The sequence below is a fragment of the Pongo abelii genome, chromosome 13 (assembly GCF_028885655.2).
Source record: "Pongo abelii isolate AG06213 chromosome 13, NHGRI_mPonAbe1-v2.0_pri, whole genome shotgun sequence".
Lineage (NCBI taxonomy): Eukaryota > Metazoa > Chordata > Mammalia > Primates > Hominidae > Pongo > Pongo abelii.
The window spans coordinates 55,869,246-55,941,334 of record NC_071998.2 but is presented as its reverse complement, the minus strand read 5'-3'; the positions used below and the strand labels follow the sequence as shown (position 1 = coordinate 55,941,334).

At 38.5% G+C, this 72,089-nt stretch overlaps 1 protein-coding gene across 2 annotated transcripts; it reads right to left on the bottom strand.

The window, feature by feature from the left end:
* Positions 1 to 16,891: 16,891 nt before the first annotated feature.
* PUM3 (pumilio RNA binding family member 3) lies at positions 16,892 to 67,486 on the bottom strand. Of its 2 annotated transcripts, none has more exons than XM_002819822.5 (18): positions 65,835 to 67,486; positions 60,496 to 60,587; positions 59,208 to 59,426; positions 56,053 to 56,188; positions 55,379 to 55,454; positions 53,263 to 53,356; positions 52,935 to 53,001; positions 51,746 to 51,920; positions 50,648 to 50,751; positions 48,743 to 48,821; positions 46,389 to 46,487; positions 45,451 to 45,504; positions 41,804 to 41,884; positions 33,929 to 34,071; positions 33,064 to 33,286; positions 32,045 to 32,132; positions 29,525 to 29,615; positions 16,892 to 26,174 (listed from the first exon to the last, which is right to left on the bottom strand). In XM_002819822.5, the coding sequence occupies exons 1-18, from the start codon at positions 65,942 to 65,944 to the stop codon at positions 26,042 to 26,044; spliced, it is 2,064 nt and encodes a 687-aa protein (XP_002819868.4). In that variant the 5' UTR covers positions 65,945 to 67,486; the 3' UTR covers positions 16,892 to 26,041. The 2 variants fall into 2 exon arrangements, with proteins under 2 accessions (XP_002819868.4, XP_024107813.3); XM_024252045.3 differs by lacking the exon at positions 65,835 to 67,486 and adding an exon at positions 61,282 to 61,412.
* Positions 67,487 to 72,089: the final 4,603 nt, after the last annotated feature.

Sequence of the window (72,089 nt, the reverse complement as noted above, 5' to 3'; positions counted from 1 at the left end):
TACCAGCCTCAACACAATGTAAGCCTTGATCTCAAGCCAAACTCTGAGCCATTTTCAAGGATTTTCCAGACCCTAAAAAAGTCCAGACTAAATTTACAGAAGAATTTAAAATTATTCTTTGTGCTTATGATTCAGGACTCATTGATTTATATCAATTTGTCAATATGATAGTCCTGGATGTGCTCAAAAATGGCCTCAAAAATAGATTAGAAGTATCCCACTAAAGATTCTGAAGATCCTACCAAGCATCCCTCTAAGGATGGAATAAAGAGAGCTAGTAAAATAGGACAAATACTTCTTGAGACCAGATCTGAGGTTTTTCCTATAAGAAGAGACTGGGCAGGCCGAGCACGGTGGCTCATGCCTGTATCCCAGCACTTTGGGAGGCCGAGGCGGGCAGATCACGAGGTCAGGAGATTGAGACCATCTGGCCAACACAGTGAAACCCCGTCTCTACTAAAAATATTAAAAAATTAGCCAGGCGTGGTGGCGGGTGCCTGTAGTCCCAGCTACTCGGGAGGCTGAGGCAGGAGAATGGTGTGAACCCGGGAGGCGGAGCTTGCAGTGAACCAAGATCGTGCCATGGCACTCCAGCCAGAGTGAGACTTTGTCTCAAAAAAAAAAAAAAAAAAAAAAAAAGAATAGACTGGGCAGTAATCCAGTCTTGCAAACAGGAAAAAAGGTGAATCTGCTATGAACTATCACATCTACTTAGAAAAAATATTTAAGCTGCACTCTGGCTTTAATGGCTGAGATGATGAATTAAGTCTTGTAATCCCATTTTGTTAATAGATTGCATACAGAGATAAGTGATTTATTGAAGAATCATACACTAGAATAGGAAGTTACTCCTTTGGTGGAGTTACAACATTTAGCCGAACATCTTCAGGGAACATTGGAACAGGAAAGAAACCACGGGGTTATGCAAATTGATGACCTTGCAATTACAATTGCAGGAGTCCTGCCCTAACTTTAAAAGACTTTTATAACTCTTTTGATAAAGACACTTATGGTTATCACAAACAGAAAGTAATTTGGAAAAAGCATTTAAACAGCAGTATGGACCATCTGACATAGCACAAAAGAGAGACCCTCAACCTCCCACCTCTGGTGATAATTGTCCATGTTGATAGAGCTCCAAGGAATCTCCATGTAAGCAACTTTCAATAATTCCTTTAAATCAACAAGAAGAAACTAACTTAAAATAAATAGAGAAACGTGTACTGTGTTGGCAGTTACTAGAGTAATTCTTTATTCTTAATCCCACTATGATACATCAAGAACATCCTTGGAATAATAAAAATATCTTAGTAATGGGAGTTTCCTATCAAATACAAAGAGTTTCTCTGTTGGAACCCATAACTGTTACCCTTGGCCTTATCTCTGAAAGTCATGCTTTTCTATGTTACTGTCCCTGTGAATCTCCTAGATAGAGACCTGCTTTCTGTACTAAAAGGTCAAATAAAATTTCCTCTGAAGAAATAACCATAGAAATTCCAGATTCATCAGACACTGAAGCATTATATTCTCCAAGCCCAAATTGATTGTCCTGAGGAGACTATTAAATTCCATAGAAATATAGATATTACAGATTTTGCTGAAATACTTGACGCTCTATGGGCCTCTTCTTCAAAAGATGTGAAAAAAGTTAAAAAAATCCTGAACCTTTTACAATTCAAATTGATGCTTCAAAATTATCTCCTAAATTGTCCCAGTACTGTTTAAAACCTGAAGTCATACAAGGGCTCACTCTTAGAAGATTCAATGAATCAAAGGCTTATTTCTTGTTTTTCTTGAAATACTCCTATCAATGGAGGCTAAAGCAACTCCATCTTGAATGGGAGACTAAGCAACTGCATCTTCCATGCTAATCCACCACGTTGACTTCTCATTAACCCCAGTTCCAGGAAGGGCTCCAAGATTTCCAGTTTATCTATTGTTTCTTGTATAAAAGTGGATACTTACTGTAACTCCTGCCCTTAGGTCAAATAACTTTGATGTTACTGTACTTCAATTGTCTTACAACATTCCTTCGGAATCACCTCTCCACTACAGTATATAATTCCTGAGTCTAGCGGGTAATGGCATGGGGATCCACCATCTTGTCTTGCTGCCACCTGAGACACAGACATTAATTTGTTTATAAGTCCCTATTAAATGTTTCTTTCTGAAAAACTAGATATGTCAGTCTCTTTCTTTGGTCTCTCACCTTCCTTGAATTTTAGGGGTAGGTTTGCATAAACCTACCCACTGTGAAACACTATCCTACCATAAGGACCCATGAAGAAGAACAGAGATCTATACAAGATCTTAGAGCTATAAATAAAATTATTCCAAGATTTCCTTTAGTGCCTAGCCTAACCACCCTATTGAGAAATGTATCAACTGAATCCAAATGGTTCATAGTAGTGAATTTATGCCCTGCTTTCTTTAGCATTCCTGTAGACAAAGGGAGCCAATAATTATTTGCCTTTACTTAGAAAATTTAGCAATATACTTCGACAGGAATGCCTCAGAGATTTACTAAGGCTCCCTCCTACTCTTCTCAGGTTTTACATCAGGATTTTAAAACCTTACTATTTCCCAGAAATTCTACCGTGATTCAATATGTAGACGATTTGCTTTTTTGCTTTGTATCCAAAGAGGACTCAGAAATTGATTTGATATATTACTGTAACGATTGGCTTGCAAGACCATAATGCTTCCTGAATAAATTTTATTTCTCACAAGATTTAATGCACTATTTCTTGTGGGAATTGATATTTATCCACAAAAGGATTTTTTATGTCTCTAGAAATAATAAATACTATCCCAAATTATCCTAAACCAGTGACTAAGAGACAATTCAGAGGATTCTTCAGATTTGCAGGAAATTGCAGGTCCTGGGTGACTAACCGTTTTATGAGATTATGCTTCTCTCTCCCTCAGACCAACATATTCTTCACTGTAACTCGCTGAACCCTGTTAATGCTCTTACTTTGCCTAATGAAGGAGAGGCTCACAATTGAGTCAAAGTGGTTTCCCAAAATTTGATTCTTAGCCTAGATTTACAAGAAACACCACTGACTAATCAGAATTGGTACTCAATGTTGACGGCTCCTGTACCAAAAATTCTAAAAGAAAATACCAAGCTGAGTATGGCATCACAACTCAGCATGAATTCTTAGAAAGAAAAGTGCTTCCTCAGCTTAATTCAGCTGAACCTGCAAAATTATTTGCCCTCACTTGAGCCTGTGAATTAGCCAAAGATAAGACTGTAAATATCTATGCTGATAGCAATACGCTTTTAGCATCATCCATAATTTTGGTAAGTTATGAAAACCCGAGGTTTATGATACCAAATAGCATGCCTATAAAAAGTGAACCTCAAGTTGCCAATCTTTCTGCATTACTGCTACCTTCACAAGTTGCTATAATAAGAGCTGAATCTCATATCCACAAATCTGACTCTGAATATCAAGGAAATACTGTGGCCAATGTTCATGCTAAAGCTGCAACTCCAGAGACACCTAACGTACTAAGGCTCTGTAACTTGAATGAGCTCCCTAAGGTTGATCCAAATCAAATAATTTATAATGATTTGTTAATAAATAACGGTATGCTCCTGAAATGAAACAAGACTGGCATGATAACAGATGCAAATTTAATTAAAAAAACAAAAACAAAAACAAAAAAACAGAAAAAAAAAGGGACTCATGGAGGGCCTATGTGGATGCTTGGTACTTCCAGAGTCTTTAAAACTTCCTTTGCTGAAAGCCTTGCATTCAGCAAATCATAATGATATTAATAAGATGACACAAATTATGGAGGAATATTGATGGAGAGATTGCTCCAAGGTGGCTAGATGGGGATATAATCAATGTCTGACTTGTCAAACTCATAATCCTGGAAAGACCATTCAAGTGGCCCCAGGAACAACTCCCCAGCCATCAGAACCATTTGAACATTTGCAGACGTTTCATTCAATTACCCATTTTTATGGGTTATCAATATGTGTGTATAACAATCTGTATGGTTTTTGGATGTATGGAAGATTTTCCCTGTTAAAAGGCTGATGCAATTACTATTGTCAAAAAATTATTAGAAAATGTTTTTCCACTTTGGGGAATTGCAAATAAAATTTCTAGTAATAGAGAGACTCACTTTACTGTATAAACTGTAAAACAACTAAACAAGATTATTCAGACATTATGGTATTATCATTGTCCCCAGTATCTCAAATCTTCAGCAAAGGTTGAATGAACCAATGGCATTCTAAAATTAGAACCAGCAAAACTAACTGAAACCACAGGATTACACTGGCCTAAGGTGTTGCCTTTAGCTCTTATGATCCACACCTTTTAGAAAACATAAATTGACTCCTTACGAAATTGTTGCTTGATTATCCATGCTTTTAATGATAGAACCCCATGTTCATCCAGTACTTATAAACTCTGACACAATCAATATTATAAAGCATTAATTCAATATTCCAAAGTATATTTACAACAGGTAAAATAAGTCTTCAGAGACTCACTGCCTAATGATGACTTCATGCCCAACACATTGGAACTTGATGACTGGATGTTCTGAAAAAGACATCAATGAAAAACTGCACTTGAGCCTCACTGAAAAAAAAAAAAATCCTATCACGTTCTTGTACCTCTCATACAGTAGTTAAATTAGAGGGCATCAAAACTTGGGTCCATATCTCTCAATCGAAAAGAGCTTCCTCAGACTATTGGACATGTCAAGCCACAGTTGACTTAAAATTAAGTATATTGAAGGAAAAGCTTTCCCCAGAAACAGATGACAAAATGAGGTGGACAGCTTCTGCCCGAGAACACAGAACAGTGCTCCCTTGTATTCCCTTTATCTTTCCAGAATTTGCTCCTAACTTCCAAAATAATCATAGTAAGATGACTGTGACCCTACTACTTTGCAAACTAATACACAATGTTTAAACTCACACTTTTATTTCTGTTACGAACATACATCACACAAGCTGAACATGTACTAAGGTCTACTCTCCAACACATAGCCTCCCTCACTAACCCAAATAATTGATGGTTTTGTAGCCATCTAAATGCTTGGGAAGGCTGGATGCAGTGGTTCATGCCTGTAATCCCAACACTTTAGGAAGCCAAGGCAGGAGGATCATTTGAGCCCAGGAGTTCAGGACTAGCCTGGACAATACAGCAAGACTCTGTCTCCACAATTTTTTTTTTTTTTAAATAGCCAGAAATGGTTGCAGGCACCTGTAGTCCAGGAGGCTGAGGCAAGAGGATCACTTGAGCCTAGAAGGTGGAGGTTGTAGTGAGCTATGATCCCACCACTGCACTCCAGTTTGGGGAACAGAGCTAGACCCTGTCTGTTAAAACAAACAAACAAACAAACAAACAAACAAAAACTTGGGAAGAATTGCAATTAATACTAGAACCAGCTCCTATATATGATTTGTTGACCCATTCAGGAAAATGACTTTACAAAAACGTTTAACATAAGTCATTTGACTAATACTCATAGCCAGCTGGTTTGGCATTGGGAAGAAGCACTGGAAGCCACAGGATAGCTTCTAGTTACTGTAAGTTTTATTACTGGTGACTTATCTGTATGCATAGAAAGCCTTATTGGTACTAGATCTAACTTAGGTAAGGCCCCAGATTCACTCTGTAATTAAATCCTTTGGTTTGATTCAGATGATGGAGACTGGACTTCTATACATAATAACATAAAATCATTAAAAATTGACAATGTTACATCATTAAGGAACCTACTGAAACCCATACATTGGCTCAATGGAAACTGTAGGTAAATGGAATGCCTCAAACGTACCACTATGTAAGGTAGATAACAGTTTTGGATGCTGGATAGATCAATACAGGACATATCAAGAAAGGGAGTTAATCTATTTAATTTACGACTGAATGCATAGATTATTTATCCAATTCAAAGAAGTGTTTCTTGCTCCTATCCTGGTTTAAACCACAATCATTCAAACTGACAATGTGCACACACCAACACGCCAAAAAATAATCATGACATTCATCGCACTCCTGATTTGTGGGTAGTGGGATCTGTCTTAATACTTTATCTCGGTAACACTGGGTTTTTCATTCTGTGTGGTAATAAGACCTATAAATGTTTTCCACTCGAATGATCTGGACACTGTGATTTGGGTTCTCACCCCAATTAACTAAATATGACTTCTAAATGATAGTCAAATTCTTAACAGGATCATTTGTACACAGAACCCTCCCGCCCCCATAAGTTTCTCATTAGTCTCAAAACCTCATTATATGAAGAAGTTCTGGATCTTGTTCTCTTACTAGAGAATTCTGCCCTCAAATGGGAGTGTCTGAATTACAAAAATCACTTATCAATGTTTCTGCAACTCCTGCAAAATAATTTAATGGTACCTTAAATTCTCTTCAACTGATAAAATCTAAAATGAGCAGTTTAGCCTCAGTAGTACAGATGCTCCCCAACCTATAATGAGGCTACATCTGGATAAGGCCGTTATAAGTAAAAAAAAAAAAAAAATTTTAAGTTGACAGCACATTCTAGACTTGTAGTTTTAATTTACCACGGGCTTATTGGGACATAATCCTATCATAAGTCAAGGAGCCTAGTGAAACATATCTCTTTTGCACCATCATTAAGTGGAAAAATCATGAGTCCAACCATCATAAGTTGAGGACCTTCTGTACTTCAAAACAGAAAAGTTCTTGATACCCTAACTACTCAACAAGGAAGAGCTTGTGTGCTTATTGGAGAAAGATGCTGTTTTTATGTCCATAAACAAGGAATTGTAAGCCCAGAATCTGGAGCCCTAAAAGATAAAATCCAAGTATTCCACCTAATTGGGAAAGCCCAATCAGTTTATCCGTTAGTGGTTAAAACTTGACTCTGGGGGACCTTGGCTTTGGGGTATTTCTCAAACTCCTGGTATTACCCTCCTATTAGTCACATTGACAATATCCCCTGTACACTATATTCTTTCAAGAGGCTTACATGCTTGTCAGCAGCCACTAAATCACTGGATGACCTCCATGGGAATTGAAGGGCAGAAACTATATGAACTCAAATCATAAGAAAATATAACCTATGATAATTCCAGTATGCAATCTTTAGATGATCATGGGAGAAGAAAACAGTATGTGGTGACTGAGAGTAACACTTAATAGTTGGCCACACTCCCAGTTAACTGAGTGTGTGACCAAAGAGGGGAAAATGTTAAAGATGTACTTTTTAGAGGCCACAGTTTGATTATCCCCCTAAAACAGACATCGATAGCCACGAGTGAAAATTAAAACTGTCCCGATTCCCCTGTAATACTAGCTGTAACCATAAACACAATTCAAGCTTTCCCAGGTCAGCATGACCTTACAATTTCCAGCTAATTAGCTATCAATAGATAAGCTTATAGAGCACAGCGGCTTGAACAGATAAGTTTCAAGTAGCCCATCATGATAGGGAATAATGTTCTTTCTCATTCTCACTTAATAAACTGTGCTGTAACTGCTGTGGGCTGAGCTTCTTAATGCTTTCAGTTTGAAGTTCCCCAGATCATGGCCTGTACTTTAAAAACTTCTAAATTGTTCCAACTTGATCTGGTTTTATTTTTGTCAAATGAAAAGTACAGGTTAAAGCCAGGTTTAGGCACTAGGAAGCTGGACTCAAATGATGTCACAAAAACGTCATTTTTCTCCCCATGTTGCTCAGTTCTGCTTTCCTCCATGTTGGCTTCCTTCAGTAGTAATTCAAGGCTTTTATCATATCACACTTGCAACCCCAAGAACTTAAGCAAAAGATCCGGTCACTTTGGTGACAGGGATTGGAACACTGATTGTTTAGTCCTGGGTTATTATTTCTATCTCCGGGTACAGAGACTGAGGGTAGAAAAGTGCTGGCCAAGGAAAAATCATGATGCAGTTACCAGGAGAAAGAGAAATTAATGGTGGGCATCCAAAGACAATACATGCCCACTAACACACAACACTTGATCTGTGAAAAAGAGTAAGAAATTCTAATTCACCTCAAAAAGGTGTAATCTTAGGATCACTGAATTAATGAACATCGAATATCAAGTTATGAAATGTAGAGCTATAACTGCTTAACTACTCTTGTAGTATTGTATACAGTACTTGACATTTTACTTTATAGGGGACATTAAATATTTAAGAGAGGGCAGATAACATTGTCCTAAAAACATATGTAGAGAGATTTACAAAAAATAGTTGAAGAAACCAGGAAATGTTTGTTTTGGAGAAAAAAAGACTTAGGGGATACAGGATCCCTGTCTCCAAATATTTAAAGCCCTTACTTCTGACAGAGGATGTCCTCTGTGTGGCTCTAGAGGGTACAATCACAGGATCAGGCGGAAGATTTAGGTTGCAGATAAGAAACTATCCTCTAACAATGAAGGCTGCCCAACAATAATATGGGTTGACTCTTAAAGTCTGGGAGGACTCCTTGTCATTAGAAATGTTCAAACAGGGTTTGGCTAATCAAACTTCTGGAAGGCTATTGAAGTCTGCTGGGGATATTGCATAATAGAATAGCATTTTACTTCAAAGTTAGGCTCTAAAGTCAGTAAGGCAAAAATCACATATGCCAAAATTGCCTTGAAAATTACCTGTGAAATATGGTATATGAATCATGGTTTTAGGACATGTGATATATATGTACAAATGTATTATATATTTAATAATGCACAATATAATAAAGAATGCAATTTTTTAAGCACTGGCATCACAGTGCTTAAAAACCTGTGAGAGGTTTTGTAGATGTGTAGGAACTACATAAAGCAATCATTGCAATCACTGATTCAAGTATCCTATTTCACGTTCACTTTGGGGCACACACTGATGGGGTATAATAGTAGGTGCATTGCTGTAAATACCTCACTCTTTGCTCTCACTAACAAGCATATTTAGTTGAATCATCTTATTGTATAACAAAGAATTTGACTAGCTTTTGTCCCTGGTTCCTGGAAGGGAGACTAAATCCTTAGAGTTTCCCAATTAATAGCAGTGTCTTTGTTATTCATGAACCTCTTGGATCACATCTGAGTTTATGGTAAGAGATGAGATGACTCAGGATGGTGGTTGGTCACCAGAAAAACCTACTATATGAGGAGAGCTTTGGGACTTTGAGCCAGCCTGACCTCCAGGAAGGGTAGAGGGGCTAGAGATTGAGTCTGTCCATGGTCAAGGATTCAATCAATCATGTCTACACAGTGAGACCCCAACAAAAACTCTGGACATTGAGCTGAGTGGGGAAACTTCCTGGTTTTTGAGCCCATCAATGTGCCAGAGGGTGGTGCATGCTGGTTCTACAGGAATAGGACATGGAAGCTTTGCATTCAGGACCCTCCCAGACCTTGCCCTGTCATCTCTTTATTTGGCTGGTTCTGATTTATATCTTTTATAAAACTGTAATTGTATATACAGTGCTTTCCTGAGTTTTCTAAGTTGTTTTAGTGAATTATCAAACTTAAGGGTGTTGTGGGAATCTCTGAATTTGTAGCTAGTGGTCATAAGTGTGGGTGGGCTAGGGACCCCTGAAGTATGGCTGGCACTTGAAATAAAAGCAGTCTTGTTGGTGACTATGCCCTTAAACCTGTGAAGCTGACATAAACTCTGGGTGATTAGCATAGAAATTGCTTGGCAGTACATCAGCTGGTGTCAGAGCATGTCTTAAAGAAATAAGAAGGTGGCTGCACAGTACCTCCAAAGAGCCTTGTGATTCTAAGATTCTTTTTTTTTAAGGCAAAGAACCAAACAAAATTAATACTTTTATTCTGGCCCATAGAGAAGTGATTAGGCAATTGTCTCTTTCACTATCTCGCTTTATGAGATGTTGAGTTCAAAAAAATGCAAGAAAAATGGAATGTAGGAGTCTTTTAACTCATGAAATCTCAGCTTAAAGAAGCTAAGGTCTAATGATGGAACAACAGCTTGTCCACAGTGAGGCTAGGCCAGTTAGGAAGAGAAGGCAGAGCCCCTGTTTCTAAATCAGAATATGGCCTGGAAGACACCAATATTCTAATAACAAGATAAGCATGCCTACAGCCTAATGGCTTAAGGGTTGCCAAGATTTTTCTTTTCTTCTCTTTCAGAGAAATGTGAGTCAAAAATACCTACTGCTAATATTAATGTAGAGGGAGGGGAAATCTATTTGCAAGGTCTTTTGGGGCCAGAAGGACAATGCATTATTTTCCCAGTCCCTTCAGTCAGAGCCTAACAGCAGCAGTATTCATCCCAAACATATCTATTCAAATCCCTTACGATGACCCCAGAGACGCTGCCCTGTTCCCTTGGCACAGAAGGGCAGAGAATGAATTCCCAGAGAGCAGAGCTGGGAACGAGGGTGGAAGTTACAGGGGGCCTTCTCAGCTGACTGTAAAGAAGAACTTTCCAGTGGAGAGGCATCCTCAGGAGACATAGAACAAATACCGTGTTACCAGCAGGGTCTAAGCTGAGGGCCACAGCCATATCCTGGGGACGAGTGGATGAGGATGCACACAGAGAGGAAGCAAAGACACAAGATGATATCTAGATCCCTGTAGTTCTGACAGTCTAGTTCTAACCTGACTGTAGATTCAAAGAAAAACCAGGGAAAATATTCTCACATAAGGAGCTTTCTCAGCTGTGTTCTCACCACAAATATTCTTCAACAATAAATCCCACTAGAATACCTAGTGGCATGACGTTATTTAGCAGTTAAGAGAGATTTTAGAATTACTGCAATGCCATTTAAATTCATTATCTAATGCTAATTAAAATGATCTGTTTCACTGTCACCAAAGAAAATCTTGTTAGGGAAACTGATGAGGTACAGCGAGCTCTCTGGTACTGAGCTGAGAGCAGATGTGTGCTTACAATATCATACATCCTGTGCCACTGACAATTAAGACTGAGAGAGAATTAACCTGGCAGTACACCTGGCCTCGGGCAGGTTTGGGGGCCAGCCAGGCATCTAAAGAGCACTCGACTGCACAGCAGACCTGCCTGTGACCCTCTCTGCCAGTTACCTTGGGGCAGTCACCTCACCTCTTTGGGTTGGGTTAGATCAGTGGTTTTAAATCTTTATGCACATTAGAATCACCGAGGGAATTTTTAATCCAGATTCCCCACCTAAACGAATTAAATATGAGTCCCTGGAGGTGGGGCCCAGGCATAAGGATTTTAAAGCTCCTCAGGTGATTCCAGTGTGAAGGTGGGGTTGATTACTACTGCATTTGATGGTCCCTAAGGTCCATGCCCATTTCCAGACTAACTGAGAGATGAAAAATCATTGGCTTACTTCATCACTCCCTCGCAGACATTGGTTATTAGGAGTCTGACTCAACTGAGTATTCCACGTGGGTATCAGCCAGGCAGTAACTGCTGTTAAACCACGGTCCACGTCTTGGTTATTTTCGTAAATGCCTAGCACATCCTAGGCGCTCAGTACTCATTTGATAAATGAATGGTTCAGAGGGCAACGATTCAATTTGCAGTTCACCCTTTCTGCTTCATTTTGGGTGGCAAAATGAGTAACAAAAGAGTTACAAATTTTAAATAATGTATTAAATTCATCTTTAATAACAGAATAGCACAAAATAGCAGTAGCTTAAACAAAAAAGAAGTTTATTTCTCTAACACATAAAACATTGGCTTTCAAAATATGCTCCTTGAACCAGGATGATCCATATCACCTGGGAAATTGTTAGAAATGTGAACTCTTGGGCTCCAAACCAGACCTACTAAAATAGAAACTGTGGGGTGTGGCACAGAAATCTGTTTAATAAGCCCTCCAGGTGATTTAAGAACCACTGCCATAGAAGAATTTGAGAGGCAGGTAGTGCAAGATTAGTACAGCAATTCCATGAAGTTGGGACCTGGACTCTCTGCTCACCATTCCTTCATCCCTAAGGCACAAACCTTGTCCACATGATATGATATGGCTGCTGGAGTTCCAGCCATCACATCCAAGCTCAAAGGAGAAGGATGGAGAAAAATCTAGAGAAGAGCACTCACTCTTCTTTCACATGACTTCCTGAAAGGACTTCTTGTCCTCTTAGATCTCATTGGCACAAAAACTTTTCTGAGAAGAAAACTAGAAAATGTTATCTTTTAGCTGGGCACATGACCACACCGCTAAAAATTAAGGTTCTATTCCTGAGGTGCTAAGACAGTAATCTAGTTGTTTCTGCCTTAAATTATTACTCAACAGTGGCAATAAAGAAAACTAAAACTTAGTGCTAATATGTCCAGGTATTGTGTTAAATTCCTTATGACATTAACCTTCTTAACTATATGGGGAATTGTTTTTCTCATCTTGTAGGGTAAAAAAACCAACAGAAAACAAACAAAAATGGGTTTTTGGAGATTGGTTAATGTGCTTGATGTCACTAACTAGGAAGTGATAAAGCAGAATTTCAACCTAGGTGGTTTATCTGCAAAGCATGCGTTCTTAGCCTCTAAGATATGCTACTCTGATAAAAAGTTTTGGTGGAGATGAAAAATGAGTAGTAACTGACACTTTATATCTGTTCCTCATTAGCAGGAATAATATAACATTGGTTTTGCCATCATTTGATTAGGTTGAGCTTGCAAAGCAACTCCCATCCCACTCCAAATGGCTGATATGTTCTAAGACTGTGTTTTCAGGTCACTTAGTAGTGTCTGCACATTAAGAAGCATTGGGGCTAATGCTAGGGAGAATCCAGGGCTCATGGGACCTGAGGCTTCTACAACTTAGGATCCCCTATTAAGAAAAAAAAACAACCATTAAATTGTGAATACACAATTAGGTAGTGGGCTTTGGAATGCCCAGCAAGTGAGGGGCAGTGATACTTCAGCCTCATTGGCTTAATGGGAAATCTACCTCCAGCCTAATGCTTCCTTTCCCAGCACTGCTTGCCTGTAGCATGGAGGACACAATGCAGGTCACTGCAATCAAGCAATCACCACCTGTAGAAGAAATACTGGAGATGACATTGATCAGTGGTCTTCTAACTTTGATTTGTTTGTTCTTAATGGCAGAACACTGTTACAAAAAGAAATCTCACTCTGAATCTGAACACATTGAACAGATACTAATGTGGCTGCTCTGGCTGGAGACCAGGTGGTAGTAGGTCAAAAGTCCCATCTGCTCTTGCCCATAATGTAATCTCCAAATGAGTTATTCTTCCCTGCTGCACAGATAAGCCCAATTCACTGAGACAGCATTATTGCAGTAAAGAAGTAGTTTAATTAATGCAAGGCTGGCCAAGAGGAAGGACTGCAGTTATTACTCAAATCAGTCTCCCTGAGAATTTGGAGGCTAGGGTTTTAATAGATAATTTGATGGGCAACGGGCTAGGGAATTGGTGCTGCTGATCGGTTGGGGGATGAAATAATGTGGGAAATGGTCCTTGTGTGCTGAGTCCATCTCGGGGTGGGGGCCACAGGACTGCTGGTTGAGTCATGAGTCATGGGTCCAGGTGGGGTCAGTTAATTGCCAGGATGCAAAAATCTGAAAAACATCTCAAATGACCACTCTTAAGTTCTACAATAGTGATGTTATCTACTGGAGCACTCAGGGAAGTCACAAACCTTGTGACCTCTGGCCACATAACTGCTGAGCACTAAGGGGTTATAGAAAGTACACCTACATTTTAGCAGAATTCAGGCCCCTTCTATAATCCTAATCTTATGGCCTTTCATTAATTTTACACAGACAACTTCAGTCCCTGAATAAGGAGGAGGGGGCCAGTTTTAGGGAGGGACTATTATCATCCTTGCTTTAGAGCTAAACTATAAACTAAATTCCTCTCATGGTTAGTGTGATGGTTAATAATGAGTATCAACTTGATTAGATTGAAGGATACAAAGTATTGATCCTGGGTGTGTCTGTGAGGGTGCTGCCAAAGGAGATTAACATTTGAGTCAGTGGTCTGGGAAAGGCAGACCCACCCTTAATCTGGGTGGGCACAATCTAATCAGCTGCCAGCACAGCTAGAATATAAGCAGGCAGAAAAATGTTAAAGGAGACTCTGGCCTAGCCTCCCAGACTGTATCTTTCTCCTGTGCTGGATGCTTCCTGCCCTTGAACACTGGACTCCAAGTTCTTCAGTTTTAGGACTCAGACTGGCTCTCCTTGCTCCTAAGCCTGCAGATGGCCTGTTGTGGGACCTTGTGATCTTGTGAGTTAATACTTAATAAACTCCCCTTTATATACATATATATATACACACACACACACAAACACACACACACGTATATACACACATGTATATATATATAACCTTCATAACTATATATATATATATACACACACGTATATACACACACTAAATTCCTCCCATGGTTAGTGTGATGGTTAATAATGAGTATCAACTTGATTGGATTGAAGGATACAAAGTATATATACATATATATACACACACACACACACACACGTATGTATATATATACACACGTATATATACATATCACATACGTGTGTGTATATATGTACTCACACATATGTGTGTATATGTATATATGCGTGTGTGTGTGTGTGTATATATATATATATACACACACACACATATCATTAGTTCTGTCCCTCTAGAGAACCCTAATACAGTTAGCTTGGGCTACGCTTCAGGAAGCAGTGAGGACAGCCAGCCTGTGAGACTATAAGCAAGATGGAGTCAGCCATGCTAGACTTCTCTCGCTGTCATCTTTGCAAAGGTGGTTTCAGTTGCAGCTCCAGAGGCATCTTGGGGCCTCAAGGAACCTATCTGAAAATCACCTGATGTATTCTAAGCCCCTCTTCTTATAGGGGAGAGAATAAAGACCCAGGAAGACTAAATAACTCAGCCTAGGTCATCACCTCGTTACTGGGAGGGTGGGGACTACAACTGTGATCTATCCACAGATCTTTTCACTATACCATAATAATCCTTTGATTTCTAGGCCAGCCTTCAAAAGCCTTTTATTGAGCTATCGCTTGCCCTATCCCAAATATAGCATTTGTAGTATATGATGGAATCAAACCACAAGGTATTACCCATTTCTATAGGAAAAGTCAGAAAATGTCTCCCCAACTGCAGCCTTAGTAGAGAAGGGGTGGGTACTCTCTCAGCTTAAGTCACTAGAGGTTATTCCCCTGAACTGCTGTTCTTCTTTCTCCCCTTGTTTCACCCTGCATCACTAGCCAAGTCCCTGGCACACCCCAGGGAAGGCAAGAGGCAGAGAATGGAACCAGTGGGTAGCATTTGTACCACTGAGAGGGAAAAAGCAAGAATCCTTTGGGTTATGGGAACATAAAATTTATAAGCTGTGTATAGAGAGAAGCTACCTTCTTGTATGAAAAAAGGAAACAGACATGCAATGAAATATTACACATAGGCACATAGCTATTTTCTTTTCCATCTTTGATTTTTATTGCTGACTGACTTAAATATGGGCTGCAAATTTAATCCTCCTCACTTGCTGGAATTTCATGTTTTTTTCTGACTACGCTTCTGGTCCTGGCAAAACTTGGCCTTAAGGAATTTCTCCAGAGGTATTTTAACTCGATGCTCATTTTCATGAAAGTATCACTGGTTTTTGCCCACCTAGGTCTTACAATAAACTTTCTCATAGGGTTGTCTGCTTTTTCTTTCACAGCTTTCCTTGATTCAAACAATTCTCAAGTAAGTTGTTAGTGGGCAAAATTACTTCATTTAGGTCTTCTAATTAGAAAGGAAAAATTCTTCCATCAGTCCCATGCCTTCCTCTATTATAAAATTTCACTTAAAAATCTCAAACCGGTAAGAAGACTTAATGCTATTCAGTAACTAAAATTATAAATCTCTAAAGTTTTCTTTAAAACAAAAGAAACCTAAAATGCAATCTGAATGTAATAGAATCGTTTTCCACACAATAGTCACATCATGACCACAGTTGACAGCAAATGGTAACTGGAAACAGTCTGTTCTTCTACTTGGGAAATGGGCATCAACTGGCCAACTTTTAAAAGGAGTGACTATATCTCTTAGGTTTTTTGTATTCGTCAGTTTTCACACTGCGTAAAGACACTACCTGAGACTAGGTGAATTCTAAAGGAAAGAGGTTTAATTGACTCACAGCTCTGCATGGCTGGGGAGGCCTCAGGAAACTTACAATCATGGCAGAAGGGGAAGTAGGCATGTCTTACATGGCGGCAGGAGAGAGAGGAGAAAGCAAAAGGGGAAGAGCCCCTTATAAAACCATCAGATCTCATGAGAATTCACTCACTATCACAAGAACAGCATGGGGGAAACCACCCCCATGATCCAATCCCTCCTTCAACACGTGGGGATTACAGGTCCCCCACTCCACAAGTGAGGATTACAATTCGAGCTGAGATTTGGGTGGGGACACAAAGCCAAACCATATCAGTTGTACAAAAAGGCAGCAAAATAACAATTACCTCTAAAGTGCAATAAAGAAACAAAAGGCTACTTCGTGATGTTAGAATATTAAAAACACAATTCTCACAAAAATATATGTCAAAGATTTGTGTAACTCATTCATGAGAAAACAAGCAGGTAAAACTAGTTCAAAGGAGGATACAGTGGACTGAGTTATACATGTACATTTTCCTGTATGTCCATTTCAAGAAAAGGAAGTCTACTGGAATAAGATTGCAGTTAGATTAACACCTGGTAATAAATAGGGCAATAAAACTGTAATTTTTGGAGCTGTCTCTAATATAGGGCAGAAATCATTTGCAACTTACTGATATTCTACTCAGCATTATCCTCCTTCCCAGAGTCTGGGCCCTAATAGAATAGCATGTCAAACAAAATGACACCCCTCTAGAAAGTCAAATAGCCTTGTGGTTTTGCAGACCATGCCCTAGTATGTCTTTAAATGGGACAAACCTTTTTGCTTTATTTCTACACTTTGGATAATTTTACTTAATGGTAGTAGAGGTTTTTTGTTTTTGTCTGTTTTTTTTTTTCTTTATAATCTGTAAACTACAACCCTGTGACTTAGGAACTAAAAGAGGTAAGGAATATTTAGAACCATCTGGGGAGTCATAAACACAAAGTTTTACAAGGCATCTTCATATATGGTCTTATTTGATTCTGACCCCAGCCTCCTGAGATGTTCAGGTATGATCCCTATTTTCATAAATAAGAAAAGAGAGGTACCTAAAGATTGTGACTTGCCCACATTCCTGGTCAGAACCAGGGCCAATCTGCAAAGCCAGATCTGCTGAAAACACACACCAAGGGCTTTCACTGTGGTTCTGCTCTCAACAACCCCTCACATCGTAGAGAAGCTTATGGTTTAAAAAGCCCTTGGCAGGCTGGGTGCAGTGGCTCACGCCCGTAATCCCAGAACTTTGGGAGGCTGAGGCAGGTGGATCATAAGGTCATGAGATCAAGACCATCCTGGCTAACACAGTGAAACCCCGTCTCTACTAAAAATACAAAAAATTAGCCAAGCGTGGTGGCGGGCACCTATAGTCCCAGCTACTTGGGAGGTTGAGGCAGGAGAATGGTGTGAACCCAGGAGGCGGAGGATGCAATAAGCTGAGATCATGCCACTGCACTCCAGCCTAGGTGACAGAGCAAGACTCTGTCTCAAAAAAAAAACAAAAAAAAAACACCAAAAAAACCTTTGGCAAATTGAGGGCGCATGAAGCAGGGGGTTTTGTTTTATAGACGGGGAAAATGAGGACCATGATCACCTGCCTAGCAAGTGACAGAAGCCAAATCATGTCCAAGTTCCCCAACAAGTCAAAGGCTAGTTCCTCCACAAAACAATCACCTGGAGTTAATCCACTTTGTCCCTTGGCACTGACCCAAATTTCATCTCTAGACACCAAGACCACCAAACAACTTGAATCCCCCACTTCTCTGCTGGACCTCCACCTATCAGGCCAGGTATGTGAGTTCAATTCATGCCCCAAGAAACAAACTCCCTTGTTAACCTGTCTAGCTCTCTGCCCTCTACCTCACAAGTTGATAGACTTGTGAAGGTGTTATTGACAGGCAACAGCTAGTGGTGCTATTCCACCAGGGTTATTTGTATTTTAAAAGAAGCCCATTTTGGTATAAGTACTTTCACCTTTTGCTTCCTAATCTATGTTGGCAGAAATGATTACAAGGGGCCGGCAAACCCAACCTTAGCCAAAGCACCAGCTGCCAAGGGAATAAAGGCTCATGTTTTGACTATTTTTCAAATGTATATTGCTGATGTTTAAAATTGTAAATATATTTTAAAGTAGTAATGAATCTATGGGTGTTCTTATGTGACTTCTTAGCCAATATATGTTTAAAAATGTAACTGTGACTATGTGTAGGGGCAGAAGCTGCTGAAATGTTTTATGGGAAAAATCTCAAGGAGGGGAACCTAACCCTCACAAAGACACAGTGAAGTATGATTATCTTCATTTTAAAAATGATGAAAATGAAGCAGAAAGGGTATGTAACTTACAAAGATCATCCAGCTACAGAGCCAAGCTTCAAATGTGGTTCCAGGCCTGTGCTCCCAACCACTATTTTATATTGCCTTTAATTCTACCTGATTTTCATTTTCCAAAAGGGTGTGACTTATATACAAGTACATAGCAGAAAACACCTCATCCTAACCCTGATCATCTGTAGGACGGTTTAGCAATAAAGAAAACTTTTGAGGGTTGAAAAGCTACTATAGAAAAGCAAACCAGGCTTATGGAGACTGAGAAACATTTGAGAGAGGAAAAGATGGAACTGTTATTTTACTAACTGTAACACTTTGACTCTAAGACGTACCATTATTTTATCTATCACTCAGAAAAAAAGCTGCCTATCAACAGTCATGCTAATATGCCACTGTCTGTAAGTGATACCCTGAAAGATTTGTTAAATGCAAAATAAAAATGTATATTTTTAGAATTGATGAAATATAGTAACACGCAGGCAGGCAGCCCAGGCCATGGTCTAAGTTTGAGATCCCAGAAGAAGGGAGAGCATCTTTCACGATTTTTCTTCCAGAAACTGACTTGATGTTGTTACATTCAACAGTAGGCAGCAGATGTTTTAGCCAGAGAACTGTAAGTGCTCTGGTTTCAGTCTCATGCCAGATCCTGATATGGTGCTACTCTTAGTATTAAGAGTACAGAGGCCGGGCGCGGTGGCTCACGCCTGTAATCCCAGCACTTTGGGAGGCCGAGGCGGGTGGATCACGAGGTCAGGAGATCGAGACCAACCTGGCTGACACAGTGAAACCCCGTCTCTACTAAAAATACAAAAAATTAGCCAAGCGAGGTGGCAGGCGCCTGTAGTCCCAGCTACTCGGGAGGCTGAGGCAGGAGAATGGCGTGAACCCCAGGGGCAGAGCCTGCAGTGAGCCGAGATGGCGCCACTACACTCCAGCCTGGGCGACAGCGAGACTCCGTCTCAAAATAAAAAAAAGAGTACAGACTGTCCCTGACTTATAATAGATCAACTTATGATTTCTTTTTCTTCTGAGGCAGAGTCTTGTTCTGTCACCCAGGATGGAGTGCAGGGGTGCGATCTCAGCTCACTGCAACCTCAGCCTCCCAGATTCAAGCAATTTTCTTGCCTCAGCCTCCCAAGTAGCTGAGATTACAGGTGCCTGCTACCACTCCCAGCTAATTTTTGTATTTTTGGTAGAGATGAGGTTTCACTGTGTTGGCCAGATTGGTTTTGAACTCCTGCCCTCAAGTGATCCACCCACCTCGGCCTCCCAAAGTGCTGGGATTACAGGTGTGAGCCAGCCTACTTAACGATTTTTCAACAGTGCAAAAGTCAAAATGATGAAGCAAAGTGATACGAACTCAGAATTCTCTTCAACTTACCATGGGACATGTATACTTCATTAACTAATCACGGTGGCCAAGGGAGTGTTGTGGTTCAGAGGCCAGAGTCACATGCCACTGGACAACGCAAATCATAATTCGACTCCACCCAAAAAGGCGACTGAAATGTAGGAGGAGGGGAACCTCCAGAAAGGTGCCAGGCAGGGTATTATTACGAAAAGAGCGGATTCCAACAGATATTTAGAACTAGACTTAGATATCGAGTTATACAATGGGGCCAAATAGTTGATCTGGTAAGAACAACTGAACCCATGTCTTGTCTGTTTCTTCAAAAGGATATTCCTGCTGTTACAGGTCTTTAAGATTCACAGTTTCTCTATCACTGCCTACTGCTGAATGTGATAACACGAAGTCAGTACGTGCTTACTGGTAGATACATCAATAAGAACCTAAATTTTAAATGCAAGAGGATTTTCATCTAAAAGGAAAGTCTGTTGTCAAGCATCTGGAAGTCATTTTAAGATATCTAAATTAGTCATTATGTTTAATTATAGTCATCAAAAGCTCAAAGTCAGATGATTCCCATGACCTTACCAGACTCCTCTCACCTTTCCCTCAAGTAGTTATCACATATCAAGCACAACTAAGAGCTAATCATTTCCTCTCAAGGTACAATTAACTCCCTAAGAAAAAGAGCACACAGACCAAAATTTCTCATTCCCACATTTTTGCAGCTCTGTCCACTTACATTCAGCCATGGGCATGAGCCCATGTTTAAAAACTGGACAAAACATTTTGATGAAAAATATTCCAAACACTGTTCTTTCATAGGGTATTATCTGTGGTATCATCCAGGGCATCATCATGGGTACAAACATACATAGCAATCAGTGTCTGTCTGCATACTATGGAGTGCAGAGCAGCCATTTAGTTACTATTCATAAAAGACACACAATCCAAAGAGCATACTGTATCTCCTGGTTAAGGCCATTCATTAAAAAGTTTACTAATGCGGCCAGGCGTGGTGGCTCACACCTGTAATCCCAGCACTTTGGGAGGCTGAGGCGGGCGGATCACAACGTCAGATGAAGACCATCCTGGCTAACACAGTGAAACCCCATCTCTACTAAAAATAAAAAAAAAAAATTAGCCGGGCGTGGTGGTGGGCGCCTATAGTCCCAGCTACTCAGGAGGCTGAGGCGGGAGAATGGCATGAACCCGGGAGGCGGAGCTTGCAGTGAGCCGAGATCGCGCCACTGCACTCCAGCCTGGGTGACATAGCAAGACTCCGTCTCGAAAAAAAATTTACTAATGCATCTGGGGAAGAAGTTAGGGGACTTGGGGCACTTTGGTGGTGGTGTTTTTAGGTTCAGAAAAGATGAAGATGATCATAAACTTAGTTTCTTTAGGTTAAGCACTATCAAAAGGTAAGACAAGAGCTCAAGTCTCAAATTTTTATGTTTGTTTAGGTCATTAATTTTGGCCTAGAAATAGTTTGATTATGGGCTCCATACTAACTGCTTCTGTTTTGTGATCTTGTGTTTTCTTAACCATTATTCTAAACACATATATCCATAAATTTGCCAGACTTAAAAGTGATTAATCTGCTAAAATTAAGATGTAACTTTTTCAAATTTTCACTGATATAGAAACAGAAGTGCCATCTCATGTTTTCAAGAGCAAATCCTTTGAGTTTGGTCAGGTAGGAAGCCATTTCCTCTAAGAGGCCTTTATTCTGTTATGCAAGTGCTTATTACACCAGACTTAAAGGGAAAATGGAGTTCTCCTTCCTTCTAACATCAGGTGATTCCTAGGAAAAGCAGGGTTTGATGCAAATTGAAAATACAATAAGCTGAATTTTCAAATAAAAGACATTCTCAGATCTGCTAAGTTCATCCATGGAAAAGAAGACCACCATGAAGTCCGGTAGATTGTTTTCAGTCTGTTTAAAGCCATTTGTGGATTTCTGCTTAAAAATGGTGCATTGTTGAGCTTATCTCTGTTCCTTTCAGAAAGAGTAAGATAAGACTAAAAAAATAAAATTGTATAAATTCACAGGAACAAAGTAAACAGAGGAGAAGCCACAGTGGGTGAGAGATAGCACCAAGTATCTGGAAGAACAGGAAGCAGTAGAGAAGGCGGCAGAACTGTGAAAGCGGAATACCTAGTGCATGGAGAGAAGCAAGTCAATTCTCACCATGATAGACCAGAAAATTCCAGCAGCTAGAGGTGCCAGGTACTAGAGAATGCTGGGGTGAGCCTTGGAATGGAAAACAGAGGGATTGGCCCAAACTGCTTGACTACCACTCCCAACCCTGGCAGCAGGCTGAGGATGTGCTTTGTGAACTTATGTTGATTCATTTTCTCAAGACTAGGGGGCCCCAGATATGAGAGGGCATGAGGGAGAGGCACTGTGCTGAAAGCAGGTAGGTTAATTAAAATCTGCACACTGACTATTGAGCAACTGAATGCTGGCTGCAGGTGGATTTCTCTCTGGAGGCACTGAATGGCCCAGAGGAAAGGCCTACAGATACTGACATCTGGAGGACCCCAGTGAAACAGCAGGATCCACAACTAATCACTGGTACAGTAAAGTCAACACTAGAGAAGAAAAGAATGCCCTCTTTCTCATCGGTTTTAAGATTTTAAATGTCTTACATATATAAGAGAGCTAAAGACCTCTCCAGGAAAGTCTCAAACAGAGCCCAAAGCAAACAGAAAGAGCAGATGACAGAAAAGAAAGTAAAACAAAACAACCAACCATAAAATTGAATATCACCAGGAAACATGAGATAATGCATACAAGAAATAAGAAAAGGACACTTTAATGAAAAGGCTGGGAGTGGCTAGGCATGGTAGCTCAGGCGTTCAGGACTAGCCTAGGCAACATGTCAAAACCCCGTCTCACAAAAAATGCAAAAATTAGCCAGGCATGGTGGTGCACCCCTGTATTTCCTGATGCTTGACAGGCTGAGGTGGGAGGATCGCTTGAGCCAAGGAGGCAGAGGTTGCAGTGAGCTCAAGTTGCACAGCTGCCACTCCAGCCTAGGTGACAAGACCCTGTCTCAAAAAACAAACAAACAAACAAAAAACCCAAAACATGAAAGGCTGGCAGAGAAGGTAGAGAAAATACCTCTCAGAAAGCAAAGCAAAAAAACAAAAATATTAAAAATAGGGAAAAGAAAGAAGATTAGAGGCTCGAATCATTTCAACTCTCAGTAATAGCTCCAAAGAGAAAGAACAGAGAAAACAGGGGGTAGGGGGTACATTAAAAAAATCAGAAAAAAAAAAACATGCAAAAACATCTCCCAGGATGAAAGGATTTGGCTCTTCTGACTAAAATGGTTCACCAAGTGCCTAGCATAAAGAATGAAAAGAAAATATACATAACATATTCCAATGCACAGGATCCTGAAACACGAGAAAGCTGGAGACTTAAAGGCCACATATAAAGATTGAGAATAAGGATGGCACTGGACATTAAACTTCTACAACTTTGCAATCTAAAGACAATATTGACGAGCATCTTCAAATTCTGAGGCAAAATTAATTTTAAACTAGAATTCTATGTCCAGCTAAACTAGACATCTGGGTTTGAGAGTACAATAAAGACATTCGGACTTGCAAGGTCTTTAGAATGTATTATTTCTCAGGAAGCTACTAGAGGATGTGCCGTATTGAGAAAAGGGTGTTAAGCAAGAAAGAGACGCATGGGATCTGAGAAATGGACTTTTCATAGGAGAGAAACTAAGGGAAGGCAGACGATGATGATGGTGGAGGAGCAGCAGTTCTTCAGGACATCCCGAAAACCAGGAGGGGTGTCTCCAGGAGAAGGTGGAAATGCTTGCCAACTTGACATGCTGGATAGTGTGGAAATTGATATTTAGAGACAGTCAGGTTAGCATACTTTCGGCTGCAAGTTGCAAAAGATCCAACTCAAAACTGACCTAAAATGAAAAATTGGGGTTTATTCTCTCACATAACCAGAAGTCCACGGCTAGCGCAGCTCCAGGAGTTAACTTATTCAACAGCTCGACATCATCAAAGTTCCAGACTCTTTTCACAAACCTTTGCTCAGCCATCCTCGGCATATTTGCTATTTCCTGTCAGGCTTCTAGCTTGCAGGCTGGGCCTAGTCCTGCACATACCAAAACTGACGGGCAGGAAGGGGACTCTCTACAACCCAAGAGACCTAACAAACCCCTCCCAGGAATACCATCTCTCTTCCAAGTTTCACTGGTCAGGCTCCTTCCTAAATCCATCACTGATTTAAGAAATGGGCCCTCAGGACTCGGTCATACCAGTGCTCTTCTGCATAGGACACACAAGCGAATCAGGTGTACAGCTGGGTGGGGTAATGGATGAGGTTGTCAAAATCCCAACACATTCACAACCAACTAGAGAAACACTGAATTATACCAGTTAGGATATTTAAGCCACGTGGAAAGGAGCAGACACCAGAATAACACAGAAGCCTTGGTGGGTAAAAAAAAAAAAGAGGAAAATGGCTGTTGGGTAATTGCTAAGGGTGCCTTCAAGAGAAGAATTTAAGCAATTCTGACATAAAGTTTAGGAAAAATCAACAGAGATGTAGAAACTAAGCAAATGAAAATAAGTGAGTAATTCCAGAAAAATTAAAATAGTAGAGGAAATGTAATGGCTGCTCACTACTTGAATCAATATTTAACAACATTTATCTAGGTTTAATAAGGTAAACCCTGAACACTGATTTCATCATACATGATGCAATTCTATTGGGAAGGGAGGGAATCCGAGTGGGGAACAGTGATGGTAAAAGTTCTTAATCTGCATTTCCTGCAATAGGAAATCAAAAGAAAATACCTGCAACTGATAGATTAAAAAAATTATATACACTGTATTTAGACATTTAGCAGAGTGAAGAACAATCAGTAGTTCTGGAGAGGGTGAGGCAGGGGTGCAGAGGAATGGGGCAGATTGCTGCTTCTGCTATAAGCTTTATAAAAGTACTCCTCAAATTATGTACACATTATTTTAGTTTCAAAGATGAAACAAAGAGCAGGGGTTCTTTCCCCCTTTCTCTGAATGGCTTCTTTATACAGAGAACACAAATCACAATGTATTAGCCAAACAAATGTAAGCTCTACTGTTGCCTTTTCCCCATTCACCTCCTTATCCCATCCCAGTTCCTCCAGCTCTCCACCCACACCCTTATATTGGGTGATGGGAGAATCCATGTCAAAAGTTACAGCCATCAGCACTTTTGCAGTCTGAGAAGGATTCAATACACCGTGGCAGGAGGAGTCCTGGTAGTCGGTAGGCTGGGGTAGTCCTGGGACCCCATGGTCTGGACAGGAAAGGCACAGCCAATTCCTCAGCAGGTGTAACTGCAGTGACAGACCTGAGTGAGTACCCCGTTAGACCACTTTGAGAAAGCAGCCAGATACTCATAGGCATGACTACATTAGCCTGATTGAGCTACCAATCCTTCTAAGCTTTTTTTGCTCAAACAACTGCAGTTTTAAAATTCAAACATCCTAGCTGTAGTTAAACTTCTGCACTGTAACAAATTTCCACCTTCTTCCTTCTTATTCAAACTCCATAGGCTTTGACATTTTAGGGACAGTCTCAAGGGAGAAAGTCTAATCACAAGGAGCTATTTACTTGGAAGGCCCAAAATCAGAGACAAGGAGAATTTCCCAGTGACTCTGACTTTAACACTGCAATCCACAGTGATCCCCTAATTCATTAGCACATTTCCTCCTATGAGCTTAACTTACCTGAGTGGCTTTCAAACAAAATCTAGCATGGAACCTAATCCATAAAATAGCTAAGAAGGCAGCTGTGAACCGCCAACTGCCCCGGTACTCATTAAATTCCACTCTACTGAGCCCATGACTCCCCCTGGCTCTTCTTTTCCACACCCTGCCTTCCTTTGACAGGATGAAAGTCCTCTCAAGTCCCACCTTCTCCAGGAAGCCTTCTCAGACTATGCTCACTGAAGATGTCTTCTCCCCTGAACCAACTCATTCAACTACACTTTATACATCTGGTTGGTGCCACCATATATGATTGGTAAACCTTCCACATTAATTGCCTCACATTGATATGCTTACTACTCAGTGTAACAGAGGAGACAGCTGAGATTTTTTAAAAAGACCATTTAAAAAAACAATTTATATAAATAGATTCGTATACAAAGAAGAAACACATATACAGAGTACCCCAATTACCAGTATGGTGGACCCTACCCCTTCTTTTCTGCATTGGGAAACAGAACAGAGAACAGAAAAAATGATTCCATCTTGCTCTTAACTCTTTCCACCTATGTGCTCAGTTTTTCAAGTAGAGTTTCTATTCCTTTGCTGGTGCTTTTGGCTTTTTCCAATGCAGGAATCAAGCTTTTCAGTGCGGCTTTGACTTTGTTTGCAACTTCCAGGTCACAACTCTGGAGGAGGCTGAAGAGAGGAAAAAAATTAAATTTCATAAGCATTCCTAGATCATCTCCAATACTACCTGTACCAACAGTATAAAAGACTTTGTTAACTGTGAGACAAGCCTTGTAACTATATACACATTATTTCTCATTCAAAGGATGAATGATGAGACCAGTAGCCTGGTATAACACCACAGAAAAAAACGTTTTAGAATCTTGCTGGTGGAGCCACCTAAGCAAAGAAATTTGTAGGACCAACACCATTCCATACAGAGCTGGTTCTACCTTCACATTATCTTAGGACTTACTTACATCCTGTCTTAAAATGATTCTACATGTATCCTATCTTCCCTTCTCCATCTCAGGACTATAAGCTCAAGAGCAGGGACCGTATTTTATTTATTTCATGATGCTACATTTACAGAGCAGACAGCCAAAAATGCCCACCACGTGGCTGAATGAAAATGTGTGAACACAGGCACAGAGAGGTCAGAGTTAGCAGGCCTTCTCACTGAACTCCACAGCACTAACACTGAGTGAAAGGGCAAAGAGCTTCACTGTGGAGCTTCACTGCTTGGGTGGGAAACCTGCCTCTACCACTCAGTAACTGTACAACCAAGAGCATGCTATTTAAACTCTCTTAAGACTCAGTTTCCCGAATTGTAGAATGGGATTCACAACAGAGTCCACCTTCCACCTCACAGAGTTGTTTTCTGAGGCTCAAACAGCCTTGTATCTAAAGCACCCAGCCAGAGCCTGACACTTAGTAAGCACATAATAAATGTTAGCCATTCAACAAAATAAGCCCGGCCTCTGCTTTCTGAAACCCTGCCCGAGTACTCTATCAGAAGTGAAAGGAGCCATAGAGGCCGGTAACAGTAGGCCCATTTCTCTGTGAATAGGACCTACAGCTCTGACTGCAGAGTACCAGGCCTGAATTTCCTGTTCTCTTCTTTTTCGGGATCCTTTGTAAATATGGACCTCTGAAACACATTCTAGAAATGAGGTACTTGGTATTTTCCAAAGTCCCTGGTCCCAATAACTTCCAATATGTCAATAAAGAGGAGGATAAATTATCAGCACCAAGCAATATTCTACTGCTTGTGGGAGACAAGAAACAATTCAGCTTGCCACCTACGATGCTAAAAAGTAAAGTTCCCTTGTAATGAATTTGTGACCCACTAGGTGTTTTTATTTCATACATCTTGGCTAAACACATAGTTATACAACACATAATAGTAAGTTATTGCTTACTGAGCATATGCCACATATTAGACATAATGCTAGGCATTTTATATGCATCATCCAATCTAGTTTTCATAACGACCATAGGGTTATGATTAATCTCATTTTTTTTACTACCAAGAAAATTAAGGCCCAGAAAAGCTGAATAATTTTCCCAAGGCTATGCACTAAGCTGGAACCCAGGCAGTCTGTCAAGTGCCAATGCTCCCAAATGTTAGAGAATTCTGCTTCTCTGAGTTACTTTTCAGCCAACATACAAGGCTGATTTTCTTTTCACCCAAAATTTACAAAAACAATTTTTTTGTATTATTGTTACATATAGCTCAACTTCCATTTAGAACTTCAAATATTTCCTGTGCTCCTGTTCCAATTCTGAGTAGTGCTCCATAATAAACCTATAGTATCCTTCCTATGTTTGAAATTCACCTAATGGGAGTTCTGATTGATGAACAACCTTTATAAATTAATTTCATGGCATTGCTGAAATTTCCAGTTAATTGAGTGTAATGAAAGAATGTGTCAGTAGGTGTTAACACTCCAAATGCCTGGTAAAAAAATTTGTAATGAAAATGTTCATGTATCAGCTAATGAATTCTGACTGTTTAACATCAACTGGAAAATTAACTAATTTTAAGCAGAAATGAAGAAAATGATCTGTAACACTTATATATTTGGAGACACTGACATACCTGAAGCTATGAATGCTCCTGTGTGAGTATATGTGTACCAGATCACGTATATGTTGAAGAAACACTTAAAATAACATTTACAAACAATATAGATTAAGTTGCATAGCATGTTGCAAGTGAAGTATCTTGAGAAATTCAAATTAGGGTTGGTATCTGTTTTCCCAAACCTTAATAACACAGCAGGGGAAAAATCAACAGTAATTGCTTCAAAGCAACATACAAATCTTTTTTTAAATGAATGCTCTTACCAGAAGGTTTTCATCTGCACACAGAATGTATGGAAAATTTCAATGATTTGTGGATTGATTATAAACTCAACTAAGTTCAGAGAATAATACAAAAGAGGCCATAGTTCATCACTGTTTTTTTCTGATTTTAAGTCAGATATCAACAAATAGCACACACACTTCAGTAGCAAATGCTCTTCCAATCCTTTTACAATCTTTTAAAACAATAAAGGAAATTACATGTAGAATTAGGCATGATTTAAAAGTCAACATTGTCACAGTTTTCACAGGGACGTTAAGTTATTCATTAAAAAAAATACAGGCTGGGCGCAGTGGCTCATGCCTGTAATCCCAGCACTTTGGGAGCCCGAGGTGGGCAGATCACGAGGTCAGGAGATCAAGACCATCCTGGCTAACACGGTGAAACCAGGTCTCTACTAAAAATACAAAAAATTAGCTGGGTGTGGTGGCAGGCACCTGCCATCCCAGCTACTCAGGAGGATGAGGCAGGAGAATGGCATGAACCCAGGAGGCAGAGCTTGCAGTGAGCCGAGATCGCACCACTGCACTCCAGCCTGGGCGACAGTGTGAGACTCCATCTCAAAAAAAAAAAAAAAAAAAAAACCAATTATGTTTTGGTCAAAACCATAAATGTGGTGAAGCCACCTGATACCTTGTGACTGTTATAATTTGTCAAAAAGATGGTAGTTTAAAAATCCTAAGGGCCAGGCACAATGGCTATGCCTGTAATCCCAGCACTTTGGGAGGTCAAGATGGGAGGACTGCTTGAGCCTAAGAGTCTGCGATCAGCCTGGGAAACACAGGGAGACCCCCATCTCTACAAAAAATAAAAAAATAAAAATTAGTTGGGTGTGGTGGCATGCGTCTAGTCTCAGCTACACAGGAGGCTGAGGTGGGAGGAAAACTTGAGCCCAGGAGGTTGAGGCTACAGTTAGCTGAGATCGTGACACTGCACTCCAGCCTGGGTGACAGAGTGAGACTCCGTCTCAAAAAAAAAAAAAAAATCCTAAGGACTGACTGAAAGAGTTACATTTGCTTTCTAATATTTGGTATGCCTGTCTAGACCATGAGTGACTGGGAGTAATATTAGACTATTGAGAACAAATATTAGAACTGAGAAATCAATGGGAAGGAAGTGTGTCTTCTGCATGACCAGGCCCTGCTCAGAGAAGGACACACATTATACATACCTAGAAAGAATAATGGCACCTCGATTTACACTAGCCCAGGACTTCAGGTTCTTCATACCAACATGCTCTACAAGTGTTTTTGCAAAACAACCTGTAAAATATACTGAAGCTTAGTGAACATCATATAATAAGATTTATACTCCCTACCCCCTTCTCTACTGCCCTTAAATCTGCAAATATTTTTAAATAAAAAATCTAACAAAAGTAGCTTTCACCCAATCTCCCTTTTAACACAAAAAATTCCAGTGCAGGTTTATCTAATGCATTTCTAAAAGAGCCATTTCTTTTAACTCTGATCCAAAACCTAAGCTATGCTTAGCAGTAATTACTCAAGATAAACTATGAATTCTAATAAAACACTCACTTGGTTATGTCTGCATTTCTTTGTATTATTTAATGATTTAACTTTGACCTGAAAGCTATTCAGGAAATAAATGTTTCACAATAGCACCTCATGCTTGGTTGAAATCAAGTTCTTCCTCATGGAGAAATGCTCACTCAGAAGGTGCCATGAACATAACACAGTGTTCACGTGTTCAACAGTGGTTGATAAATGACTGTTCTAGCTTACACTTGGCATTTCTCTTTACAACGCTTGCATACTCACAAATCAAAAATACCGTTTGTCTCCTGTTATTCTAGTATTTCGGATTCCCAAGGCCTTGGTATTATCTTTTTCACTTTGCAATTAATGCTTGGACAAAGGAGAAATTCTGATAGCTAAGATTTAGTGCAGATGGAGGTAGGGACAACCTATCTTGAAGGCAAACATCATAGTCAGGTAGCATGTACTATATAATTCATTCAAAGATACCTGAATATAAGGACTCTTTAAAAGCCAAGAGGCCTATGGCTATTCAGCCTTTCATTACCTGCTAAAGAGGGACAGAGTTCAGCTAGTGAGGCAAATTGTTTTCCAAAGCTGACCACAATAATATCTCCTGTCCTGTGTGCTCTTCTAGAATGCAGCCACTCCCCCATCTATAGGGGGAATCCATGCCTTCTTTTGAATCACAGTGGGCCTCTGTGATTGACTTGACCAAGACAGTATGATGAAAGTGGCATTAAATGACTGCTAAGGATAAATCATGGAAGTGCCAGGCATTTACTTTGTTCTCTTGGGATGCTCACTCTTAAAAAAACAACCATCATCTCGTGAAGGAGCCCAAGCAGCCTAGAAAGGGAAACTGAGGCTGTTGGTCCCCAACCAACAGTCAGTACTCACTTGCCAGCCATGTGAGTGAGTTATTGGACACTCCAACCACAAACCGAGCAGCCCTAGATGACTCTGACTCTGAGCATAGAGGAGGCAAGCTCCACCAGACCCTGATCAAGTCATTGTTTTGAAAACTACTAAGTTTTAAGGTGGCTACTATCCAGTAAAAGAGAATCAAAACAGCTAGACACGCAGGAGGACAAACTCATTTGGTGCTATATGAATACGACAAGACAAACACATCAGACCCAAACGGGCAGATTTTAGGGTTCTCAGCACATTTTAATTAAGAGGGAGAAAAACCACCGGACATTAAGCCAGACTACTTTTCTGGCATAAACTCAACTATACATCAACTTTTTAATAATGGAAAAGATGATTCCATATGTTATTTTTTTCTTTAATATTTATCACAAGGCTTCTCTTTTACAAAAAAATTTAGTGAAAAATAGCCCCAGGTCCCCATTCTTAAAGGTAAAGTGAGAAGTGACAGCTCTACTGCTATACTGATTGTCTCACTAGCCATTAGAGCTGCCACTTGCCGCAAGACATGAATTCATGATCTGTCACTTTTTTCCAGACATTGTAATGAAAAGCCCAAACTGTTTTAACTCAGTAGGGGAAAAAAATCTCTCCAGTGGTTTAAATACCAGATGGAATTTGGATTTTGTAAGTGAAGGTCTGGTTGGAGATAGGACTGAGAGGGGAATGGCATGCAAATGCTAATGCTGTCCTTCTCTAGAGAGCTGAGTTTCTACAGAGCAGCTGTAAGGCTTACAAAAAACCAGAAAGCGCCAAAGACTGGCTTACTCTTTGGTCACATGTATTTCAATGCCAAATAAACAGGCACTAGTCCAAAATTCTCTTACGAGGATAATCTTCTTCTGCTTTTTCTTTCTTCAAACATAGAGATAAATGTCATGCCTTTCTACTGAGGTAATGATACTCAATAACTGGGGCCCCCTACCCCCTCTCACCATCCTCATTAGAATGGCATTTTAAGGCACTGACCAAGCCAGGTTAGAAGCCTGCAGCAGCAGAGGAAGGAAAACAGAGAGAGTGAGGGGGCGGGGCGGGGGGGGGATGGAAAAAAGAAAGAAAATTAAAAGAGTTCTCAGGCACAAATATTTCTAGGGGAAAAAGCATTACCAGCAACCACTGAATCATTTCTTATTCACAGACACCATTTCTAAACACTTGACAAACTTCATTTGAGCTTAAATGGCCGGTATAAAGTTCAGGGATGCCAGGAATTACTGGAATTCCACATGAGATACAAGAAAAGGTCAAATTTAATAGCCTACCTTCTCTCCCATTTTCTTTCATCTTTTTATCTTGCTCTATTAACCACTTCAGAACTAGATGTCCTGCAGGATGTTCTGCAATGTGAAGCTATGAAGGGTCAAGAACAGTTAATTTTAAAAGCTGTTTTCATTCATGCAAATACATTTGAATGAATACATACAATTTATGCCACCACATACAGATAAGGACTCAGCCACTTTTAAAGTTCCACAGGCTTAAGAGGTCTTTATCTAGGACAACCATCATACTTGGGGGGACCACAGATCTATTCTAATCCCCAGACTGAAAGACAGTTATGCCAGATAACACAGCCACTGCACTGCACTTCAGTCTCAGCTTCATGAAATCTGCTCTGAACAGCAGCAGCACAAGGCTCATCTTAATGCTAATCATGTCTTGGATTGAAATATGCCATTCTCAGACACAAATAAACCTACAGGACAGAACACTATAGCACAAACATCAAAACCCAATGCTGCATGCTGTTTAAGTACACATGACCACCTAAGGGGATTATCTGATGAGCGAATCAAGAAAGCAAATCTTTTCAGCTCAACCTTACTCCTTTTCAAGAGCAATATCAAGCGTTCCCAGTTATTTGGGCTACTCCTTAGCAAGTATGGGAGGCAACCGGCTCAGTCTCCTTATAGAGAAACTTTCAAGGTACATTCATCTTTCCCATTTGTTAATATGGTCAGGAGCCAGGGCTTCTCTAAGATCCATGGCCCACTTCTCTTCCCCAATCTCAGGTGTCAGAAGCAACCTGGGCACTCAATACTTGGCAATGATTTCATTCATAAGCAAATACACGTCTGTAAAACATTCCCAAGTGCCAGGCTTTGAACCAGATGGTTAGAGAAAATTAAAGATGAATGTAATTGCTGCTGTGAGAGGTTCTTGGTTGTTTATTCAACAGGCATCTCCCTCCCCAGCTTTCTTACTGATACCCCACATCCTCCAAAAATGAAGTTTTTGTGGCCTTTGCAGCTTTCCTGCCTGTCCTTTAATGGCACATTACCTCTCCATCCTTGCCACCAGGATGCAGTTCTGTTGCTGCCAAGCTGGCGATGGCATTCATGGCAGGCTGAACGTCTCTAGTGGCAGATCCCAGAATGTCAGACACCAACACACACGCAGACTTATCTAGCACCACTTCTTGGGCATGTTCTTGCAGGTAGCTTAACAAAGCTGGAGAAATGGATTCTAGGAGCTCCCGTCTGCGGACCTCTGTATCTTTCTTACTGTTGAATATATTGAATGGGGTATTAAGGTAAGATAAATCGCAAAGGAAATGTGGTGATATTATCACAAAAACCTCTAAGAGCTTATCACAGACTGTATCACACTCTATTATTATTGTCTATCTTTCTGTTAAGCATGTAGACAATGAGTGATTTGAGTATGTGTTCTACCTGTTTTTAAAAATGTTTGTGTCCCACGATCTGAATAGTGCCTGGCACAGAACAAGGGCTCAATAAAGGGAGTCTGGCTTGTGTAATACCAAAAAAAAAAAAAAAAAACCCAAAAACCAAATAACATACCCAGAAAACAACACATTTACACTGCTGTATGGACACCATACTCTAGAGTACTCAAATATGTGGTATCGGTAGCTTTGAAAATAAAGAAAAATAAAAGCCAAACCACACACTTGAATGCCTACTATGTGCCAGGTGCTCAGGTGTTCTTTTGGCATGACACTTTTATTTCCTTTTCAAGATAAAAACTTTAAGAATCTATCAAAAATATAGGCTTGAAAATGGAATTCACCTTTTCAGCAGTTTTAGAGAAAGGGTATGGATGCATAAGTGGATTTCTGGAAGCATGCACTACTCAACATTAACAGAGGAATAAAGAAGTCAAGCCATTCTACTTGGTTTTACCTGTGTGCATTTCCATCTCCTTTTTGCAGAACTTCAATGATTTCTCGTACTGTATGTGCAGGATCTCTGGGGCTTAGTAAGTACAATAGGACCTTCCTTCCATATTTGTCATTTACTATGCTAGGCAATGAACTGATAATTTCCTATAAAATTATAAACAAAAAAAGAATCAATATCTGCATTCTCAAAGTACCACAGGACCCTCCTTCCATATTTGCCATTTACTATGCTAAGCAAGGAACTGATAATTTCCTACAAAATTATAGTATATGTGCTGCCAAAGTGAGCACAATGTCCTATAAAATTATAAACAACAACAAAAAATGAATTGATATCTACATTCTTAAAGTATGCCTAGAATTTCAATGGTGAAGAATACATACTTAACTACTATTTTTCCCAGCGTACTTCATGGAAAATGTGGAAATTGTGTCATTAAAGCACACAGAGATTTACATTTAGAACACAGAATCAATTCTCTTTTGCGACTAGCATTACTGAACAACTCATTTGTATTAACTGACCAAACCCAAGGACTTAAAAAATATTTAAAGGTGTTATCTTCATTCATTATGGCCAGTATTTCTTGGGCCACTATTACTAGGGACATCACTTGCTGAGGTCACTGAGTAGAGACAGTTAATTTGCAGCTGCATTTAAATGTAGCATCGGCATGAATGAAGAACATTTCTATTAGAATTTCCCTGCTGAGATGTATGTGAAAGGAGATAAAGAAACTCTGTTAAATCAAACAAGTGGATAAAGGCTTTTAAAGTTAGGTTGCTTATTCATGGCAAATGAAGGCTGTTTAGCTACCGCAATGAAAAACAGAGGAGGGGAAATCAAATCCAGAAAGCCTTGACTAAGCAGTTACAAATTACACTATATGACATTTCCAATCAACATACCCAAGAACAGTAACCTCCTTTTCTAGTTGTTCAAATTTAAGGGACAAAAGCAATGTCATCCCCACCCTAACTAAACTCCTGTGTAAATCTGACGTTTTCAAAGATAGAAAAGTCACTTGAAAATTTTTAAAAATTCCTTTATTCTTAATAGAGAAGATGCAACAGAAGAGTCATCAATTTGTTTCCTCACCTCTAACACTCCTATTTCTTGTAACAAACTTTATAAATATTCAATGCATGTTTGAGCACCCCATATTCTTTAGAACTGGCTGGGCCTCGGAAAGAGTTCTGTCCAACTGACCAGGTTTACAGAAGAGGCATCCAGAAAGAGGAAAGGATTTGCCAGGGGACTCACAGTGGCAGTGTCCTGGTCCTCCAACTCCAAATCTAGTCTCTTTCAAAGAAAACATAAAACCTCCTCTTAAGGAAAGGAATTCTTTCTGAGATGATATATTCAGATCTGCTCTTCTTAAAAGGGCCTATTTATTATGATGAGATTAGTAATTTTAGTGTGAGGAACCAAGCTCAAAATCAAGACAGCCATCAACGATGGGACCATGAATCTCACTGCATCACGATCCTACGGCTGATGATGCTGCTCCAGGTTCCAAACACCATGTTTCTCTTTTTAAAATCTCAATCTTCCCTCATTTTTTGCACAAAAGTATAGCATGCTTCTGATAACAGTAGCTAACACTCGTTAAGTGCTTACTAGGAGTCAAGCACTACTAAGAGCTGCACACTGATCATCTAACATAATCTTCTGACCACTATGTCCTGTTTCTACCAGTCCAATCCCCATTATGCTCTCCTAACTACTTCTGAAGTTTAAGATCACAGTATAAAGATTCCCATGTAACACATAAAAGTTTTCAGAGAGCTGAAAATTCAATAGGTCTAACCACCTCAAAATGAATAACTAATTTCAACCACCCAGGGAAAATGAACTTAAAATTTCAGTAATAAACGGGAAAACACACAAAAAACATACAGAACTTGTTACAAGGTAGGGAACTCTCTCAAGGCAAATAAGCTCCAAAATGAACTCAAACTATTTTTTTTTTTTTTTTTTTTTGAGACGGAATCTCACTCAGTTGCCCAGGCTGGAGTGCAGTGGTGTGATCTTGGCTCGCTGCCATCTCTGCCTTCTGGGTTCAAGCAATTCTCCTGCCTCAGCCTCCGGAGTAGCTGGGACTACAGGCTGCACTATGTCACCCAGCTTATTTTTGTATTTTTAGTAGAGACGGGGTTTCGCCATGTTGGCCAGGCTGGTCTCGAACTCCTAACCTTAGGTGATCCACCCACCTCAGCCTTCCAAACTGCTGGGATTATAGGCATAAGCCACCACACCAGGCCAATCTATGTGTTGTTGATAATGAAGTGTTTAGTGCCCCAAATATGGCGTACCTTGAATGTGCCTTTAGTGTACCTTTAGGTACCTATATTAAGCTTTAACCAACTCATAGAAGAGGACAAATGCTTTAATTTGTTATATATTTTGTTAATTTGTTGAAAGAAAGAGGTGAGAATAATACATAGGCTGGGCCAATTTCTACAGTTTAAAAAAAAACAAAAACAAAAACAAAACTTCGCTGCCCTTAACAAAATGACTCTGAAATATAACACCTTTAAAAATTTGTTTTTTTTGAGAACAAAAACAAAACAAAACAAAACAAAACAAAAAAACTGGGCAGTATGCAGTGAACAACTATAATGGCTACTCTACACTTTTAGTTAACATTTTTTTCCCTTGGTATTGGGAGAAGGCATGAAGCCGGCAATGTATTCCTCAATACAACGAGCTTTCTCCACAGCTTCCATGCTTAGGGACTAATCCAACACATATGGCTCGGGCAGAAATGGTTTTATAAAATGAGAAACTGGGACTTCATGATATGCATAAAACCTGTGCTTAAATACTACTCAGACCATTCCCCAAATTCGTTGAACTTTACTCCCTTTTGGTTTGTAATTAAGGAATTTAGAATCTAAATTCATATTTAATTAAGGCTTTTAAAAGAATGCATGTTTATAAATAACAATTTTACCAAAAACTAAAAAACATTACTTCAAAATGTAGTATCATTTTTTCAACCCACCTTATTGATCAGCAAAAAAAATGTAGTATCATCTAATCCTTCCCCAGCTCACCCTCGTTACAGCTTTCCCCTACCATCAAAAACATATATCTTCGAAAGAGTACTACTACATTTCTCTTTAACTTGGGTTACAGAGAAAATGGGGAGGAAGTTCTAGATTATCACATGGTGTGTACTAACAATTCCAGTAACATGTATAAATAGGTAAGAGACAGCTAAGGCATAGTTGATTTTGTGCAGAATTTAGTCTCTGGGGTCTTAAGTTCAAGCTGTGTAGCCTTTGGCAAATCCATTAAACTCTTTGCGTATTAATTCCGTTATATTTAAAAGGAAATGATACACCTGCCTAACTCATGGGCTATTACCAGGAACAAATCAGAAAAAGTCACACTGCAAAGTGAAAGCTGCCATAAAATAATTATTTCATATTAAAAACATACCTTTCAATATGTAAAGCCTCCTTAACTGTGGAGATTAAATAAAGCTAGCAGTCATGAGTTTTTACCCTCAAGAGATAGAATACCACAAATTGTTTAATTTAAAAGGTTTTGGCTTAGCTTACTTCTAACAAGAGTTAACTTACAGAAAATTCACAAACGCCCATTTATTGTAATTTCTTCTTAAGCTCTAAAGTAGGCATGTAAACAAAGAAAGCATGAGAATTACAAAAGACTTCCCTTCTGAAGACATCTTTGGCCAGTTCTGACTGCCTTGTGCTGAACTCTAGCTAGATACCTTGGCACTCCTGTTTTGCCAATGCGCTTTTAAAGAGGAAGGGTAAAGGTCAAAATAAAGATGCACACATGAAGTAGGGTTAAAGCGTGTGCATTTTTGGTTGAGGGTAGAAATGTAAAAATCAACCCATCCACGGTGCTGAAGACTGAGCCTGCAGTGTCCACTCTTACGGTAGTTTGCTATGGGGACAAAAAGAAATGCAGACCACTATATAGAACCTAAAATCTAGTGAAGAGGGAAGAGAGTTAATAAAAAGTTAAAACTAAGAGATTTAACTAATGGATAACAAAAATATAGAGGGCAGGTTAGATCATCAGGCAGCTTCCCGAGTATTTTGTTCTGAAAACAGGGTGACTTGTTTCCAAAAGTCTACCTTTTCAGCTGCACTAAAAAAACTGGAAGATCTAGTTTAGTGGGTACAGTGCTTCATTCAGTTTTGCAAAATAAAAAATGTCCTGGAGATTGCCTAACAATGAGCATATTTAATACTACTTAACTGTATACTTCAAAATGGTTAACATGGTAAATTTTGTTATATGTAGTTTACCTCAATTAAAAAGAAAACAAATGTGAAGATCTATCGCCATGGAGCTCACATTGCCAGGGACTGGAGCTGAATGGTGCCCACCACCTTGCAGAGGGCATGTGCTCTCGCCACTTCCTACAGTCCCTCCCACATCGCCTTGTCTCACACCTGGCCTGGCCACTCATTTACCTATCTGGTCAATGAAGGTTTGCAGGTTTGTGAGCCCTGGATGAGATCATGATTAACTGCTCAAGGAAAGGATGGCAAAGAAAAAGACTACAGTAGTTGAGTGGGTGGGGAGACCACATCTGACTAGAAGATCACTATCTGCTGATTACACTAGAGCTTAGTCTTAAAAGAAAACAAGCAGTGATTATCAGGCTATGATTTCAACTTGACATTTTGGGAAATCTAGTTACTCTAAATGGAATGCTTAGCAACACACTAAGCTTTCTTGGCTATTTTTAAAAAGCACTACGTAATGCAATGGTTTTGTAGTGGCTGAGTGGGAAATAGGAACACATGACTCTATATATAAACATAGATGCAGCAAATTTGGCAGCCCAGCAATTCTGCTAAGTGCCTTAGAGAAACTTAACATGTACCCAAGGAGACATACAAGAATGTTCATGGATTTGGATTAGCAAAAATTAAGAATTAAAGTTAGTTTTTAAAATTGTAAACAACCTAAACATCCATAACCAGGAAAACAGAAAATGAATCGCAATATAGTCACATGTAATAGAATACTATTTGGCAGTGAAAAATAAATGATTTAGAATAGGGATGGGTAAACTATGGCTCATTGGTCAAATCCAGCCTATAGCCTGTTTTTGTCCATCTTGCAAGCTAATAATGGTTTTTACATTTCAAAAGGGTTTTAAAAAACAAAAACAAAATGAACAAGAATACATGATAGGACCATATATACCCCACAAAGGCTAAAATAATTATTAACTGGCCCTTTATAAAAAAGGCTTGCCGACCCTGATGATAAATCTCACAAACATGAGAAAAGAAAAAAAGCAAGATGCAGAAGAATACATGTAAAACATCATTTATACAGAACTTGTAAACATGTAAAATAAAATTAGATACATGTTTTACAAAATAAAAAATGTCTACATATAGTGAAAGGATAAGGAAATGCATATGAATAATAAATACCAAATTTATCATAGTAGATATGGGGTGATGATAGGATATCAGGGATGGGAACACAAAGGGCTTAAACTTGAACTGTATTTGTCAAGTTTTATTTCTCATAGTAGATATGGGGCGATGATAGGATATCAGGGATGGGTACACAAAGGGCTTAAACTTGAACTGTATTTGTCAAGTTTTATTTCATGTCAGGTGGTGGGAGGCTGGATGTTCACTGTATTATTCATACCTTTCTGTATATTTTAAAGACAATGGCTTTAAAAATATCCATCAATATTTATTCACCCTCAAACAGCAATTGGCTAGTGTACTTATTTACTTTCCAGTGAACATTGCTGTCAAACCGCCTGCATATCAATTGACCGCAAAGGTAAACTGGATGAAACTTTATGTTTATTTAGGAAAGTAAAGTAGTAAGAAAGACCTCGTATCCATTTTGAAAGGCGAAGAGCTCAGCTGACCAGGCTGTGATTTCAACCTGACATTCTGGGAAGTCTGGGTTACCTGAACAGAGTGCTTAGCAACACTAAGCTTTCCTGGTTATTTTTAAAAAGCACTGCATACTGCAACTGTTTTTGTGGTAGATGAGTGATGGGAAAAATCCAAAGGCAATTAGCATTCCAGAATTTTATCACGAGCTACACAGTTTAATAATACACAGAACCTGTTGAACATTTGTCAGTTACAGGCAAGAGATCGGCAAATCAGGCCATTCAGGGAAAGCTGCCCTAAGTATGAGAAAGTCATTAAGAATGTGGGTTAAGCAGTTGTGGGAATCAAAGTGATAAGCATAAGGAATTAAAACTTTTTCAACAGCAAATTTAAGTGGCATACATCTTTGGAAAAAAATTAACAGACAATTCTGGCAAATCATGAAGGAAATTTGGTTTCTCTTGAAATCCATTTGGAACAGTTATGCAAATTTTAGTTGTCGTGAAAATATTAAACAAAAGCAAACTTTCAATATCCCAGCCTGTTTCCATTTCTGTGAAACAACTTTATTCATCAGCCAATTCTATGGCCTCACATCGCTGTCACAGGAATGAAAAACAATCATTATTGATTGGAGTCAAAAGGGTAATAAAGTCACAAGGAACATGTCAAAATACTCAGTTTGTAACATGAAAGTCTTGCCAACTTGTTTCTTCCCACAATCCTATCCCAAAGAAAGTCATCACAGTCTTAAAACAGTCAAGGGTAAAGTTGGAAAATGACAGCAAGGGCATGAGAAATTCACACACACTGGGACCTACAGCTGGCATCTAAGAAAACAATCTTCCCCTCCACTAGCTGGTATACTTTTTCTACTACACTCAGCTCTACTGATCCCAGGAGGCTACAAAGAGAGACCACAGCACCACCACCTGACAACAGGTAAATTCTCTTTTTGAATCATCATATTCTTCTTTCTTGCAGATGTGAAAGTACCACTTGTCGTCACTAAGATTTCTCTAAGGGTCCCATTCATGTATATCAAACAGAAAGGCTTGTGTAATTTTCAGACGAATAACCTATGTCTATACTGATTATGTGGTTTTCAAGACGTTTCCAAGTTTGGTCACTACTATCAAACTAGTATTTTCTTATCCCCACCCTGCTGCAACCTCTACCATATACTCAACACCACTCATACACTAAAAACAAAAGAAAAGACAATCGTAGAATCAGAAAAAGAGACTATCGATGCAGAAGGAAGAAAACAAATAGTTTAGAATGCAATTTTTACTTTGGAGTACTTCCCCTAAGAGGACAATTGGTTTTTCTGAAGGCAAGGTTAGGGATAAATACACTACATTCAAGTATTACCACTTTATGGTCATCACACTGGACTAGAAGGAATTGCTGAAATGTAAAAAGGAAGCTAGAGTTTTAATTTACTAATAACTTTTAATCTGACCCAACAAAAGCTCTAAGAAGCATCACAACTGAGTGAGTTTTGTACATCTTTCTTCTCCATCAGCTCAATCCAGCACAGGTGTATTGATTAACCAGGTGACTGTGCAGAGGTAATTATTTCTCCACAGGGAGAGAGATAATTTAATAGGTCACAGATACTCTCTGCTTGTATTTGAGTTCTGGAATAACTAAGGAATTACCATGCTAATTTCTGATCATATCTAAATATCACTTTGCTAATTTTCCATAGTTTAGAATCACATATGGTCTAAAGCACTATGTTATCCTAATCCAAAATAAAAGTGTTAAATCTTAATTTGACCAGTCTTAAATATTTAAAACAGTATTAATATCAAGTTACAAGGTTAAGATTTATACAGGAATAAAACAAACCTCCAAAATAAAACATAATTAACTTAAAAGTAAGCAAAAATACTGATAGAAGGCACAGCTGCAAGTCTTTACACATGCATGGTGAAATCAAGCTTACACATCCACAACTGGTTTATCGATGTAACTTAAATTCAAGACCATCAGAATTACTTACTGATATGATTATCTGCTTCACAAGCTTAGTATCATCAATACAATCAAATGCCGCCAGTAAAACCAAATGGGAGTATTGGCCCTGCAAGAAGTGGAAGCCAGTAAAGGTTAAAAACAAGTGCATAGATTTTCCCTCTTATTCCACACATGGAATATCTTCATAAAGGTTACCTACATTGACAACTTGTCTAACATAACAAGATGAATAAAAGCCATTTTAACGAACTTCCTCTCTTATCACGACCTCATTAATTATATTCTAGAGGTAAGGTTGATTTTTTTTTTAAAGCACATTATTCATTACCAAATAGTCTAAAACCAATACCTATGTAAACAGGTATACTGTTAATGAATAGCTACTTGAAAATTATACTTAAAAGTTCAAGTTATAAGATTAAGTTTAAAGAACCTACATATATAAACACATATATAAGATACTCCAATCATGAAAAAGAAAATATAAACTCATACAATTTTACACACACACACACACACACACACACACACGATATACATAATACATGTACACAGAAAATCCTGGAAGGCAAGGCATTGTAATAGTCATCTCTGGGTTATACAAATGATTTTTAATTTTCTTTTCTACATTGCTCAATTTCTTTAAAGTGATCTCACAAAATTAGAATATAAATATGAAAAAATAAACTAGAAGAGTATAATTATACACTGAATGAGAATGATATAAAAATCATTACTTTGAAAAAGTATAGCTGCATGAGATCACAGAAATACACATGTAGCTTTCACAACACTCATCTTTTGATATAAAATTATTTCCATGATGCTAATACTGTTCCAAACATTTAAAGAACACCTACTTTATGTTAAGAACAAAAACAAAAGAAAACAAAAACCTCTTTCCAGAGTTTGTGGCATGAGTATCCTGGATTTTGATATAATTGTTTTAAACTTTGATAGAAATTTGATTTTTGATAATAGCCCACAATCATTCAGAGCCAGATCTGATGAATATCACAGATAATACAACTTCAATTACAAACAATAACGAAGTTGCTAACTGTAAAGTCAAAAAGACAAACTGAAGATAAACAACAAAGGTCTAACACCCTTACTATACAAAGACCAACAACCAACTAAAAATGGGCAAAGCCAGGCGCGGTGGCTCACACCTGTAATCCCAGCACTTTGGAAGGCTGAGGCTGGTGGATCACGAGGTCAGGAGATTGAGACCATCCTGGCTAACAGGGTGAAACCCCATCTCTACTACTAATACAAAACATTAGCTGGGCGTGGTGGTGGGCGCCTGTAGACACCGCTACTCGGGAGGCTGAGGCAGGAGAATGGCGTGAACCCAGGAGGCAGAGCTTGCAGTGAGCCCAGACTGCGCCACAGCACTCCAGCCTGGGCGACAGAGCAAGACTCTGGCTCAAAAAAAAAAAAAAAAAGAACATGAAGAGTCAGATCACAAAAACAGAAGTACAAATGTCTTTAAATGTATGAAATAATGCTTTATGAACTAATTAAGGACAATAATTAAAACAATGAAATGCCATTTATCCTATAGGCGATGGTGAAAACCTCTGACAATAGACTAATTTATCAAAGGTTTAGGGAAAAGCAGGCACCCTTTTATGTTGATGAGAATGTAAAGTGGTTCAACTTCTTTGAAGAGCAATTGACAACACCTATACAAATTTAAAATGCAGATATGACCTGATCCAGTAATTCTAGTTCTAGGGATTTATCTTGCAGACGTGTTTCCATGTAAGTACAAAGACTTACATGTTAAGTATATTCACTGGAGTACTAATTGTAATTTTAAAAATTCTAGAAACTACCAAAATGCCCAACAGTAGGGACTGGTTAAATAAATTATGGTACAGGCATACGATGAAATATTACAGTCACTAAGAAAAGTGAGGTAGATAGATGTATGTATATTGAAATAAAATGACCCATAATATGAATTAAGTGAAGGAAACAAAATACAGAACAATGTGCCTAGTACAAAATCACTGGTTTCAGTTTCTCTTAACTCGGACACACATAAGCATAACCAAGTATAAAATATTTCTGGATGAATACAACAGAAGGTGGTACAGAATTGAATGTAAGTGAGAAACAGACAAATCCACAAGTATAGTTGGAAATTTTAACATGCTTCTCTCAGCAACTGACAGAACTAGAAAATAATAAGTCAGTAAAAACACTGATGGTATGAACTCTATCAACTACTTTGATCTAATTGACAAATATAGAATACCCCACCAAACAACTCTACAATATATTATTTTCAAAATACTTAGACCGTATGTTAGGCCATAAAACAGGTCTCAATAAATTTAAAAGGAACAAAAGAATATAGAATATATCAAGAAACCCCCAATATTTGGAAATTAATAATTCCAAATAATCCATGGATCAAATCCATGGGTAACGTTAGTTTATCACCTCTTTAGAAGTAACTCTTCGAGATTTAAAAACATATGTACTTAGTGTTGAATTACCTGACATAAACAAACTGTAGAACTAAAACAATTTAATTTTATTATTTTAAAATGTTATACTCTTAATACCTTTGTGAATTTTCTATTAACATTCTAGTTTTTACTCATTTTAATGTAAGGTATTCAAATTAGAATGTCGCGCATAAAAATTTACTTAACATTGAATTATGAATTATAAAAAAATCACATACACTGGCAACAACTCATCAGAGAATTCTCCATATTTCACTTTGTTATAGGAACGTTAGCTGCCTTCTGAATTCTTCTAATCTCTAGCCCAACAGAAGACAATAGTCAAGTACACAATCACACAGCATTAATTTTAACTTGTTTGACTTAGTATTTCAAACAAGTTGAAGTATTCACCAGATGCTAGTAGTTCTCACTGGATTTTTTCAAAGGATAAAGTAGTTGATTATTACATAATTTTAGTTCATCAGTAAATTTCTAATTTATCCATCAAATATATAAAGTATAACTCAAAAATTAAAATTGTATTTACTACATATATTCTAGTTACAGTACTCCATAGTAACAGCATGACAAATTATTTAATATTTAAAAACATAAACACTATTTTTGAAGCAACAAATCCCCCAGAAAAAACTTTTGTACCTATGAATTTCATTAGGAAAATTGTTACTGCATTTCAAAAGAGCTATAAAATTTAACAACTAAAAATTTCCATAACCACACTGCAAATTTATTCTTCAAAAAATAAAAAGATACATTTTAATTTCTTTTATGGTTTTGGTCATAAGGAAAACTAGTATCAAGTTTCTGAAGTGCAATCTGGCATCATTTACCCAGAGACTAAAATATGTACATACCGTATCCAGACAGTAATTCCCATATTTAATTAACCTGACTGGACAAATTCACCAAAAAAGCTAGTAAATATCAGGTTTTCAAAGAATATCTAATAAAAGTAGAGAACTATCACAATACAATGTTAAATTTAAAAAGGAGAAAAGAATGCATGTGGCATGATTTCCATTTTGTGTAGATAAAATATGAAAATACATGTAAACGCACAGAAAAATATAATAAAACAATAATTTTCTGCTTGGTAATTTTCTGAATTTTTCCAAATTTTCTACAATAGACATGAATTCATCTTACTATCAAAAATAATTAGAATATGTAGTTTTATTATACTTACATTAGCCACCTTTTCAACGTAAGTCTTCATTGTTTTCACAATCACTTTCCTGTCCTTAAAAAGGAAAGATTGTCTCACTGAACTTTCAGTTATGTACTAAGGGTATTTCGTAGTTAAACATTTTAATATAATATTTATTAAGTTTTCATCTGAGTGGCATATGTTTTCATTAGTAAAAATAATAGTTATGCAGCCAGAACGAAAAAACTGTAATATACCAAAGAAGTTCGCTTAGAGCTATTACAAGCTTAGATGTGTATGTGATAGGGTTAGGGTTAGGGTTTGCAAGGCAAACCTAGTGAAGCCACCTTTTGCAGTGAGACCAGACAGATCCTTCTTCCAAGGTCTAAACTGTCCTCAAATGCAGAGTCTAGCAAACAGTTAGTACTCATCTGCATTTGTTGAAAAATTAAATTTGCATTAAAAAAGTAGATATAGTACAACTATCTTTTAAAGGCAGAATTATGCTGACCAAGGAAATAATGATAATTTCTGTTAAACTTCTGTGATTAATAAGGATCTTTACCTTTTCCCTCAAGTACTTAACACCTATGGGAGCAAATGTGTGTGGCCAGCTGTTTGTTATCCCTTCCCATTTTCCCCTGCCATAGTATGATCATTAAATGAGGAGGTACCAAAACCTCTATAAAGTAAAGCTTAAATACATATTATGTTTACTTGCTTAATAGATCTCTTCCCATCCTTTAATGCAACTTCAAGGTTTCTAGTAAAGCAGAGAAAAGACGAAACACTAGGCCTAAAGAAGATGGCTCATTCCCATCAGGCCCTAAGGCACAACTTTTGGAAGAAAATGTTGCTATGCACAACAGGGCAAAGACTGAAGGGGGTTAAAAGTCTAAGGACAGCTAAGTCAAGCCTGCAGATAAATCATGGCTCTGACTTGTAAAGTTTAAATGCACAAGTGCTGTCGCACTTACCTTGGGCGTGCCATGCCACAGGCAGTGCATGGCCACTCTGGCGCCATCGTGTGTGTGTGCCAGGTAGACCACCGCTTCACGGATGGCTTCAATCATTTCCTAGGGAACAAATGCTGTCAGGAACAGGGCTTTGCTTTATTTTCTTCTTTCTGCTGTTTTATTTGTCTGTCTACAGGGGGCAGTTATGCAGAGAGAAGGAAAGGAAGAGAGTGCCAGGTAGCAAACAATTTCATTTTGTAGACAATCAAACAGAAACACAAGCTCTTTCCAGAAATGTTCTTTTCCATCAAGAGCAGTAAATACTGCTGGCAGACAATTTCTATTAAACACAATACCTGACTTTTACCAATGTCTGTTAAAAAAAAGGTCAAGCTATACATGTAGTATAATATATTCTAAATAATTTTCCAAGAAAAAGAAGCCTACGAGGTGGTGGTGATAAGAAGGGAGCTTTTAACAGAATAGCGAGATAAAGAAAATGCTCTTCCCTAAAAGAGACCTGGATGCAATAAACAGAATCAAAACACTCATTTTGACTGAAAAAGTTCCCTTTTAAGTTCTTAACTGGATTATCACCAAAAATCATATTCTTTACCATAAACATGCTTACATAACATTTCCTCATGAAAAATTTCTATACTAACATTTAGACTAAGACCTCACCTATAAAATGACCCTTTAGTAAAAAACATTTAATGTCTCACTAGGTAGCTTAGCTTAATTTAACCTTTAGCCTTCATTTTCCACGTATATAATTTCTTATTTACATTTTCTTTTTTTTTTGGAGACGGAGTCTCGCTCTGTCGCCCAGGCTGGAGTGCAGTGCTGCCATCTTGGCTCACTGCAACCTCCGCCTCCCAGGTTCAAGCAATTCTCCTGCCTCAGCCTCCCGAGTAGCTGGGGCTACAGGCGCCCGCCACCACCCCCGGCTAATTTTTGTATTTTTAGTACAGACGGGGTTTCACCATATTGGCCAGGCTGGTCTCAAACTACTGACCTTGTGATCTGCCCACCTTGGGCTCCCAAAGTGCTGGGATTACAGGCGTGAGCCACCGTGCCTGGCCCTCTATTTTCAAAGTCTAAGCACGTAGGATGTAAATGAGTTCTGGCAACTAACAAGTGCGGAGCTCCATTTTAGTCTATTCCCAATTTAAAAATGTACGTTAAATAAATACAAAGCCTCATGCCAGGAAAGAGAGGGTAGGTGCCTAATTTCATCAATAAGGAACAAACAATTTCAGCCTCAAGTATCTAACAATCCCTTCCCAAGATGACTCTCAAGAGCAGTTTCAACTAACATACCTGAACTTAGGAATCTCTTCAGAGCTACCCAGATGGAAAGCCATGCATATATTCCAATTATGCTTCCATTTTCCCCAAAGGTTTTTTTTTTAAGTCTCTTTTGAAAATGTCCCCAATACCAGAAAAGACAATTTGTCTCACTACTTTACACGCATGCTAAGTTCCAAATGATTTTTTGCTGTTACTGAAACATTCAACACTAAAAAGATACTTTCTACCACTGAATATACTCAAATAATCATTGTGTCATTTCTGAGCATACAGTCCTGCCTCAGAACTGTGGGATACTGTATTTTTCAGGAAATAAGAGAAATCTCCAAAAGACAAGGTGCTGCTATGGTCATCAAACCATAAGCTTAGGTGGGTGGCTACCGTCGGGAAATTATTTTGCATGCCAATTTTAAGAGGGTCAAAACTCCAAAGAATGTATAGTCTGGCGTATTTGTTAAGTCAGTCTCATTATTTTCATAATCCCTTGTGATTGGAAAATGAGGACAAATGGACGATGAGCTCACTGTACGATGAGGCAAGCAAAGTTCACGGAACTAAATGATGAATTCTCATTTGTATTCCCATGACTGACTTGAAGGGCAGTGGAATTTACCTTCACTCTGTTCTTCTATCATATAAAGTCCAGGTTTTCATGGTCCATTTAGTTTTAGAAACGTATCCTCCTCTAACCTTTTAATGCCAAGCTAATTTTTTTTTTTTGTATTGGCACAGTTGAATTTAAAACTATCCGAATGCTTGAATATTCCTCCACGAGTTAGTTAATTTTCAGATTAGGTTAGCCAGTGGATACTCTCCGGATTATAATTAAGATATAAAAATTTAATGTGATTAGTAAAACTAGGGTCAATTCTATTGTTTACTGGAATAAAACCTAAATGGAATTAGCAAACGTGTTCAAAGGGAGCTGAGTAAATTATCTTCCCTAAATAAGGAAGGAACTCTAAAATTTCCAAAAGACAATGTACATCAAAGCAGTTTTTCAAATTTCTACACTGCTCCTCCTCCATGTTTTAGTTTAAAAACAAAAACCAAGAACTTACTGATCTGAGTTTGGGGGGTGCACAGGTAAAAAAGTCCAAGAATACTTTATGCACCAATGAGTGCTTAATCACAGCTTCCCTGAAAACAGAAAAAAAAGCAAAAAGACACATCAGATCTGGCACTACAATCATACAAAGACAGGTAATCTCAGAAGTCCTAAAGTAATCTAAACGAGTGAAATGGTTTTACTGAATATAATTTGTCATAAAATAGACCGTATCTTTCAGAAATACTAAAACTTAAATAAAAATTTAGACGGTAAAATTGATTTAGTGCCATCTACAACCAAGACCAGAGTACAAATTTCTAGTATTTAATCGGCAAACATAAAATCAACATTTGAAATACGTTCTGCTAAAACCAAACACCGCATATTCTCACTCATAGGTGGGAATTGAACAATGAGAACACATGGACACAGGAAGGGGAACATCACACTTCGGGGACTGTTGTGGGTTGGGGGGAGGGGGGAGGGATAGCATTGGGAGATATACCTAATGCTAGATGACGAGTTGGTGGGTGCAGCGCACCAGCATGGCACATGTATACATATGTAACTTACCTGCACATTGGGCACATGTACCATAAAACCTAAAGTATAATAATAATAATAATAATAATAATAATAAAAGAAAAAAAAAAAAGAAATACGTTCTGCTCTGTTAAATAAGGACATCTACATTTTTTTCCCCAGCACTGGACATAATGATTAGAAATCCACATGTGGACCTATTTTTTTAATAGTTGTTTTATTTCTGTTAACACCCTTCACAATCCATCTGTTTCACAAAATAATTTTAGCAGAATTAAAACCTGAATGAACCAAACATTGTCAGCAATTGCAACAATACCTACTTAATCCAAACCCCCTAGTGTGACACTTGGTGGATCCAGGTGTACAGTGGAGGCCGATGGTCAGGCATCAAAGACCTAAAGTTCACAGGCGATATCCAAGTAGACAGCAAAAGCTAACACTGCCTTTATGGGCAAAGCACTATTCTGAGTGTTTTGGAACAACCAACCCATTTAATCTTCATAAAATTCCTATGAAGTCTGTACTATTATTATCCCAATTTTACAAATATGGTAATTGAGGCACAGAGAGGTTAAGGTGCCAAAGATTACAGTTAGTAATAGTGGACGGAGTGAGGAACCAGGAGTCATACCCAGGCAGTCGGGTCCAAAAAGCTATGGTCAGCCACTCCACTATGGGACAGATGCCATGAAGGGCACAGGCACAGCCTTCTAAGTCTTACAATCCATTTTTAAAATTTTTTTTATTTTTTTAAGGCAAGGTCTCACTCTGTTGCCTAGGCTGGAATGCAGTGGCACAACCATGGCTCACTGCAGCCTTGACCTCCTGGGTCCAAGTGAGCCTTCTGCCTCTCAGCCTCCCAAGTAGCCAAGACTATAGACACATGCCATAAAGCCTGGCTAATTTTCTTATTTTTTCATAGAGATGGGGTCTTGCTATTGCCCCAGCTGGTCTTGAACTCTTGGCCTCAAGTGATTCTCCCACCTTGGTTCCCCAAAGTGCTAGAATTATAGGCGTGAGCCACTGTACCTTGCCTACAACTAAATTTGAATAACAGATTATATTTGTGAAACTGTTTAGTATATATGGCTTCCATGTAACATTTTATGTGGGGAAGGAATGTTTCATTGCTTAAAAAAGCTCATAAATCACGAATGCATATTAGTTATCATTTTATAGGGTACAATATCAGAAAAAGAAATCTCCTTTTGCACCAAGAATGGTTTCAAACCAACACTTCTGCACTCTTATTTAGGACAGATTAATACTTGTAAGCAGGAAATATCTACCCCTTCTGGGCAACAGTTATGTAAAACCTTCCTCCTTTCAATGTCATTTCTTAAGAAAAAAACAAAAACAACTTTCTTACTTTTGGGCCATTGGAGTTAGAATCTGTTTCATTTCATCCATAATAAGCTCTAATTTTTCTGGCTGTACCTCTAACACTTTGTCCAGAGTTGGGTGATCTGCTGACTGCAACAAAACAAAAAAAAAAATAAAACCCCTCTAAATGTAATCAATTTTTTCACTTCAGGAAAAAGAAAAGTAATTAGTCATTTTAAAGTAAGTTTTAACAAGTTTAAGATTTCCCATATTTACATAATGAAAGCTCTGCTGTATATCCTTGTGGAGTAACCTGATTAGCTGATTCTCAGTCTGTGTATCTATCAATGCATTTAAAGAGCCAGGTCAACCAAGTTAACCAGCTAATAGTTACTTGCCAAGCACCTAGCTCTCGCCTAATTATGAGATCAAGTAGTCACTTCACAAATTCTTGCCACCATATGTTTTATAATTAGTTGGCTGTTCCTATTAAATATAATGAACTGTTAACAAAATTAGTACAGCAACAAATTCAACCCAAGAATTGAACCTCACTAATGGAGGCAACCTGGGAATCAATCCATATCCCTTCAGACAAATGTGTGCATTTATGTTCCAAGGTTTGAAACAGATTCTGTAACCAGCTAGTCCCACTGCTAACTATTCTCAGATTCAATCCCTGTACTCTATCCAATGTTAGGTCTCTCTATTCCCCTTTATCTCCAGATATAATCTGAAGAAGGGCAATGCATGCACATGAAAAAACACAGAAGCTAGCAACAGAGAGCCCAACACACTTCAGCCAGAGCTGGTTGGGGGTGGTCACACAACTTTGGTAACTATTGGGAGTCTTCTCCTTCAGTCTGACTGTAAAAATAGAAGTATTGAAGCGCTACACACAGAGCACTCAGGAGAGGAACAAAAGTTTGAATTGAAGGGGATTTAAAGCCAATGCTCTGGAGAAAGAGAAACTTGCTCACTATACCAGAAACAAAATAAAGCATGAAGGAAAATCAAGGGCATAAGATGGTCTCTTAAATAACCAGCCAAGGTAAAAATACATTCAAAAAACAGAGCACTGGAAGTTAAGGAAGAGCATATCGAAAAAGTAAAAATACTAGAAAAAGACTTCTGGAGATGTCACCTTGTAAAGCTGAAACGTGTTCCCATAGAGCTCTTCCATCAGCATGTTCCTCTGCTCCAAAATGGCTTTGTCATTGTATGCATATTCCACGATGGCTGACGCTTCCGCATGCCGCAGCATCTTCCTCACGTGGCCTTTAAAACTTCTGATTATCTCTGCAATCTGTGGTTTACTTCTAAACGCAACACAATCATGGAAAAAATAAATGATAGAAGGAGAAAGCTGGGTGACAATAAAACACAACTTACTTCTCCCAAGACCAACTCATCAATCTGTGTCACTCTGAGGAGTAAATGAGCTAGCATGCACTGAGAAGCTGTGGCTAGCACATAGTAAATGCTCAATAAATGTCATTTCCTATTAAACTGTTCTGCTTGAAAAAAACAGCAGAGCAGGAAAAAAGATAAAAGATTCAGGGAAATAGAAAATCATATTCTAAGATTCTTTTTGAAGATAGGACTTAATCACAAGTATTTTAACTATATTCTAAAAGAATCAAATAGCTGGAAACTACAGCTAGGAATACATTTTTGAAAATTTTGTCAACTGCATATATTACACTTTTTGTTGTTGATTATCATATTCTAGCACATTATTACACTCAAAAAGATTGGTCAAGACAAGTACTAATTCCACTTAATTTAGGAAATTCTCCCATGCTGACATTTTCTAACCCACTGACCCTGTATCAGTCTACTCACCTGTCCCTCCCCAGTCTCTACCCTCTTAATACTGGTGGCTAATTACAAGTTAATTATTCTATTTCTCTTCTTCCAGAGGTTCAAGATAAACATTCACAAATCATCCATCATGTAAAATTATTTTTACTATGCTACAATACCAGTCTACTTCAAAAGTGCTTATTTGTTGCTCACTCTGTCTTTAAAACTTTTGAATGCCAACTAATCAGAAGGTGAGGGTATACCTCCATCAAAGTCATAAATTTCAAGGAGATTTGCAAGACATCTCTCATGTATCTTTTTAGGAATGAAGGCAGTATCATAATTTTACATTAATTTCAATAATTGTATTTAAGATGATAATCTCTAAAAACAACATAAGCACCTGCTGAGAGCCATTACTATTACTCATAAAGACTACAGACTTCCTATCTCGCATCTGAGCACAGTTGGAAACCATGCCTTCAAAAGACAAAGAAAAAACGTATTTTATAAATAAAACAACTTACCCATACATAAGAAATTTCTTAACAATATTTCTGGAATATTTGGCTTTACTTAATTCAACCAAATCATCTGAAAAACAAAAATACATTACAATGACTTGAGATCTCATTTCAGTTCTGTGGAAACAAAGGGAGGAACTAAATATATGCACAATCCTGGAAACACAAATAATTCTCAATTTGTCCCAGGCAAGGAAAAAATAAAAACAAAAAGGATCTGGAGAAGACACACCTAAACAAAAATTGTTTTCTAGGACAGTCTTGGGTATTTTAAGAGAAAACAAGTGACTTATTGCAAATGATAACATAATCTTCAGTATGTAATAAATACCTCGCAATTCTTCAAAAGCCTGTTTTCTCTGTTCTTCATTACCATATTGAATGTAACACTGGATCACACGAGTTGAATCATGTGCAAATGCAATCTGTAGGAAAAAGTTTGAGTTACACTAATTCTCTTTTGAGAGTTATGTTTCTCATTAATTTATTGTGACCTCTTCTGGAATTTCTTGTTAGAAAAAAGGTAGTCTTCATGGATAAAATCAAACCTAGATTACTGAGAACTACTTGTTTTAATTACACAAAACATTCTTTTGTTTTGAGGCCTACCATATTTGATAGGTACAATTAATAATGACATTGAGGCAAGGATAAATTTAAACATTTTGCAAGACTCCTCTCATTGTAATTAAAACCAAACCAAACCAAACCATCTGATGACTATACAGACTATACTTCTCATTTCTTTGATAGTTACCATCCCTAAAAGGGAAATATTTCTGTTTAAAAGGTCTATTACTGTATGATTTTTATATAAGTGATCTAAGAATGTTTGGCTTTGGCAACCAGAAGTATACCTATAAGATCAAACTAAAAGTCTTCCTAAAGAAATAAATACAACTATATCCATACAGACTGGCAATTATATAATAAGTTAATCATCCATTTGTCACATTTTCATTATAATTCCTGCACATATATCCAGTTATATTTCTAGAAGAGTTGTTGTGTTTTGAATCTGATTCTCTAACCCATTCCTCCTCACGACTGTTGGAAGCACCCACTGATCAATTTTCTAGAGCACCCTCCACTAATCATCCGTCATGCAAAATTATTTTTTACTATGCTGCAGTACCAGTCTACTTCAAAAGCGCTTATTTGTTGCTCACTCTATCTTTAAAGTTTTTGAATTCCAACAAATCAGAAGGTGACTGTATACTTCCATCAAAGTCATAAATTTCAAGATTTGTAAGACATCTCTGAAGTATCTCTTAAAAAAATAAGGCTGTTTTTGTGCATATATTGAGCACCTATTATATAACCAACATAAGTGCCTTAAACGTAGTGTGCTTATTTATATCTCAAAGCAACCGTAAGAATGAGCTGTTACTATTCCCACTTTACAGATGAGGGAAGTAAGGTTATGAGAAGGAACTCGCTACCTCTGTTACCCCGAGGAAGAATCTTTACTTCTCTGAGTCCCAGATACATCAAATATACAACAGGGATGATGACATATGGTAAACGACACAATGCATGTGCTGATTAACACAATTCCTAGCCTATAGTAAATAATCAATAAACAGGTTATTGTTATTGTTCAAAGGCACACATATTTTAAGCAGCCCAGCCAGGATTTGAATACCAAACTCACTTCTAAGACCATGGTCATGCAGCTGTGACCTCAGGGTAGTTGAGAAAGAATCCTGAGTGAAATATTTATAAATTGTCAGAGCTGAGGGGGCAGTTCTATCGTAAAAAGATCCTGCTGAATTTATAAGAAAGCAGCAGCTGATGACTTGCTATTTTCCTTCAAACTGTAATACAGCATCTGGTTAGACCTATGCATCTGACTTGACAAAGGCTGCCCCTCCAGGTGCCGTAAAACTATGAGAATCTGTTGTCTTCCAAGCCATTATGTTTTAATCCAAATACACAAGAGTCACAGGAAATTTATTACAAAACAGGATTAAGCAGCAACAAGGAAAACTACTTTAGAATTCTCAAATGATTATATTTTAGTTAAAGATCTTTGCATGATGTTTATAAAAGCATGGAGGAAAAGAAAGAAGTAATATGTTCACATCACAAATATAAAAAAGTTGGCAACTGAGAACATACTAAATTATATGGAGTTTAGAACAAGACATTTATAAAATACTACTGAACTAATAAACTTCTCAAGATAACTTTAAGGGAACACTGGCTTATTTTAAGAATTATTAAAAAATGACACAGCCAACTGATAATCTTTTCAAAACTCCCTAGCAGTAAGGTCCCTCACTTTTAAATTTTTATGTAGTTCAGTGTTATGGAAGATATTTAAAACTTTTGGCCAAATACACTGGAAACAATGACAAGATCACCTGTCATGAATGGTCAGCTACTCCTGAGAGTGAGGCAACTTCAACTGTTTAAAATTGCAACGATGAGTATGTCCTACTTACAGTTTTAATTTTCCCTTGAATCAACTTCTGCAAATCACTCATTAACTTTACTCTTTTTTCTTTGTCACAGTCTTTTCTACAAATGAGGAGAGGAAGGAAACACAGTTTAAGTAAAGAAGTTATTTTAAACACACAAAATTAAAAACCATACCAGTACATTTTCTCCAAGTTCAGCATGATTTTCTTTTCTAAGGCAGCAAACCTCTGCCACTAAAATCACTATTCCAGAGCAGCCAGACAAAAGTAATTTTCTCAAAGGCAGAAACTCATCTCAAAAGGTATAATTTTAGGTATCAATCCAAATCTTAACAGCCAGAACTTCAGAAGTAAAAAAAATAATGAAACAAATCTAAGATAACAAACACTGAAGTATCTCAAAATCTAGCTGATAAGAAATCGTCCTTCGTTTTCTCAGAAATCTCTCAGGAAGAATGTCAAATTTATTTCAACCTCATACATTTTCATAAGCATACCCGATGCCATCGTAATGATTCTACACACTTCTGCAACAGGCAGACATTCAAGTACTGATGCCTCTACTGGGGTGTCGTGAGGACCCCCTCAATAACCCAAGTGCTATGTCATTTATTTTAGGACATCTCACTATTTACAAGGTACACTGACTTCTCCACTGTCACAAAGGGACTATCAAAGACATCTTTAGGTAGAATTACCTTCTTAAAATCTCCCAAATCTGCTTTGCCCGAACAACAATGTCATAGTTGGTTTTATCACTGAGTTGTCTGCTTTGCTTTAGTTCTTTCTTCTTCTTTTTGAAGTCATCCCATTTGGGCTTCTTGGCTGCTGATTCTAGTTATTATAGAAATTATTTTCAATTACATTTAACATTCTAAGTGTCATAAACCAATACAAATTAGGTAAAAAGGGCAATCACTAATCAGGAACAATGCTCATTCTGGAAGCTAGAAAGGGGAACATACCATCCCCCATATATACTTTACTTTGCTTTCTGAGCAGTTTGTACATTTTACATTTGGTTAAATTTAAATCTTCATTAATTCTTCTAACAGGATATCTATTAAGAGAAAAGGACATTAAAAGAATTACAAAAGTAACTAAAATATTTTAAATATCTTTTTCAATTGTGAAATAAAATTCTACTTTTTAAGATTAAGATCATTGGACTTTAGGTATAACTAACTTCCAATGAAAACAAAAATTAGTCCAAATGAAAACAGGAAAGACAACTTCGAAAATTCACTGTTCTGAGTGCTGTTGTATATTAAGTCACTTATTTCTTAGAACAACTCCAAGAGGTAGGTATTAATATTACCCTCCCTTCTATGGTGGGGAAAAAGAACAAAGCAGCTGAGTTCTCTATCTGAGGCCACACAACCTGCAGTGGTAGAATTAGGATTCAAACCTAGAAGCAACCCTCTGCTGTCTTAGTCATGACAATGAACAACCAGAATTTCCAAGTTCGCCACAAACAGAGTGATACTATGAAAGCTGAATATCTTTCTATCACCACTTTTTTGTCTTCAAAATCAAGTAACTTACCAATTGAACTAATGATGCCAAACAAAGAACAACTTACTAAAATGGGTATTATTTACATGAGTATCCTGCACGGAATCTTTTGGGGGAACTAGTCACTTCTAACTATCTCCCTTTCTCTATAAAAAACTGGGAAAAATGCAAAAAAAAGAAAAGAAAAAACCCTATAAAACCAAAACCTAGCTATAGCCACTGATTATTTTCCTCTTGCTTTTTCTCCATGCATGTTCTAATCTTTAAAAACTCAAAATGTGGCCGGGTGCAGTGGCTCACGCCTGTAATCCCAGCACTTTGGAAGGCTGAGGAAGAAGAATCACTTGAGGTCAGGAGTTTGAGATCAGCCTGGGCGAAATAGTGAGACCCCGTCTCCACAAAAAATTAATTTAAAAAATTAGCCGGGTGTGGTGGTACAAGCCTGCAGTCCCAGCTACTTGGGAGGCTGAGGCAGGAGGATCACTTGAGTCCAGGAGGCTGAGGATGAGTGAGCCATCATCATGCCACTGCACTTCACAATCTGGGCAACAAAGTGAGACCCTATCTCAAAAAAGAAAAAAATTCAGAATTTGCCTTCACTTAATATGATTAGATTATGTTTTCTCAAGAAGTTAACATTCCTCAAGAACATAATTTTTAATGGCTATCCAATATACTACAATGTATTTATTATTCCTTTATTGTTTACTTATATATTCCCTGTCTGGTAATACAAAAGATTATAGGCAACAGGGGCATATTTACCATTATATTAATATGGTATCCTCTACTATACAATAGAGGATAGGAACTGATCCAGGGCTAATTTAATTCCATAAATATTTGGGTACCTTGACATATGTCATGCTAGGCTGCAGAACATTTATCAATATGGGGGTTGTCTAGTAACCAATCTCTCATGTTATTCTATCAGTCTAGTTACTGATACAAAAATATGAGAAAATGAAATCAAGAGTCCCATTTTGAGATATCAGGAACGTATCTCCCATAGCAAAAGAAATCATGGCTTTTCTCACACCAATGTGAGAAATTAATGTATATGTGTTTAAAATGCAGGCATCAAAAACTCCAGTAGAGAAAGGAAGATTTGGGATCTATTAGAGAGGCTAGGAAAGAGAAAGTAGAAAAGAGAGGTGGAAGAGAAGCTACTGGCAATGGGGGAGGAGGAAGATGAGGGAGAAAGAAAAAATGGAAAGAGAAGATCGAGACTGGAGCATGAAAAGATCCTACAGCCCTAATGGGAAACAATGGCATTTCCCCTCCTTCCTCTCTCCCTACCTCCTTGTCTTAAGGCTGCTGTCCCTCTGGTAAGCAGCCCTTAGGCAAGGTAAAAAGCAAGCACCAGGACTAGGGGATGGCACTGAGAAAACCATCCCCAGTGGTCTCAGCTGGCAACAAAGGAGCAGTGTTAGCATATGCTGTGCTGGCGAAAAAGAGAATAAAAGGCACCAGAAAAATTCTCAGGATGTTGCAAAGAAAGTAGTGACCTGACGATCCACATAACCTGGAAACCGCTTGTTTGAGATCAATGCAGAACAATGCACAACAGTGGAATGTTATACAATAGAGAGGAAAGCTCTGGGTTAGAAATGACCCACTGAACATCGTGACAGAGATGGGCAGTTTGTTTCAACAGACAAGCAGGAGACCTGCCAATACTTCCAATCAGTGAGCAACTTGTCCTGAACCAATTAAAATCAAATCTGTCATGTGTGCACGACACCTTCTCTGGAACTACTATGGATCTGTGCCATCAGATGGGTTTATTGTATTAGACTGGGCTAAGCTCTGTGAAGGCAGGGTCTGTATGTTTCTTGCTCACCAAAGCATCCTTAACCAAGGCTGACACTTAGCTGGGGACAGACTGATAATTTAAAGCCAGATTCTATGATTAGTTGGGGCCTGTATCCTTACTGATTGTTTTTGTGTGTGCGCGCGTGTTTGTGTGTGTTTTGCCCTATCTCCTGGTACAATGCATAGAAAACTCAAATAATCGTTCAATGAATGAATAAATTTTAGCTTATAGAAAGAAATGTTTTATTGAGGTTCCACTGTATAAAGCCATTATAATTTAGCTTAACTCCATGGCTAAGGTAATTCAGAAAAGGGCTAAGAAATAAGAAACTCTAAGCACCAGAGGAAAATTGTGAGCATGAAAGATGCTTTGTTGTTTATTTAAGCCATCTACCTGTCCCAAAATGTTACCTGCCAAGGAATAAGAATGTGAGGTCTCTAACGCACCTCCAGAGTCCCTGGTACAATGGTTCAGGCAGGGCAAGGGCTCTGCAAAGATCATGCTGAACGAATCAGAACTTACCATCGCTTTTACCATCTGGCTGGAATTTTCTCTTCTTGTTGAATTTATTTGCCTGCTGGAATTTGTTCTTTGGTGATTTGTCCCCTTGCTGCTTATTCTTGAACTGCTTCACACCCTTTTTCCCAAGTTTGGTGATACTTTTCTCAAAGTTCCTAGATGTGATTTTAGGTCCACCTTCTTTAGCAACTTTTCTTGGAAATGTCTTTGAAGAACCAGAATCTAGTGACAATAATAAGTTCAATGATTCTGGGCCCAAATCTCTTTTATCTATTGGATTACATTCATTACAGAAAATTATACTCTTTAATCCTAATATCATGTCTTACTCTCAAATATGCAACATATAGCCTTTTGAGTAGAACTGAATTTAAACAATCAAAACAAAAATAAAAAATTCTTTCCTTGATTATAAAACTAATACAGGTTCATGACCAAAAAAAACAAAAAAAACAAAAAAAAACAAAACTACCTAGAGAGTAGAGAAATGTAAAATAAAAGCTACCAATGATTCTGCCACTAAAGGTAAACACTGGTGTCAGTTTGGTATGTTTCTCTAGTTTTAAGCATATAGCAGAGCTATTATTTATATACCTTTGTATTCTGCTTTAATGATGGTCTACACAGAATTTTCAAGAGTTCAATAACAAAAGAAGTCTAAGAATAAAATGAACATTCTTGAAATTTGGAAAGTATATCATAAGGACATCTAAAATGTTAATTTAAAAATTTTCTAGTTTTAAGAAAATAAAATTTTAAAGCCTATAATAAAATTATTTAACAAAAACTTTTGGTCAAGAAGGCTTACAAATTAGTACCTAACAAATAAGATGCAAACAGTAATGGCTAACATTAAGGAAACATTAGTCATTTGTATAGTTCCCTGACTTTTCTATTTTACAATACTGACACCTGATGGAATAATAAAGACATCACCATTATAAATTCTGAACCTAAAAGTATCTGGCTTATGAGCAGTATGTATTAAACAGTCCTAATTTATCAAATGTTAAAATAAAACGTATGGTGAACTAGTGTGAATAAAATAAGGCAACAGCAGCAACAACTGAGATAAGGAGTCTTTCATGAGTAAGGCATTCCTCAACTATTCTGGCAATTTCTTAAGTGTCTAAATGTCATGAGCAACATGTTATCTCATACACAATAACATATACTTCTTCCTACTATTTTAATCCTAATCCTAGCCAATGAATACAGATTGAAATTTACTACATGCCCTCCCATCCCCCAATTATAATAGCCAAACACCCACATGGGAAGCATATCTTACCACTATTTTTATGAAATCTGTTTTTTTCTTGTCCTGTCTTTGTATTCTTTCCTGTGAATTGCTTTTTCCCTTTGACTTCCATTGCAGCAACTCTGGAAAACAAAAACCAAAACCAAGAACAATCACTGCAGTTCTCTTCATCAAATAAGAGTTGTTATGTAGTCATTGCCACATTTAGTCCTTCAGTCTACAAATACAATACAAATCAGCCAGATATAGGATGGGCAACTACTTAAATCCAGCAATTATGCAATCACTGACTCAGATTTTAAAACTGAAAATGAACAAGGTATCAATAAAAAAAACTAAGAACAACACACACCCTGGCCAGTGTTTGATATATCTGGAGGCATCACTTCACTTCCACAATAGTACTGGCTAAAAATAGACCACTGTTGACACTAAGTATAATAAGCATCAGAGTTTGCATTTTGTAACCTGGGAAGACTAGGGGATGAATAACTGACAAAATTATCGCTTGATTTCCTAGAGCCTAAAAAGCCAGGAACAAACAATAGGCTGCACGTACCACTACATGCATTTAATATAAGAAAATAAAGATTATCTGAAATATTTCTATGTAATCCAACATAGCTAAAACAAAGATTAGCATCCAGTGTTTAATTTGTGATTGTTTTAGAGGCAGCCAAGTAATTGGCAGTGAACTCCAAAATAAGATGTTGAAATAGTTAATATTTCATTGAAAGGAATCTGTCTAATAGGCGCTTTATAGGCTACTGAGACACCATGGTGCACAGGATAAACAAGTTATAACCCCTCACCTACCCAAGGTCCCTGAAAGCAGCAGAACAGATCAAGAGCAAAAGCCATTTGGCTCATTCTCCACTTTCCAAAGTTGGACGATCAACTCATTTGAAAGCTGACTGTAAACAACAGATGTTAGGGATCCCTAGACAACACCAGATATTTCTAGATTAGAATTGCCCATTCAAGAACTAATTTCTCAGGATATTACCATAAGAGAAAAGAAGGGTTCTGGGATAAAATATATTTGGGAAACAGTAAGTTAAATGACAACAATCAGCCCATAAGAAAAGGCTTTTCAGATTCTTTAATTTGCTAATATAAACAATCAATTGTCAAGCAAAGGCTAAAGGATGCAGGATTTTCCAACTCCAGTTGAACCACTTTTTCCTGGAACATCACAAGGGAACAGCAGAGTTCCAAGGAGTACTCTGGAAAGCGCTGTTCTAATCTAGACTTTTCTAATGATTTTGAAAAATGGACAGCCCCTGAATTACTCAGCTTCCTCAGGGCATTTAGAACTGAAGGGTCATATTATTTATTACTTGGCTATGGCCATCATAACCATACCTGCATCTCTCAGCTCTTCTACACCTGTAGTTTTCTAAGAATCCATTCATTTACATGTTTTCTCCATATGTTTGTTCTAATTTTTATATTGAAATAATTTTAGCTTTACAAAAGAGTTGAAAAGATACACAGTTCACATACACCCTTTCCCCAGCTTCCCCTAATGTTAACATACAATTAACTAAGCTACAGAGTTGAGTTGGAGTTTACCAGTTTTTCCACTAATATCCTCTTTCTGTACCAGGATACACTGAATCTGGCCATCAAGTCTCCTTTGTATTTTATAGAATATTCCTCATTTGGGGTTTGCCTGATGTTTTCTCATGATTAGGCTAAGGTTACACATTTTTTGGAAGACTACCAGAGGTCAAGCTTTCTTCTGGTAGTACTCTATCAGGAGGTACATGACATTAACATGACTTATTACTGTTTATGTTAACCGTGTTCACTTGGTCAAAGTAGTGTTTTCCAGGTTTCTCCACTGTAAAGTTGCCACTTTAACCTTTCCATCTTTATTAGATCCAAGCCACCAAGTCCAGCCCAAACTCAGAGGAAAATTAAGCTCCACTTCCCAGAAGGAGGGGTACTAAAGAATCCAGGCATATGTTAAACTACCACAGCAATTAATAAACATTTTAGACAAGATGTTTGGAGAATATGTAGACATTCTATGTCCTCCTAAGTTTTACCTGCTAACTTTAGCATTTGCCAGTGGATTTCGCCTGCAGCAATTACTGCGTTTAAATGGTGATCTTCTATTTCTCTTATTACTTTTGCCTTTGTTATTCTCAACTTTTCTGTAGGGAAGACTTGTCCCATCTTTTCCATCTATTTACTTGTATCATATAGTCTCAGATATTTATTTCATTCCTTGGTTATAATCCAATACCATTGTTATTTTGTTGCTCAAATAATTCTAGCTCCAGCCAGTGGGAAGTTTTTCAGCTTGCTTCTGTGTCTTTTTGACATGGCCCAACTGTTTTGTTTTGTTTTTTAAAGCACACCCTTATTTCCTGGCACTAGCTCCAGGTTCATTCTGTATCTTCCTTAACCCAGCCCTGAAATCAGCCACTTCTCTAAGGAATCCTGGTTCCTTTCATTAAGAATGGTATTTAAAAACCAAGATCTGAGTGCTAGGCACACTTGTTGTCACTGAGGTGTCCCTGTTTCTACATCCTTTCAGCAGACAGATTCAGGAAACACACATATGTATGTTAACTTATGCATATGCACATACCTATATTTATTTTTATATCTATTAAAATAACATGAAGCTCATACTGATGTTTCCAAATCTAATCAAGCACCACATATTTTATTCTAGGCATCTCCTCTTGCTCATTTGTAACTACTTTCTCTGACAGTGAGCAACCTGCTTCCCACAATCTACAATTTATTTATACATATGTTCCACCCTACTATACATGCATAGTTTCAGAATTGCTAACCTGTACCCCATGAGAAATAAATTTAGAATGACAGTACAGTTTTGATGTACAATTCTTTTTTGTATCCATTCAAAATACTTTTCCAAAGTTACTTAGAGGCTTGCATGGTGGCTCACACCTGTAATCCCAGCACTTTGGGAGGCTGAGGCGGGGGGATTACCTGAGGTCAGGAGTTCAAGACCAAACCCCATCTCCCCATCTCTACGAAAAACACAAAATTTAGCTGGGCATGGTCGTGGTGCACACATGTACTCCCAGCTACTCAGGGGGCTGAGGCAGGAAAATCACCTGAACCCAGGAGGCAGAGGCTGCAGCGAGCTGAGATTGTGCCACTACACTCCAGCCTGGGCAACAGAGTGAGACTCTATTTCAAATGTTAAACTACCATAGCAATTAATAAACATTTCAGACAAGATGTTTGGAGAATATGTAGACATCCTACCTCCTCATAAGTTTTACTTGCCAACTTTAGCATTCAAGTCAGTGTATTCTGCCTGCAGCAATTACTGCTGCAGGCCAAAAAAAAAAAAAAAAAAAAAAAAGCTACTTAGATCAGCCCTTCAGCCCCTCACCCTCTTTAGTGAAGTTACATGTTTATAATATAGTTTAACTGATTTGTCACAGTCTGCATTCCATCCCCAGAAATGCTGGCAGATTTATTAAATGTGCATATAGTCAAGTTTACTCTTTCTGGTGTATAATTCTACGGGCTTCAACAAATGGCTAAGAGTCACGCATCCACTACCACAGTATCTTACAGAAAAGTCCTGTCACTCTAAAAAGTCCTCTGGTACAGCTCCTTTGTAGTCAACTCCTTCCCTCTTCCCTGACTGCCAATGATTAGGTTTTTCACTCCTGTTTTGTCTTTTCCAGAATGGCATTCATATACATGGAATCATACAATATGAAACTTTTTGAGTCTTGCTTTTTGCACTCGGCAAAATGCAATTTGCTTTGCTTGGGAACCCTGTACCTTCGTAATCAATCATCACATTCCATAGTGTCTCTTGGAATTGGCCCCCCTTTTTCCTTTCCCTCTGTTACCCCATTCAGGCTCCTGTTACCTCTTGCTCAGTTTTGTTTAGATCCTATCTGCTTTGATCCACTTTCTGCTGCCTGATTAACCTTCCACTAGCACACCTATTTTATGTCATTTCCATGCTCCAATAGCTTCAAAGCTTTCCCACTGCCTTCAGGAAAAAGTTCCAACTCAGGTATTCACAGCCATTCAAAATGTGGTCTTAATTCACCCCACTCATCACCACCACACAGGAGCCACTATTCTTTATCAGAATACTGAAGTTTAAAGCCATTCTCTCTACCAACACAATTTCTACCCATCCTTCAAATTCAGTTTAAATGACATTTTCTTATAGACCAACCTCTAAATGTTAGCATTCCTCAAATCTTTGTCCTAGGGAACTTCCCTTCTCTCTCCACACTTCTCCCTAGGTGGTCTCATCCAATCTCCTGGCTTTTTATGCTGAGTACTCCCAAATCATGTCTCCATTATGAACCTCTCCTTGGGGTCCAAACTTGTGTATAACTGCTTATCTGATACCTCTAATTATGTGTCTAACAGGAACCTTATCCTTAATATGTCCAAAACATAATTCTCTATGTTGTTCTTTATGTTATTGTTGTTTGCCCCACAAACAACAATATACTATTTTTCCCTGCCCTATCGTCCTCCATCTCAGCCAATGGCACATCATCTACTTTACTGCTCAAGTAAGAAAACTTAGTTACCCTTGACATTTTCCTCTCTCGTCTGCCACGCTGAACCATAAGTTAGTTCTCTTAAATGCCCCTTAAGTCACCACCCTAATGCAAACTATTACCAATACAATCTCTTGAGCTTCCAAATTTAATACATTTTCTAAAGAGAACCAGGGCCTATTCATAATTCTCACTTGCTTATAAGTCTTCAATGTTTTCTACACATGGTAATAGGAACGGAAATGTTTTCCTATTGCACAGAAAAAAAAATTTCCCATCATGACCTTCAAGGCCCTAGAGAACCTAGTACCACTCTATCCGGCTAACTTTATCTAGTACTCTAACTATACTCCTTCCTAGCTCCCATCTCAGGAACTTAGCCCATTATTGCCTCTGCTTGAAGTACTCCCTGAGCTTCCAGATCTCCGCTTAAAGATCACTTCTTCAGACTCCACCATCTCCCAACTCAGCATCCAGTTCGTTTCCTCCCTGCACTTATAATCTGCGTACATTCAGGCACACCACCTAGCACTGGAGTTGGTGTTTGTGAAGCAGCACAGACAGGCTGATCAGGCCGAGCACGGGCTGGGATTCTAGAGTGAAGCTAGTCCAGTCTAACCCAGCACGGAGTCTAACCCAGCACGGAGGGCAACGTGGTGGGAGAGGTCGGAGTCCCGCCCTTCTTGCCAGGCTCCAGTCAGTCCCAAACTCCTAGCCCAGAAAGAGGCCAGAGGAGACTGCCCAGTGGACAACAGCCCCGGGAGACCTTCCCGACTTCCAGCGCCCGGCAGGGTGCGAATCCCTCCCAGGAGCGACCGCTGAGCTTGCCACACTCACCGCACACGTGGGACAGAAACAGCTCGCGCAGCGGATCCCGACCGCCTCTCCGCTTCCGCTTCCGCTTCCGCTTCCTTGCCTTGCTCCGCCCCCTGGCTGCTTTTTTTCATCTTCCGCGGCGGATGAGGGACTTACCAGACTTACCAGATCAGGTGGAGCTTACCAGACAATACAAAAATTCGGAATTTCTATTGGTCCGCTGCTGTTATGCCTCCTCTTGAGGCGCGAGGATTTTGGCCCTTGAAAGAATCCGTCGGGCAGAGGACGCGACAACGGCCACGGGAAATGACGTCATTAACCCTGTGGCTTCCGTGCTGGAAAGAAAGGGAGAGCTCTTGCGAAGCAGAACAGGCTGCTGAAGGAGAGACTTGGCTGGCGCGATTAATAAGAGGCCTGCATCCCGTAGCCTGAACAAATATTGAAGTACCTAAAGTTTCTAAAGTGTGTTAATTTGCATACTTCCTCAGCAGTCCAGCGTGGAGTCGATTTGAATTGTAATACCGTATGCTAGCTGTGTGGCTCTGGGAAAATTACACAGTTTTTATGAGCTTTGGCTTCCTGATCAATAAAATAGAAATAATTAAGTTATACTTGCAAAGCGATTAGCATGGAACGCTCTCAATAAATGTTTGCCATTTTTAGTGTCTGCTCGTGCCTGGAAAGTGCTGTTATTCCATTTTGTACTTCAGGAAATAAGATTGTGGTTAGGATGTATGCCCCATTTTCCAGATGAAGAAACTGACACCACAAACTTGGTCGTGTCAAGCAACAGAATTTTATTCTTTAACAGTTCTAGAGGCAAGAATTCCAAAATCAAGCTGTTGGCAGAGCCCTGCACCTTTTGAAGGCTCTAGGGGAGAATGCTTTGCTTCTTCAGCTTCTAATGGTTCCAGGCGGTCCGTGGCTTGTTGTTGCATGACTCCAATCTCAGCCTGTCTTCTAATGGCCTTCTCCTGTGCCTGTGTCACTTCTCTGTGTGTTTTTAGGACACTGAACATTGAATTTAGAGTTCACGGGGATAATCCAAGATCATCTCATCTGGAGGTCCTTAATCACATCTGCAAAGGCCCTTTTCCCAAATAAGGTCACTTTCACGTGTTCTGGGAGTTAGGACATACACATATCTTTTGGAGACTATTCAACCCACTACATCTGTAAAGTTGAGGAACTGGCACTTGATCCCAGGTGCCAGACTTCAGATTTTACTATCTTCCAACTTACTCCGTTTTCTGGCCACTAAGGAGTTAGAATTGAAACTGGTAATTTAGTAGACTGTATGCTTCTTGATGACAGGGGCCATCATTACTTTCCAGGCACTTATCTCACTATGCAGCACATAGATATTTGATAAGTTCTTGTTGTCTACCTTAACTGTTACTGGTTTACATTTCAGCTCATTTAAGTCTCATAAGAACAGTTTTAAATAGGTCTTTTCTCATTTTACAGAGAAAGGCAAAACACAGTAGCTTTGGTCCAGTGAGCCTGACTCTAAACTCAACGTGGCTGCCTCCGTACTGCTTTCAATAATTCAGTAAGTGCTAAGAGAAGAGAATATGGAACAGGAATTGCAGGAGGCCCATCAGCTGTGCCTTTTGGGCAAATAGCATAGTGGTGGAGATATTAGACACCTTGAAACACCTGACAAGTAAATGCTGGCCAAAAAGAAAAAAAAAATCGCAGAATACACCCTATCACACAACCCTGGGAAGGGATACGTTTGTGTTTTCAACTCGACAGATAGCAGCACCCCATATCCTTGAAGATAGGTCCATGTAGTTGTCTTAAGCATCTACACCAAAACCCTAGTATTCATTTGCCTTTTCACCAGGGAGGAAAAAAAAAATGTTATCACACACCAAAGCCCTTATTATTAAAAACGTTTTTATCAAGTCTTATGTGAAAGTGGATTGATTTGGCTTTTTTTTTTTTTTTTTTGGAGTGAATTGAAAGCATCGTGTGGTTTTGCAGAACAGCACAAAAAAAGTTTATCCTGTATTTTTTTTTTTTGTCAAGCAAACCCATTAATTCTTCAAATATCTAATGATCTAAATGTAGACCACTAGGTGTACTCCTACAAGCCTAAGATGCTCTTCCTGCGTGATACACAATTTAATCAGAGCAACTAGACTTGCACACATCCAAGAGGTTAATAACAGTACTATAGCAATGCAATGAAGAGCATTGAGGTTAGAATCAAAGGAACCTGGCTTACAATCTAAATTCTGTATGGCCAAGGACAAGATAGTTAACTTGTATGGGCCTCAGTTTCTGCACATGTAAAATGGGAATAACAACACTTGTTTCTGGAGTTGCTGTGAGGCTTAAAAGTGATAATATCTTAAAGTTCTTAGCCAATAGTAAATGTTGAGTGATTCGTAGCTTAAGAGAGAACCAAGGTGTAACCATTTGAAATACTTTGGGGCTGGGCGCTGTGGCTCACACCTGTAATCCCAGCAGTTTGGGAGGCCAAGGCAGGTGGATCACCTGAGGCCAGGAATTCAAGGCCAGCCTGGCTAACATGGTGAAACCCCATCTCTACAAAAATACAAAAATTAGCCGGGTGTGGTGGTGCATGCCTGTACTCCCTGCTACTCCGGAGGCTGAAGCACGGAGAATCGCTTGAACTGGAGAGGCGGAGGTGCAGTGAGTGGATGGAGATTGTGCCACTGTACTCCAGCCTGGGCGACAGAGTGAGACTCTGTCTCAGAAAAAAAAAGAAAAAAAAATACATCTGACTTCACATAACGGAAAGTTCAGCTAATGGTGGCTTAAGCAATCATTTTCTTAACATAAAAATTTGGAAGGTACTTGGTTGTTGTAGTTCAATGACACAACAATGTCATCAAAGACCCAAGCTCTTCCAGTCTCTGTTCTACCACCATCCTCAATGTTGACATTTTATTCTCCCATTTACTGCTTTTTGATTGCAAGATGTACTCCTCAGTTTCCGTATTTATCTAAGAGTTCAGGGCTAGTGAAAGTGGAGAAAGAAATGAAATCCACTTTTTCCTCCCAGTGGGGTTCTGTCCTTTTATCCCAGAAGGAAAAGACCCAGCAGGAGTCTCCCTTCTATTTCAGTGCCAAGAACTGGATTACACAGCCACCCCAGAATTGAAAGACCATCAGGTATAATGTTAACCAGGCATTTGGATTTCATTCTTTTTCTAGTACTCTGGTAAAATTAAAGGTCACTTAGCAAATATGCTTTTATCCAGCAGTAGAGATTTAATTTGTGACTTAAACTAATCTGGTTTAAAAACTTAAAATAACTATAGTATCCCAGGTGGTGGATAGCAATCTGGGCAGCGCATTGAATCACCTGTGGAGTTTTTGTTTTTGTTTCTTTAAATAGCAGTAATTCTGATTTAATTGGTCTGGAGTGGGACCTGAGCATTGAGAATTTGGTGCCTAGATCATGCTAACATGCAGCTAAGGTTAAGACCCAGTTATTTAAGGAATGGGGTTCAAGTTTTGTTTGTTTGTTTGAGACAGAGTCTTGCTCTGTCACCCAGGCTGGAGGGCAGTGGTACGATCTCAGCTCACTGCAACCTCCGCCTCCCGGATTCAGGCAGTTCTCCTGCCTCAGCCTCCCAAGTAGCTGGGACTACAGGCGTGCACCACCAGGCCCGGCTAATTTTTGTATTTTTAGTAGAGACGGTGTTAGCCAGGGTGGGCTTGGACTCCTGACCTCAGGTGATCCACCTGCCTTGGCCTCCCAAAGTGCTGGTATTACAGGTGTGAGCCACTGCCCCAGGCCTGTTGATTTGACTTTTTAGTTAACTAGGGGTTAAATCTCCTGGTTCCTCTTTGTATTGCAGGCACCAGAATTTAAGAATTAAATATACAATATTCTTCTCTCTGTAAGTAGAACATTGGAGAGAACTGTATCTTTCTTGCTGATTGAGTTCTCCTAAAGTGATTTAATACCATTAGATGTTAAAAAATGATTTAAATTTGAACTATACACTTTCAAACATATTCTGGAAAATGTTTGCTTCTTTTTTCAATTTCAAATAATTTTGCACAATTTTCTTTTCTTCATAAAAATAAAATAGGTTAAGGTGTCAGCTCCCATACATCTTCCCCTTCCCAAAATCAATTCTCTGGAGTTCTAATTAGTGGATTTTTAATGAACTGTGTTGTTTTTCTGTTTCTCAAATGCATAAGCAGAGATAGAGGGCATGTTACTGATATAAAGCATAAGTGATATTTTGGCAAGGATTGGGCTTTATTTTAAGGACCTATTAGAATCATAAATCCATGGAAACGGAGCAGTTGCCAACACATTTTTCTTTAGTGAAAAAGAACTGCTTCTGAATAGTGTACATTATGTTTTCCAATATCATACATTTGCTACAAAGTGCACTAATGTAGTCTAAACATTAATTGAGCATTCATAATGCTGTAGTTGCTGTCTAGTAAACACAGTATTAACCTTGTCCTATTTTGTTTTCTTTGATGACAAACTTTGGAGCAGCAGAAAATTATATGGCTAAGACGTAAGTTTATCTGATTGTAGTAGTCTCACCTTAATAAAAGCTTGTGTCAGCACATGATGGAGAAATGAAATAAAAAGTAGGTAATATCACTTAAAGCCCAAGAATTGTCACTTATACACAGTGCATTTATAATGCGCTACGGTTTTGTCAAACAAAACTCCTCAAGCAACACATACTAGCTTCAGTTTTTTGTCTAGGATAAGAACAATTAATATGTTGGCATTTTAAGTTTTTAAAATTCTGCTTTCAGGCTTGATAAAAGTTATTTCCTTTGGAAAGTATCAATTAGTTTTTTCTTGTGATTTCCCTAATTTGTGAACAATGAAGACTTGATAACCAAGCATATATTTTATTAGGTGAACAAATAAGAAACTTGTTCGTTTCAAATATGAATAAAGAATAATTTTCTTGCAAATCAAAACCACAATGAGATACCATCTCATACCAGTTAGAATGGTGATCATTAAAAAGTCAGGAAACGACAGGTGCTGGAGAGGATGTGGAGAAATAGGAACGCTTTTACACTGTTGGTGGGACTGTAAACTAGTTCAACCATTGTGGAAGACAGTGTGGCGATTCCTGAAGGACCTAGAACTAGAAATACCATTTGACCCAGCGATCCCATTACTGGACATATACCCAAAGGATTATAAATCATGCCGCTATAAAGACACATGCACACGTATGTTTATTGTGGCACTATTCATAATAGCAAAGACTTGGAACCAACCCAAATGTCCAACAATGATAGACTGGATTAAGCAAATGTGGCACATATACACCATGGAATACTATGCAGCCATAAAAAAGAATGAGTTCATGTCCTCTGTAGGGACATGGATGAAGCTGGAAACCATCATTCTGAGTAAACTATCGCAAGGACGAAAAACCAAACACCGCATGTTCTCACTCATAGATGGGAATTGAACAATGAGAACACTTGGACACAGGGTGGGGAGCATCACACACTGGGGCCTGTCATGGGCTGGGGGGATGGGGGAGGGATATTACATTAGGAGATACACCTAATGTAAATGACGAGTTAATGGGTACAGCACACCAACATGACACATGTATGCATATGTAACCTGCACGTTGTGCACATGTACCCTAGAACTTAAAGTATAATTAAAAAAATTAAAAATAGAAAAAAAAGAATTTTCTAATTATTCCTCCCACTTTTTAAAATTATAGAAATTTCATGTTGGTACTTAGAATAATGATCTAGCTCTACTTACCTACCCAATATTCCTCTCTTCCTTTTTTTTTTTTTTTCTTTTTTGGAGAGACAGGTTTTGCTATGTTGCCCAGACTGGTCTTGAACTCTTGACCTCAAGTGATCCTCCCACCTTGGTCTTCCAAAGTGCTGGGATTAATGGGCATGAGCAGCTGTGCCCAGCCTACCTCTTCCTTTTAAGATGAAGAAAAAAATTAACCCACTTGCTCAAACCTATTATGTCAGTTTAAATTCTCCAGGAAGCAGATGTCAAGATAGAATTAGGAGGCCAAAAGACATGTTGTGAGAAAAACTTCACAATAAGATGAGGGGAGAGGAAATAGCAGTAAATAGGGAGCACCTGATACCATGATACAGATCTGACGCATGTCGAGAGAGAGGCAGAAGGAAGGAGGATGTGGTAGAAAGTCTTCAGACTGTAGTAAAGCTCTGAGAAAGCCTGGGCAAGGCCAGCATGGCACTGCAGAGCAAAGATTTCTCCTTAAAGGAAAGCTAAATTGAGTAGGAAAGGCCTAGCTC

Coding starts and splice junctions, on each gene's coding strand:
- PUM3 (XM_002819822.5), bottom strand. CDS start 65,944: ATGAAAAAAAGCAGCCAGGGGGCGGAGCAAGGCAAGGAAGCGGAAGCG. Junction 59,427..60,495: donor CAGATTTCATAAAAATAGTG/GTAAGATATGCT, acceptor TATTGTCACTAG/ATTCTGGTTCTTCAAAGACA. Junction 33,287..33,928: donor GGAGATGGAAATGCACACAG/GTAAAACCAAGT, acceptor TATATTCAACAG/TAAGAAAGATACAGAGGTCC.